General features: G+C 40.8%; 1 long non-coding RNA gene across 1 annotated transcript; it reads left to right on the top strand.

Moving 5' to 3' along the window:
• The first annotated feature begins 4,553 nt into the window (after positions 1-4,553).
• Positions 4,554-30,277, top strand: LOC125615758. The gene is made up of 3 exons (XR_007346351.1): positions 4,554-4,814; positions 14,728-14,852; positions 30,137-30,277. It is a non-coding gene; the product is annotated as an uncharacterized LOC125615758 (long non-coding RNA).
• Positions 30,278-64,750: the final 34,473 nt, after the last annotated feature.

Below are 64,750 nucleotides of genomic sequence, written 5' to 3'. Positions count from 1 at the left end.
GGGAGCCGGAATTCGGCTGCTTAGTGCTTGGTGTATGCTCTGATAGCAGCAGGGTCCAAGAAGCAGCCTCCGCAGGCTCCGCAGCCCTGGGCCAGGGCGGTTCCGGGACGGTTCCGGGAGCCGGAACTCGGCCGCCCCGCGCTCGGTGTTCGCTCCGATAAGATCAGGTTCTAAGAAGCACCCAGGCGCTGAACCCTAGCAATCTGTCTGCAAGCCGCAGGCGAATTGCAGCCTGAAATTACCTGATCTATGGCTGAATGAGCTGCGGTCAGTCGAAAACAGGGAAGGTGACGTCAGTTTACCAACATGGTGGCTGCTGGCCTCCTCTGTGGTCTGACCGGTGTGGAGAACCGAGATGGACCGCTTCCTTCCCCCGTCTCGAACCCAGAATTCAGCCCTGAGTACGGTGCTTGCGCGGCTGGCAGAAACTGCAGCGCTGTAACCCTGCGCCTCTTCAATATTTCTTAAAGAGTACCATTATCAACTTACAAAAAGCTTTCTCTTTTGTTTTCGGACTCCATAGTATTCTATTTTATGAGTACAAAATAATTTATTTAAAGAATCGAATCTGCATTGAGCACCCTGTAGGCTGCTCAGCTAATGTATATATAGTATAGAACTATTGTTGGGGGAAAAAACCCAAACTTGCTCTGAATGGTTTTCTCAAGTGGCACCAACTAAACCAAGATTGGGGAAATCTCAGAATAAAAGGGGAAAAACAAGAACAGACCAATCATTATTCATTCAGGAGGAACTCTTCTGGAAGTTGGAGCCCAGACAATGTATAAATTACTTTCAAACCTCTGAAAACATAGTTTGCATTAATGTTAACTGTGGGGAAAAAGATGAAACCACATGTAGCTCTGACATTTTTCACTGAAAGTTGCTAAAAAAAAAAAATAACTTGATGATTAGAGTTGAGCTGACCCATAGTGTTCAATACTGGTCTAAACAAAAAGCATATGTAACTGTCCTAGAACTTTGAGATAAAATTAATGTAAAACAATGAACTCTTGAGCATTCAGACACATGGCAAGAAAGTGCATGTGGTCTGTGTGAGGACCATAAGGTGAAGAGAAAAGTTGGGGGATGGGTAGGAGATTCTTAAGGAGGTGGGTTTCTCAGTTCTTTAAGAGCATTGGTAGAGAGTACAAGTGGCTACAGGGGACAGCCCAGGGGTGATCTGCCCAGTGTTCTGTCTCTTCTGCTTCTTTTCAGTGACCCTCTGGAAGCATTCAGGGTCCTGAGGCTGCTCAGGTTTCCCATGCTGTGCTTCCAGGAGACCTGGGCTGGGAGTGGAGGTGAGGTGAGAGGTAGGAGGTTAAGAGCTGGATCTGCGTTTTCCTGGATGTGTGATTTTCACCAAATTTCTTAATTCACTAAGAAGACTTTGAATGCAAGCAACAACAACAACAACAACAACAACAACAACAAAAACCAGCCTCAAAGACTGAAACAAGAAGAATCAGGCTGGGATTGTGGCTCAGTAGCAGAGTGCTTGCCTCTGAGGCACTGGGTTCGAACCTCAGCACCACATAAAGATAAATAAAATAAAGATATTGTGTCCATGTATAACTAAAAATATATTTTAAAAAGAAGAATCGCTGTTCTCTCATTTATTGTGAAATCTAAGGTAGAACTTCTTAGGGTTGCTAACTTAAGAGTTTTAGAACATCAAGAAGACTCCAGGTTCTTTCTGTCTTTCTATTCTGCCGTCTTTAATACGTAAGTATCATTGTTAGCCTTTTGATTCCCTGAGTCACATCCAGATGCAGTGTATAAATGGAAGAAAAGGAAAAAATTTGTTGCCATGTGTCTCTTTTTTATTAGTAAATAATCCTTCTCCAAAGGCCCCTCAGCAGACTTCCTGAATGAATAACTGAACATAACTAGGTCACTTGCTCTTGCCCAAGACAATCTCCAGCAAGAAGAATGGGGTTCCTGGGACGAGCCTCCTTAATCTGTAGGCTTACAGAGCCACTTGGGGAGGGATGGCAGGCACCTGAATAAAACCTAGGCTTGGCCAATGAGGAATGAAGGAGGTATTAGGTACAAGCACTGGTGTCTGATGCACTTATGTTTGCTGAGCCTTAGTTTCTTACCTGCAACATGAGGTAATAATAATGTCTATCCCACATGGTTGCTAAAAAGATTAAACACAATGATATGTGGAAGGCATCTAGCACATGTGATGTTAGCTCTTGCCGCAGTTGTCATTATTGGAGTACTGATAAAAGAAAATACCTCAAAAATTGTTACTAAAATCACTGAAAGCCTCATACATATATGTGAATGGATATCAAATCCCAACAATACAGTCACATGGGTAGAACAACCTTTCTTCTCAATTGATAGTATTCCATAGGTTAGCATTTATCTTTTTATCTTGGATCTTGGATGAGTGGAATTTTGACTGGTTCTATCTTGTATAAATTTGAGAAAAGAGGTTTGGACAAGTTTTATTTTGTTTTTCCCCCTAAAATAGTTCTGTACCACACACATATTTGCTAAGCAGGTTTGAGAATGCTCAATATGGAGAAAGACTGGATTATTTAAATAAAACTACTTATAGTAATTTATTTTTGACTCTATGCCATATACTACAATAAGAGCTTTACATATATGTTTTTTCTAATCCTAACAACAAAATTGTATGCATCCATTCTTCTCGTTCATTCATTGAACATATATTAAATTTCCAGAAATTTCATTTTACAGAAGAGACTGGGTTTTAGAGAGGTTGAGTAACATGCCAAGTGACATAGCTGCTAAAGTGGCCAAGTTGTGATTCGTGCTTAGGTTTGTTTGGCTCTGCTGCAGGAAAATCCTTTGAAACTTCTTTCTCTGAAAGATTCTTCAGTATTCAATTTCACCAGACGTTGCCTATTAAAAATGAGGGTGGCAGAAGCAGTTGCAGGGGCTTCAGCACACACTCTAAGCTCTGGAGGCGGGAACAGTCTCTTAAGGTCCACTCTGGTCATCGCACTTCTCAGGAAACTGAGGTTGGTTCTACTTGTCTCCAGCAGGTGGCAGGCTTGTATCAGCAGCGTTGCCTCCTACTTTTAAAGAAACGCAAGTGGGGAGAATGAATTATTGGCAAACTGCAGAAATCATCACTTACCACTTTTTCTCCAATCTACAGCACCTGTAGCTGGTCCGGCTGCCCGCATCCAAGAAGTGACAGATGGATAACTTCATCTAAACGAACTTTTTAATTTTGAAAAGTGCTCGTAGATCTTTTATACACATTCATCCCAATTTTAAACATGGAGTCATTTAGAAAAGGTATTATTGACCTCTATAGTTATTGCCTCTATTTGTCTATGTAAATGCCACAAAGTACATAAAGTAGTGTCTATGAGTTACTATTTTTGTGAACCTAATGCTTGGTGTTTGTGACTGCTCAGTTGGTTTTTGTAGAATGCAATGAAAACCTTGTAGGACGATGATCTGAGTTTGATTTATGACTTGGTCATTTTCTACTTGGGAAGTTTTTAGTAAATCATTTTTGGGGACTGGGAGTGTAGCTCAGTGGTGGGCAAGTGTTTGGTATGTGATCCTTTGTTCAATCCCAGCACCCCCAACCCCACAGTCATTTGTTCTCTGAACCTCAGTTATTTCCTCTCTAATGTGACGATTCCTGAGCTCACTTGTGAGAATGAAAGACATGAAAAGGACTATGTATAATATTTGTTAGAAATAGTAATAATTTTCAAGTGATTGGGCCAAAGTTGTAAAATGTGTTAGGGTTTTACACTTCTTAATAGGATTTATAATATAAAATTCTGGGGTGTTAGAATTTAGCCATCTAATTTAGATGACATCTCATCTCTGCATCTCTGGTTTGTATTTCCTGCCCACAGCTCAAGTATGTACTTGTTACCCTACATGGAGAATCATTGAGGTGGCAAAGTAATCTGCTTATTCTCTGTCCTGGCTCCCATTTTACTTCATTGGACAACAACCTTTACAGAGGTTTTTCAGGGAGGCCTTTCCATAATCTGGCTTTGACCTGCTTTCTCACCTGGCCACCATTGTCTACCTACCCATGTCTGTGCACAGAGTCAGCAGCAGCAGCAGCAGCAGGTTTGTTCTTGGAACCTAGATGCCCTGTGCATTTTTACTTCTCAGCTTGTGTGTGCTCTCTTTCCCCTGAAAGTCTTCTCCTTCGTCTCTTTACCCCTGTGTTAGCCAGCTTTTCATCATTGTGACAGATACTTGACAAAACAGCTTGGAGGAGGAAAGATTTATTTTAGTTCACAGTTTTAGAGATTTCTGCCCATGGTTGGCTGGCTCCATTTCTTTGGGCCTGAGATGAGGCAGAACACCATGGTAAAAGGGTGTGGCTGAGAAAAGATGATAAGTTAATGCCAGCTGGAATGCGGGGGGCACTGTGGATAAGAAATGCCATTCCAGAGCATGTTCCCAGTGCCCTTCTTCCTCTGTGCCTATGGTGCCTACGTGCCCCGGTGCTTACAGTTTCCAGCCCCCTCTTCTGCCCCCAGCAGTACATTCTGCTGTGAATAGATTAATCCACTGATGAGGTCAGAACCCTCATGAGCCAATCACTTTCCAAAAGCCTGGTCTAAATATTATTGCACAGGGAACCAAGCTTTCAACAATTGAGCCTTTGGGCTACACTTCATATCCGAACCATAACAACTCTGAACCACATCCTTCATCTTCTATGATGGCCTCCGCCAGCCTATGTTGAGTGCCCGCCTTTGACCTCCTTTGCTCTTAGGAGGCCGTACAGGTCACTGGATATTTAAGGGCATGGTCTTTGGTGTCAGACAGACTGAAATCAGATCCTGGTAAGTTATTTAAACTGTAAGTTTTCTTATCCCTAAGGTAAAAAATAATAATAGTCCAGTAAAGCTGTTTTAGGGATTGAATGAAATAATATATATATAAAGGACTTACAACAGTAAATAGATTACTTGATACTTTTTTATTGATTTTTGTGGACTGTGCTTCATCTTTCTAGATATACAGTCAACTTAATATATTCAGGGACTGAATACACACACACACACACACACACATATATATATATAAAACTGGGATTGAACCCAGGGCCTCATGCTTGTTAGGTAAGGGCTGTACCACTCAGCTACATCCCTGGTTCTCAGGGGTCATAGTTTATGTTTCTTTGATTCTTTCTTTTGCCCTGTACACTCCCTGAACATGATAAGTATACCATAAATACTTTTATTGCTTGATCATTATTAACTATTATTAAGAAATAAAACTGATCCTTGAGATAATCTTTAGCAAAGCTGCCTAGACACTGATTGAGGATGATATTGGTACGTGCTGAGAAACTACAAAGTTTTCTAACTACTAGATGGTGGGTGCTACATTCAAAATTCAAAGTGATCTGTATCATGCTAATATATATCTTATTATGACAAAGCATTTATTTTCTATAATTTGGACATTATCTAAAGGATCAGGAATAAACAAAAAGAAAAACATGATAAGTTTTTAAATAATATTGATGATGAATAGGACCTTTGTACATTTTACCAGCCAAGAGGATATAAAGAGCTTGAGTTGGCCCTGGTCTCCCACACATCTCTTCTCCCTCTACCTAGCTGTGGCATTTTGTGATGGCAATGGTATAGAATGGCCCAGGGCCAGAATTCTGCTGCTTTTCTCCTTTGGTTTTCCTGATTCTCAAAAAGCACTACACTGCTTTCTCTCTCCCTGCCAGAGGTGGATGGGGTTGCACAGCTCTTCCCAGCCCCAAATAAAGATGATTGTACCTGTGGTCACAGGAGACAGAGATCTGTTTCTCAAGCCTTTTGTGTGTGGGCTTGGAACTCGAGGTTTAAATGTCACTTCTCTGGAGAGCCAGGACATTCTTCATCCCAGCAAAGTAGCCCAGCCCCTCACTTTGTCTGAGTGGTATCCTGGGGTCCCCCTGCTGCCCATGAGAATCAAGAGCAGAAAGCAGTTCTTGAGACCCAGGGACGGACCCTGTATTTGAAAGTGATACATAAAGAGGCAAGAGGATTCCTGTGAAGGGATTCTCGTAAAGGGAAGCCACACTAAGGCTATGATATGAAATGGTGAGAGCAGATCAAGCCAGCAGTGGTGAAACACATCTTCCTCCATAAAAACAATTAACAGTTGGACTCAGATCTCAATCCAAAATCTGAATTAATTTAATATAAGGCATTGAAAAAAACTTCTCTTTGGGGGAGTCTCTAAAACATACAACTTTTGTTTTCAGAGCAAGGTTGGAAATTAGTGGTGATTGCTGTACAGGCTAGCGTAACCCCCTGGACAGCGTGCCCCTCACCCCAAATGCTGCTTCCCCCCAGCTTGCTTTAGGCTAGATTAATTCATGATTCAGACCACCCAGGTACCACAGAGACAGATGCCATAGAAATGCCAAAATAAACTGGCAGAGCGGTACACACTTATAATACCAGTTACTCAGGAGGCTGAGGTGGGAGGCTTCCAAGTTCAAAGTCATCCTGGGTAACTTAGTGAGACTCTGTCTCAAAATAAAACAAAAAGGGTCCAGGTGTAGCTCAGGGGCAGAGCATTTGCCTAGAGTGCATGAGGTCCTGGGTTTGATTCCCAGCACTGAGAAAGTGAGTGGGGAGAGAACTACTAAAATAAATGGATGGAATTGGATGCTGAAGCATGTTCAATAGAGAATCCGGATTATAGACAGTGCTCTGTGGCCTGCTGAGGTGGCATTAACTACCCTGGTTACCTGTGGAGAGATTGAGGGACTGGCCCATGCCATTTTGTTGCTATAGTTGATGCTTTTGCTCTACAGAAGGAACCATGAGAGAGAGGGTGTGCTTCAGGTAACTATCTGGATTAGGTATAAATGAAGAAGTAGGGCCTGGTGTTGTTTGTCACAAAACAGCTCAGAAAAAAAAGAGAAATGAAAACCAGCCACACATGCAACAACCTCAAACATCTGGGCTCATTTTCTGATCCAATAAAAACTAAAAATGAACTCCATACACTATATAAGGACAGTAGGAATATCCACTATCCCAGAGGAGAAAGAAAGAGTGAAACAAACTAAAGAAGATGAATGAAAAATAGATGGCACTGGGTAGAACATTCTGACATCACATCAAAAGAGGAAGTGGTCAGGGTTGTAGGGAAAGGGCAGCGTGCTGAAGGGGATTGGCCATGCAGAGATGCAGTGCATGCCACAGCCAGTGGGGGGCAGAGGAGCTCCATGTCCAGGAGAATCAGGCCAAGCCTACTGCTCAGCACATTTAGCCCCAAACCTACAATTCTACAATCCTGCTAACAGGAAACCACCTGGAACTCAACTCCTCTCTTCTCCTCTCCTCTCCTCTGCTCCCCACCCCCCTTTCTCTACAGGCCAAGCAAAATGGTAAAAACAAAGGAGATAGCTGATCTCATGTGCTTTACCACAAAGACCGGTTTTGACTTCAAAGCAGGGTGCTTGTTTCATGTTTTCTTTTGCTTATTATCTTCTCATCCCACTTGTTTCCAGCAAGAACCCCTGTGTGGATCAGGAATACAGGACACTCATCTCCCCCAGTAAAGCACATGCTCACCCAAAATCAAGGACTCTAGCTGATTTCTAGGATCCTTATTTACTAGTGTTCAGAACTTTATTTTATTTTATTTTTTTAAGCCAATGGCAGTTTGAAAATAGAGCTTAAGAGGATGGGTGGGCCTAATTGGTTTATTGGTTTACACAGGCATCCAGGCTGGAGGTGACTCATGAAAGTCAATTATAAACATCTCTTCCTACCACCTAGTTAAGTTATGTCATGTTGGTAGTTTGGCAGGAGCCATGGTGGGAGTATTATTGTCACAAAAATGGGCAAAGACTGCAAATCAGGGCTTTCCCCCTGTATTAGTTCGCTTTCCATTTCTGTAACAAAATACCTGAGATAATCAAATTAAAAAGAGACAAGTTTATTTTGGCTCCTGGTGTTGGAGGTTTTAGTCCATGGTTAGTTAGTCCCATTGATTTGGAGCCTGTGGTAAGGCAACCCATCATGGTGGTAACATGTGATAAGGTAAACTGTCACTTTATAGCCAGTATGTGAAAGAAGAAGAACCTGTCCAGGGTCCCACTATCCCCTTTCAGGGTATGATCTCAAAGACAGGATCCCACCTTCTAAAGTTTCTACTTCCTCCTGATACCACTAATCTGGGGACTAAGACTTTAACACGTGGGCCTGGGGGACATTGCAGATCCAAACTATAGCATTCCATAGAAAGTTGGCTTTAAACACCTGTCAGCATAGTCATGATCCCATGCTCTAACACCATCCATGCTCAGGCCAGAGTGCATCTCAGAAAGAGAGAAGGGAGCCATATCTGACAGCCAAAGGACTTGCCTGTATGAACCTTTCCAGAAACTATCAACAATTGCATAAGGATGTCTTTCCTATCAGAGAGAAGCAAGGAATTAAATAAAAATTTCCTACATAATTTTTAACTATTGAATTGCTATGCTAAGTGGTCCATGAAGCCACACGCCCTCTTTTACAACCTAATTTTAGGCCTTGGGAAAAATGTGAGCCTCCTTAGAAAGATCAGTTTCATGGTTTCTACAAAGCAAAAACCCAGAAGAAAACAGTGGCCATCTTTCTCTTTGATGATGTCCGAGGAACTGCTGAACATGTCATATAATTGTACTGCTTATGAATTTAAACTCACAAGTTAGCTCTTAGAAAAAGTACTCTTTTGTAGTCATGGACTAACTTTCACCCTAGTCAGTCCCTCAGAATTGCTGGAAGACACTCATTTAGACCCTACTGGACTGTGTTGGTAGCATTTTCTGCAAAGGAAAAGTATTTAGGCTCTTAGGTAACAATCTATATTTTAGATATTTTGAAGTAGAAAATTGGCCTGCCTGGCAGAGTCCTGCCTACACAAGGAAGATGGCCAAAAAGGTGTAGGTATAACTCTTTGGGCTTTAGAGACAAATTAGAAGTAATGGACGGGAGGATTGGGGACATAATTCAGTGTCATGAGGTGATGTGAGCCAGGTTCCTCACTGTACAAGAAGAAAATAAAACAATATAGAAAAGGAGAAACCTAGAGTGACCCCTTGATGTGGGATTAGAACTAGTTTTTGTGTAAACTTAGAATTTTTAATATGTAGAATTAGAGACAGAAATAAAATATTGACATGTGTGTGCATACATTGTGTCTTTATATGTGCACATGCGTATACACATGCACACATAGACAAATACATACAATTCCTAGCTCTGTCCCCAAGAGAGCTAGGAAATAGTGAAATAACAAAGGACCAGGTATGATGCACATATTTTTGTTTTTAAATACCATTCCCTGCTGAAGAGAAACAGGAATTCTTGGAGAAAGGCTGATTCTTCAGCTGCAACAGGAAAAATGTAAGACAAGTTTTGAACATCTTGTGGTTCCAGAAGGTAAGCAAGTAATCAAAAAATTATAGGGACTTGTCAAAGGGCACAGAAAGTAGCTCAAAGGGATGCCAGCTGGTACCTGAATAACAGGTAATTCATCATCATATCAGATTATAGACCATTGATTAAAATAGATATCCATTAGTTTATCCTGCTATAATAAGTAAATTAACACATAAGTGGGAAGAAAAGGTTTTTTCCTGTAGATGAATTCCAGCTAATTAATGTTGAAGGGATTATGGATTTAGAAAATTATTCGAGACCCATAGTAATTATCTTAGGCAAAAATGTATCAATAAATTCTAAACCTAGTGCAAGAAACTGATGTAAATTATGGGATTCTTATATGGTCTTAGAGAATCCCCCGAGAAAACACTTACTGATTTTTAAGAAATCAGCGGTAATTGGGAGGTATGGAGTTTCATGTTGGTGTGATGGAAATGCACTGGGATTAGATCGTGGCGATGGCTGCACAGCATTACTGATACACTCATAACCACTGTATTGTTTATTTTAAAAATGGCCAGTTTGGGGCTGGGGTTGTGGCTCAGTGGTAGAGCACTCGCTTAGCATGTGCAAGGCCCTGGGTTCGATCCTCAGCACCACATAAAAAAAAAAAAAAAAGTAAAATAAAGATATTAAAAAAATAAAATGGCCAGTTTTATGATAAGTGAACTTATCTTTGGAAAAAATAAAAATCAATTTAACAAAAAGAAGTTGTTGGAGACTCAAGGGCTGGCGAAGCAAAAGCCAACAGATGGAGTCAGCTGAACAAGGTCTCTTGGAGGAGCTCTGTGCACTGAGCTGAGCCCTCTGAAGGTGGCGCCTCCTGGCTGTTGCTGGTACCTCTGAGGGGTGGGATGAGGCTGGATCCGGGGCTGGTGAAAGCTGGAGTCAACGTGCTGCTGGAGCAGTGCTGCTCTGGGAGACACAGGAAATGGAGAGAACTGGAAGGAGGGTGCTCTTCCCACCCTCCCATCACGCTCTACTTCTCGCTCCTACTTCTGTAGGCAGTATTCATGGGGAGCCTGGGAATGCCCTGGGGAGGCTTGGCATATCAAAGGCAGGGGGTAGGAAGGTGGATTTGGAGCCAGAGAGTAGATAAATAACCAACTCACAGGAAAGCAGGGATAATAAAACAGCTCATATTTGGGAAGGGGTTGATTCTTCTCTCATATAATTTTGTTTTTCTCAAGAGTGCTTTGTTGTCTCTTAAAACGTTTCTTACTTTTGAAGAACTTTTATGAATACTTTTACAAATCAGAAACAAAAATTTTACCATCCCTTTCTGTGTGCTCATTCTACTTTTGAAAAATATCCTCATTCCTTCTACTGCTCCCACCTACTCAGTCTTTAATAGAATGGGGGGATTTCTGCAGCCTAACACATATGCTTCCCACCTTGGTGGCTTTGCTCCGACCACTACATCTCAACTGGAGGTTGTTCTTCCCGCCTCTCTAGCTGAGTTCAATTCTTCTTCCATTATGAAGCCCTTCTGCCATATCAATCCATAAGAACCTTTCCTCTCCTGCTTCCTGATTCCTGAGCCATACTTGAACACTTATTTATTGCCTCAAGTTATCAGTTTAATTTTCATACATGTATATCTCACCTCCACATATTATATCTGTTTCTTCACATGCCTGAGACTGTGTGAGGGCTCCACTCTTCTCCTCAATTTCTGTGAGATCAATTTTTTTTAGATTCTGCATTTGAGTGAGATCATGTGGTACTCATCTTTCTATGTCTGGCTTATTTCATTTAGCATAACAATCTCCAATGCTATCCATGTTGTTATAGATAACAGGATCTCATCGTTTTTATGGTTGAATATTATTCCATCATGCATATGGGCTACATTTTCTTTATTCAGTTATTTGTTGGTGAACTCTTAGGTTGTTTCCCACCTAGGTGGCTACTGTGAACACTGCTACAGTGAACATAGGGTGCAGATGTCTCTTTGACATATGGATTTCATTTCCTTTGAATATATACCCAAGTGGGATTGCCAGATCATATGGTAGCTCTATTTTTAATTTTTAAAGGGGCCTCTGTTTTTTTTCCATAAAGGCTATACTAATTTATATTCCCACCAGCAGTGTGCAAGGGTTCTCCTTCTTCACATCATTTTCAGAACATGTTACCTTTGTCAGTTTGATCACTGCCATTTTCCCTGGATGACGTGATATCTCATTGTGGATTTGGATTTGCATTTCCCTGGTGATTACTGGTGTTGAACATTTTTTTCCGACACCTGTTTGTCATTGTATGTCTCCTTTTGATAAATGCCTATGAAGGTCTAGTGCCCATTTTTAAAAAATTGGGTTATTTTTGTGCTGTTGAGTTTTTTCAGTTCCTATATATTCTGGATATTAACCCCTTGTCAGAAATATAGTTTATCAATGTTTTCTCCCCTGTCCTTTTTTGAAGTCTCTGATGCCATTGACCATGGCATGTTAGTTAGGTGCTATCCCAGCACCTTCATGTTCCTTACCTGGGAGCTCTCTCTTCATTATCATTTCCATCTCTTATTTTGATTTGTATAATTGTTTTCTCTCTGGGACCCTCAAACTGGAAGATTATCAACCTGTATATTTTTAAGAAAGCAAGCAGCTACAACATACAGTGTCTTTTGGGGCTCCACAAAAGACACCGGGGAATGATAGAGACTTAGGCCAACTGAAATGCCCGTACCCTATAAAAAAATCAAATTTTGTGAAAGAACACTGTGTGGGCCAAACAAAAGCCCTCACAGACCAAATGGCCAGTTTAAAACCTTTCAAGTCTAGATTTAAAGACGAGAAAATGTGTTCATTTCTATACTTACAGCAGAAGTTGTCATTGATTTCTCTTTCCAAGGCTCTGACTTTGGATGGCAATAACAAAATTTTTCTAGAATCAAGTAAGTTTGACATTTTCAGCACTTGGTGTAAAGGAACAGCTTAAGGAACAGCCTTAAGTTTTCCCCATGATTTCCTTCGTTTTTCCTAAGAACATATGTTATCATCTTGTGAAAATAGCACCCCACAGAACATTTGTAGAGAGATATTATTCCATGGAAAATGTAGCAGAATTTATCAACAAAGATGATGACTGGTGAAAATATGCACACACATACACGCAGGCACCATCCAAAATCTTAAGTTGTCGAGGACCAAATGTTGCGACAACTTCTGTCATCTTGCTAAGATTGCCTGCCTTTACCTCCATATGTTTCCTCTATCACCATTGCGCGTAGCTTCTCTGTTTAATCTCACCACTCCCTGTCTCCAGTCTAAATTTTTAAAAGTAATCATCAAGTTCTGTATCCCGTGGTAGGGTGTAAAAAACAACCCCCAAGCTTCCTTTTCCCCATAGTTCTTTGGTAATGAACTTTTGTCATTTGTATTGATTTTTTCCCCTTCCTTTCTGAAATCCTTTCTGAATTTGAAATATTGCTCATTTTTTTGGAAAGATTTCTTCCATACTTAAGTTTAAGATTCATTCATTACTTATGCAACAAATTATTACTGAGCGCCTAACATGAGCTGAGTATGATCAATGCACTGGGGATACAGCTAGGAACGGAAGAGATGAGGATCCTGCTCCCGTGGGAGGAACACTTTAGTGATGAGGAGAGAAGGCCATTGAGCAGAAAAGTAGTAAAACATGCAGGTGTCAGCTCTTGATGCCTGTCAAGGAGAAACATGAAACAGGGAAATAGGTCAGGAATTGTGTGTGGGACAGAACAGCTGTGATGGCTAGTTTTCTGTGTCATCTTGGCCAGGCTAGTGATTTAATCACACAGTACCTAGGTGTTGTAGTAAAGGTATTTTGTAGATGTGATGAACATCTATAATTAGGCTTTAAGTAAAGCAGGCGACCCCTCATCTAGTCAGCTAAAGGCTTTAAGAGCAAAGACAGAAGTTTCACAAAGAAGAAATTCTGCCCTAAGACTGAAGCAACTCTCATCTGATTCAATGTTTGAGGCTGCCCTACAGATTTCAGACTTGCCAGCTTCCACAATCCCATGAACAGATTCCTCCCAAACCAATCATATTATATATATGTATATGCAAATATATGCGCGGGTGCGCACACACACACACACACACACATACACCCTGTTTGTTCTGTTTCTCTGGAGAGCCCTGAGTGACTCAGTGACAATTTTGGATTCAGAGACTTTTGGACATTCAGCTTGTTAATTTCAACTGTGCTCAAATGTCACATTCTCTTCGAGGCCTGTTCTGATCCTACCCTATCAAAAGTGAAAATTCATCATCTCCCATTCCATATCCCTGATCCCCTGACCCCACTCTGGTTTTCCCATAGCAATGTCACTTTTCACATACTGTGTTACTATTTATTTGATTTTAGTTTTTATCTCCCTCCTCTACAAAGTAAACTTCATGATGGCAGGTGTCACAGGACAAGTTCCTGGGAACAAAACTCTGAACTAAGATTTGTGTGCAGAAAACTTATGGTGTCTGTGGGGGAGGGGGATGTTCTCAGGGACAGCAGCCACTAGAGAGTGAGGACAGTATGCTGGGCAAGAAAGGAGTGGACCTGTGATGTGGATGCAATGGGGAGTCTCAGCTTATTCCCAGGAGAGCTTGGAAGCTAAGTCACTGCTTCAAGGATGTCCTGAGGTTAGTGAGACACAGGGAGCTGGGCCTTGTATTCTGGTCCTTGGATGCAGTCTGTTTATAGGAAGCGCATTTCCTTGGGGACAAGTTCCTTTTGGTGTAGACAAGTCCCAGGGAAGACACTCAGCAATGAGTCATCAGCCAGAGACACTCCTGCCAGCTGGGGAAGAGCAGCTTGGTCCTGCACCGGGCAATAGTTATCTTTATTTGATGACTGCGGTGTATGGCCAGTTCCCAGAGCAAGGCCAGGAAGGCTGAATGGATGGGTGTAAAAATGAACAAATGAATAAATGAATGAATGAATTCTCTTTACACAGGTCAGCATGCACAAAGAGGATGTGGCCACTGTTCTCAGTGGATGTCAGGGAGACAAAAGTGTAGAAATAGAAAACAGACCAATGTGATCGAAAAAGCAAGTCTTTAAGGTTTAAAGACAAAAGGGGATACTTGGGAGAATGGGCTGTTCCAGGGAGTGGCAAGATTGGATACAGCCCTGAATATATGGATATTTCTGCAAGTTTCCAAGTCTTACACATAGATCTTGGGCCATTGTAAAGCCAAGGAGCACTATTACAGGCCTGATGGGGGCCCAGGGTTAAAGAAAGCATCCTCCTAAACAAGGAACAACTGGCTTTCGTGACAGAACTTTTAACAAGCCTTTTCTCATATTTGTTGACTCAACGCAGGCCAGAGAATTCTTTGAGAGGCAACATGGCTATAAATCAGCAAGTCCTGTGAACGTGCATTCCAGGGTCTTGGAGGAAAAGCCTGCACACAAAAGCACCTCTTCTGAGTCTTCAGGAATGCTGTGGTGAGTGGCCTTGGAGGTCTCGGGGTTAGACTCTGGGGCTGGGAATGGAAAGCATCCAGAAGAGGGGCGTAGGGAAGCTGTAGCAAGAGCAGTGCAGTCTGTTTCTAGTAACAACGTTGGGCATTCAGCCCCCAGGACAGTGCCTAGCAGATACTAAGCACTCAATGAATATCTAGTGAATGACAACTGAATTGTTGTCAGGTCTAGTTTTATCATGCACTGACTGTGTGACCTTGAGAAAGTCTCTGTGCTTCTCTGAGCCTTGACCATGCTGTCGTCTGTGTAAAAATGTTGAGTTTAAACACAAAAATAGAAGCTTGGGAATGAATGACTGGCGAGACCCCGAATTAAAAAAAAAAAAATTCAAAGCCATGTCTGAAGCAGTGAAGAGAGAAATGCAGAAAGCCTGCATGGCAGAGGGAGCTCTCTGGCTTCCTGCACCAGTTTGAGCTCTGGCTATACACCAGGCCTGCTAAGGGAGGTGAGCTATTCCTGCATGGCTGCTATGCCCCATGGAATTTGCAGGGGAGTAGCAGGATGCTGTGGTACAGGGGAAATGCCTCTCCCACAGCTGCCTTGATACCAACAGTTCTCCCTCTGGGAAAGCCTGACACCTAATTGAGAAACCAGAGAAATGGAAGCTGCAGCTTGCATTCCACTTAGGGCAGAGCATCCAGACCTGGGGCAGGCAGAATGGCAGTCAGCTTCAGCCAATTGCCTGTTTAATTCCAGGGCTTGCTGTGGTGCAAAGAATAACGGGCTCCCACTCAGGGTAGGACAGTCAAGTTCTAGCTTGTCTTAACATCTGCAAGTTTGGCAAGGGACTGAGTTTCTCTGACTCTGTACAATGGGAGTGACCACATGGACATCACAGGTATGATCAAAGAAGAGATTTATATTCAACCAGTATGGTGTTTCCCTCTCTCCTGCTTTCCTTTCCTCCTTCACCCCTTCCCTTCCCTCCTGGGCCAGTCAGCCTAGCTAGTTGGAACAGATCACAAGCAAAGCCTACAGTCACATGAGCTTGCCCAGTAGGACCTGAGTCCTGGCAGATTGGTAAGTTGTGCACCCAGACCTTCTTGTCACAGAGCAAAGGTGGTTTGCCACTGACCAGTGTCTCTGTGGAGAGATACTATTTATTCAGCAAAAAAATGCCGAGCATTTTTAATCCCTGACTCATCTGGAAGAAGAATTTGGCAAAATGGGGAAGAGTTGGTTGGGGATTAATGGAAATAAAACAGAGAGGCAGGAATGTAATTATGAGGGTGAGATTCTGCTGGGAGTGCAGAGAAAGGGGAGGGGAGGTAATTTTTTCCCTTGGAAGATCTGACATGAGGACCCCAATTTCCCCTGAAGAAGAGAGGAGCTAGGTGGACTAGGTCTCTCTCTTGGAGTTTCACCATATGCTGAAGGAGGGGTTCCAGATTCCTCGGCTGTGAGTCCCTGCAGAGTACTGACATCAGGGACAGGGGCCTGATGTAGGAAGCATTTCTTTCTTTCTTTCTTTCCTTTCTTTCTCTATTTCTTTCTTTCTTTCCTCCCTTCCTTCTGTCTTCTTTCTTTTTTTTTTTTTTACTTAAATTTAAGTGCTTACATTCAAATCGGTTGAAATTGAGACCCACATGATGGCCAGGCCCAAGAGCGGGACTCCCCATTTCTCCAGGTGTTGCCTTTTGGCCATCCGTCCATTAGCAGCTTCACCACAGCTCTTTCTTCTTGGCCTGAGACCTAGGATGGATGACAAGGGCTACCTGGTTCTTCCCTGCAGCATCAGCCCTCTGTGAGCTAAGCTGGCTCAGGGGACACTTGACTTTTCCTGGGAGTAGGAGATGGTGTCCTCTGTGGTCCATTTGCTCTCTGCTTAGACTTGTTGTCTCCTAGCTCTTCATCTTTCTTTTCCTCCCGCCCTTCCTTCCCCCATCACAGTGTCTTGCCATTGTTTCCTCTCCCCCTCTCCATAAAGCTGTTGTCCATCTCACCTCCCTGCCTCCTTCCCTTTCTGAGATCCTTGCCTCCTCCTCCAAGTCTTTTACTGTTTACCATGGGAATTTCCTCCCCTGCAGTGCCATGAGATGCTGTTAATACCAGCTCATACTCCAGTAGGCCCAGCAAGTGGCCCTGGGAAAGTGGACAAGGCTATAGTCCTGAAAACTGAATAGGTCTAGAGGGGCAAAAGGGGCACTAACTGCCCTACCTGTGTATCAAGGAATTTATATGCAATAGGTATTAAAACATCTTCTCAGATACTGCTTCCATTTTATGGAAGAGCAAATCAAAGCTCAAAGAAGTCAAGTGCCCAAGCTGAGGTGTCAGTTGGCAAACGGCGGCATACTGTACCCCAGGTCTGCCTGACCACAGCCCATGCTCATCTCTACACTCTGCTTCTCGCTGACCCTGCAGTCATCTTTGCATCCACCCCTGGCTAATAATTCCATCTTCATTCTCAGGAAAATCTGATGTGTTGGGTTGAAATTTAATCATGGCTATTTATAAATTATAGTTGGAGAAGCAGAAATAAATGGGTCAAGATGATTTGTAGGATGACCATGAGAGACAAGCTCTGATAATGTGACCTGAGTTGAAAGATGCTAAGTCTGTGTGTGTGTGTGTGTGTGTGTGTGTGTGTGTTGTGCTTGGGGAGGGCTGGGGGAGGAGAGAGAGAGAAGGAGGGAGAGATATTGAGAGAGAAAGAGAAGGTCCTGAATACTGACTGGGACAAGGTGAGAAAGCAATTCAGAAAATTATTTCACTGAACAGAAAGACCCTGATCTGGGAGGAATCCTGTTGCTCAGGATCAGGAAAATATTAAACTATTCTCAGCTGGTGTTTTTTTTTTTTTAATAAAGAAATACTGCATATAATCAATCACTTGTAAGACGTGTATAAATAAGTTGTCTTTAAACAGAAACATATAGAATAAGGTCATGTGCTGAATGGTTGATGACAATGTTATGATCGGAGAACTGCTGGAACCTGTCCCTGTCTTCCCCTAGAAGGAATGGTCTCCTATTTGTTAACTCAGTGTTTGCAGTGACTTTACAGGACAATGCTGCCTGAATAATGAGAACTGGCCACATGTTGGTATTCTGACTTCTTCACTGTTGCCTCTGCTGTTAGGCAGTACAGTTGGCAGGGACAGGAATTGAGTCTGCTCTCCTCATCTCCAGATGCCTGCAATTCTTGATACATATCAGGTACCAATAAATGAATTAAAGTTAGGAAAAGAATCAGACATCAACCACAGGACTCAGAGGAGTTTTGAGTAGGAGCAAGTCATCATCAATGTGGATAAAGCAGAGGGGGTTGGTAAGATAAGACGGGTGAAGTGTACGTCAGGTTGGCAGATGGAGATAATTCATGGCCCAAAGAAGGAAGGCAGAAGCCATATTGCTGTGAGTGGAGGCAAGGGCCATGGGAAGAAGGAGTGATGAGTGCAGGCTATGTTTTTGATGGTCTGGGTAAGAAGGAGAGGAAAGGGATTTGATAGAAAATGAGGAGCATTTGGCCAAGGGGTGGGTGTTTCAGGCCTAGAGAAGATAGAGAAGTTCTCTGATAATCACCAGCCTTTGGAAACAGCCTAGAGGGAGGGAGAGGCTAAGAGTGTAGCAGAGAGAAGTGGAAAGAAGTGTGGTTTAGCGCAAAGGTTCATTCCAAACAAGAGCAAGGAGACTTCAGCCTTACAGACTAGGGAAAAGGGGGGAAAAAAAAGATCAGTGAGGGTTGAATATGTTACTATTGAAGGGGGCAGGAAGTTGAAGCAGATCCTTCCTGACTAACTTGATTTTTCTTGGTGCATTAGGACGCCAGAAGCCATGCAAGAGAAGGAGCGAAAGGGCCTATGAGGACTGAGCCGGGGCTGGAAAAGAGTAAAGTTCATGCTAGACAAATCAAAGGACTGGTGGGCAGACTACACTGGACACCATGGTGTTGTGGTGGTCTTAGTGGCCAGGGTAAGAGCAGGCAAAGCAGGTGACAGTGTTGCTGATCAGTCTTGAGGTTTTGCTGGGCAGGTACTATGGAAGGACTGTGGGATAAAGAAATGGAGGAATCTGAGAGAAGGGAACTTGGGATCAACTGTGAAGTTCAGACAGGAGCAGGCCAATGATTAGGAAAGGACTGGGGATTGGGGACTTGTGGTCTCCATGAGGTGGAAGAGCAGACATGGTACGATAAGAATGTAGGACAGGGGAAGTCAGAGTTACATGGGAGGAAGCTCCGGGTGATGACAAAACCCAGAGGGTCACCGTGTACGTGGGTGGGTGGGAAATGTTATTAGATTCCTGGGGTTAAGGAAATCCAGGGATTGCAGGGCTGATTGACCAGTTGGTCTTGCATTGAATTAACTTGTCTGGAATTGATTTAGTGTGATAATTTTTGCACTGATTGTATATTGCATTGAAAAAATTTCTTACCTGCCTTAGGCAGGAAATAATGAAACAAAACACGTTTGTTTTAGTGCAGTTGTTAAGCAGTATTAATCACACATGTGTAAGACAACCATCTTTTCTTCTATACACCTTACAAATGTATTATTATTAATTATTAATAACTATTAATTTTCCTTAGTTATTTGAGGGAAACTTGAGAAGGTTTTGCACATATAGAAGTACTATGATATGAAGGAAAAAATTCTGGCTTCAGAGTTAATGTGTCTAGACTAGTAAGTGGCTCTCTCGTTGACTTGTCTTGGACTCCAGGTAAGTTTAGCACCCTGGGCTGCACTTTTAACTGCAAAATCAGGAATTTTGATATTTAAAATTACTTCTAATTCTGAAAACCAGAGCATGTTATTGCTCTTGATAAAGACCAGAAACAAAGTCTAATGGGTCACAGGCTTCAGGAGGACAACCTGAGGAGGGATGATTCAAGATGATTGAAGGCTGATGTTTACGGGAGCTTGCACCCTGAACTCTGGTCTCCTCAATAAACTATAGGACTTCACCCTCTCAATTATTCCCTCCTCCCTGTGCTTAATCCTTGTGCTCAACATTGTGCTCAATAAACGATGTATTATCATCAAAGATTCCAGTTATCTGTTTGTCTGAGATTCAGGAATGTCAAAAATGTTAATTTATATGAAACATATAGTCATCACACAGACAAGAAAGCTTCCTTTTGCCTGTTCCAGAAGATTTTCTCCCTATCAAAGATTCCACTCCTCATCTTTCCATATGGGAAACTAAGGACTAGATAGATGAAGTGACAAGAGTGGGGACTAGAAACCAGCCTGACTTAGGCCCTGTGTGTCTTCCTAGATCTTTAAGGCATTTTCTACATAAGCTAAGGGAGACCGAACAGGAATGGTAGTAAAAATGTCTTTGGAGTAGTTTATTTTTAGGTTGTGAGTTGGGTGGGAGGAGAGGGACCACATCTCTAACTTCCTGCCAAGTCTTAATTACTTATGCTAATTGAGACTAAAAAACCTTGTTTAATGAAAAGTAACATAATCTCCAAATGTCATTTAAATAACTTCAACTTTCCCCTCGATTATCATTTAACAGTCCGTTATAAGTACTACATTCAATGTGGAAACAATGTGAAATGTGCTTAAATCATAGATTTCTAAGCAGGTTTCAAAACGGCACAAATAGTTCACCTTAAATGCACATCTTAAAGAGAATTTTGAAAAACAGACATGGAATAAGGATGTTGTGATATTTAAAAATAGACAAATGAAATTCCATGTTTTTTTTTATCAATATGTGATAAAGCTCCCATGTTCGGGAGGAATTTGGTTCCTTCTTCCTAATGCTGTTTTTCATATTTACTTATCTTGTTAACTTCATTAAATCCAACAGGAAATAATTTCAGCATCACAGCTAATTTGTTTTGACGTGTCTCAAGAGTGCTTTTTCTTTCTTTCTTTCTTTTTTTAAAATTGTGTCTGCTGCTTTCTATCAAACCATGCCCCAATTGAAGGGGCATCTGTTATTGGAATGTCTTTTCAAAAATAACAGTGGAGTCTGAATGGCTGGAAGGTTTACAGTAAAGTCTTCTATTTGGAGCCAACATTTGCGATGGGATGTTTGGGTTTATTTTACTTTATTTTTTAAGTCTTTCCAGACTTTTCAGAAAGTCCTCATGTGTGATCCTGTTTCTTCAGCTACACGTCATCGATTAAATCTGGCTCCCGGAGGGATTGAAGGGGACTCCCCACAAGAATTGTGACCTAGACAACATGTTTTGGCTGTGTCTGAAACCCACCGAGCAGGGTTGCAAGCTGAGTTCCATGCTTTTTAAAGGAAACACCTTCATCTATAATCAGTCGATTTCCAGTGGCCTCTGTTTTGAAAGGACATAAGTCATCTGGCCAAGGGTTAATTTTCTTTTGCTAACCATGACTAGTATAGGAGCCTCCAGCAGTGGAGATAAGTGTGGACAGACTCCATATACCATTTTTAACAGCCTCACAACTACACAGGGTGTTGAAATGAAAGTGAGCCTTGGATCAAATTTTGGCAGACCTATGGTTAATATTTGTTCATAAGTGTGCAAAACAAATACAAAGATATTTTGAGGATAGAACGTGCTAACTTTCTGTCCCACTTTGAAGATTCAAGAACCACAGGACTGAGACCTGATGATGGTCATGCCTTACTGGGCACGCCAGATTGTTGAGAGCCACAGCCGAAGGGGCCCCAGCAAACTTCCAGCTGCCGGCTCCTCGGCCCCAGCTGATGATTGGCTCCTCTGCCCCAGCAACATCTAGCTGATTGGCTCCTCTGCGGTGATGCTCATTGGGCTGTTTCCCTGCCCTTTCAGACCACGGAGCTGCTCATTGGGGGACTTTTTTGGCTCCGCCCATGTGACCCAGCCAATCGGCCTCAAGAGCAGGAGGATTGTGGGAGGTGGAGAGAAGCTTGTGTGGGAGAGAGAGGCTTGTGGAAAGCCGGTGGTGGCAGTTGAGGCTCTGAGGGTTTTTCCTGAGAGGCTGTTTTGTTTGGCGTGTGTGGTTCTAAAAATAAAGTTAGTTTCTTTTGACAAGTGGCTCCTGATTGTGCCCAGCCAGACTGCGGCACCAGATTCTTCAGGCAAGGGCTGTGGGGATTGCAATATTCCTAAATCACTACCTCTCCCTAGAGCGGACTCACAAACCCTCTGGGACAGATTTAGACAAACCATTTGACATGCTAAGTAACTACTTCTGAAGGTTATTGATTTCTCATTGGAGTTTCCAGTTGCTAATTAACTATCTCTGAGGAGTAGATTTATAATTAGGAGTTTTTGAATGTTAACTAACTGCTGCTAGATTCTAGATTGAAGTTACTTTGAATACATACTATGTCATATTGTTCATGGCCAAAGACAGCATCATTATTCTCCCAGTTAACATTTGAGAGTCATGCTTGTTATGGCCAAATGCCTTGCACATCAACAGTCTGACAGGTCTGAGTTATCATCTCTTATCTCCAGAGTCACTGGTTTAGTTTCATTCTTTATCAGGAACTTCTCCTGAATTACTGTAACAGACTCCTAACTGTTCATTTTAGCCTGCTCTTCCAATAATTCATTCCTTCTTGAGAGTTTCCTCAAAAGAAACTCCCTGTGAAAAATCTTCTGAGGGATCCCCATGGCCCAGGAATGATATCCAACCACCTTGGTTGATCATATGCCACTTACCCACGTGGCACCCTATGCGCCAGCATTTATAATGCTATTCACAACTTCCCAGGTATTCTGACAGGGCTTCTTTTTCAGGTCACTGGAAGATTACGTTCTTTGCTGTTTTATTGTTATTTTTTTAAATTTATTTTTTAGTTGTAGATGGACACAATACCTTTATTTAATTTTTATGTGGTGCTAAGGTTTGAACCCAGTGCCTCATGCATGCTAGGTGAGTGCGCTACCTCTGAGCCACAACCCCAGCCCCTCTCTGCTGTTTTCAATACCCGGCACACATTGCTCCTGTGTGGTGGCCTCCTTTGTTTTGCCTGCTTTCTGTTCGGGCCTTTGTGCTCCTGCAGCCCTTTGTATACTCACTGATGGTAGCTATCACGTAGTATAAGTTGGGGTGATCAGATACAATTCAGGATGCCCAGTGACATTTGAATTTCAGATGAAAATGAATGGTTTTTCTTATATGTGGGTCTCATGCAATATCTGGAACTTATACTAAACAATCACTTATCTCAATTTCATATAGAGCCGAGCATCCTGATTTTTATTTGCTAAACCTGGCAAGGCTTGCCATGCTATAATTCAGCTGATTACACATTCCTTACACTTCATTATGAAAGCCTTGAAGACACTGATATCCAAGCGAGTAACGAGACTCCAGGTCTAGCCTCAAGTTCCTATTAAGTAAATGTTCCTTGAATAGAAGAAAAAAGAAAAAAAGATATATAAAGTAAATGAATGCTACTGCTTGTCTTTTCCCACCCACTTGGGAAAATTAAAATATAAAAAACAAAGGGCTACTTGACAGGTACAGGGATAGCTCTCCCTATGCCTAACGATATTTTGGAAGTCAAAAATTTCCAAACTGAAGAAGAAGAGGATATTTTCTAGTGTAGAACCCCAAAGTATGTCTAACACACAGAAGTAGTGATAGTAGTGACAGTGAAATAATGTCCATGCTTGTGTTCTCCTATCAATACACCTCAGGTGCACCCTCATGAGGGCATCATATGGCCTCGAGAGGAAGGTGCCCATTACAAAGTGGCTGTACAATTTCACTTCCCAGTTTTGGGCCTTGTTAGCTCTGGTTCCAAATGCTATTCCACTTCCTTCCCGAAGACCCACAGGGAAGTTGATCAGACAAGAGAATTGTTCAAAAACCTACCTTCGAACCAGAAAATAATGCACAAAGTTGCCAGGTTCCTGTGTGGGATTTGGACTCAGTCCTGTTTCCTCTTGGGAAGCTTTCTTTGACCATAAGGAATTCTTAGACTTTCGCTTTTGTCTCAGTATTGTGGCCATAAAACTGCCTTCACCAAAAGTTTGTTTTAAGGGCTTATGACTCTGGGACATAAAGAAATGTTTGAAGAGGGAAAACAGAATAAAAGCATGCAAGGTTCTGTATGGGGTGGAGTGTTTGGTACAGATACCCTCCCCCCTTTCCTTTAGCTGAGCACATGGTGGGAGACCATTCAAAAAGCCAACAATTTGGGTAACAGCCCTTAAATTGACATTGTTTGGGTATGAATGGACCCAATTGGCTTTAAATGTTTTGTTCCCCACCTAATTCCTATTTTAGGCAGATTGGTTACTATAGAGACTAGAGCTGCCTACATTCTGGATGGTCAAGAGAGGACATGTTCACTCACGGTTAGAGCAGAGGTCTAAGGTCCAAGGTCCCCATCTGAGCCCAACCCAGATTCACTGTGAACCCGTCCATAATTCATCTCTATGCTGCAATTCTTCCGTTACCAGATAGGAGTAAAAATAACTGTGCTGGAATCCTTTGGGGAGTGATATTTGTTTTATTATTGGTGGTGAGTGAGAAGGAAGAGCTGGAGATGAGGGAGAGAGAATTTAAAAAATATATATTGAACTCGGAAGGCTTGTCGATGACTTGTTCAGCAATCAGCCAGCAGATAGGAAGTGACTGCTTGTCACTGCATCACCTCTGGGCAATAGTGGCTTGGAGTATTGTTTTGAAAGTGTGTGTGTGTGAGTGTGTGTGTGTGTGTGTGTGTGTGTGCATGTGTACCACGTCTTAAACTCCTAAAAGTAAGATATAAAGACTGTGATTTATAAATGAGTATGAGTGATTAATTTAAAAATTATTTATCTCTACCTTTCAGAAAGAATCATTTTATTCTCTGCAGCACCCTTCTGCATATATTTTTCATTTTTAAGCAACTTTTTATGATGGAGATTTTCAGACAAAACAGTAAGGATGCTCGTAGTATAAAGAAGTCCCATAAATCCACTATGCAGCTTCAACCATTATCAACACTATCATTCTTGCTCCATATTCTTCACCTTTATTTTAATTTTTCTTTTCCTTTCTTGCTTATGTAATAGCAAATCCCAAAAGACATATTGTTTTACTTGTACATATTTCAGTAAGTCTCTAACTGAAAAAAGTTTTTTCTATAATCACAAGTACTATTATCACATCCACAATTCCTTATTATTATTTAATACCTAATCCATGCTAAATTCTCAGATGGTCTTAAAAACATCCTTTTTATAGTGGGTTCTTTCCAACCAGGATTCCAATATGGCTCACACATTACATTTGTTTGATATATCTGTTTAATATATTTTAATCTATAACAATTCCCATTTTTTCTCCCTCCCATTTTGTTTGGAAACATTTCAAACACTTTAAGAAAAGTTGCAAGACAAATGCAATGAACACCCACTTACATTCTTGTTTAACACATTTGCTTAACTCTGTGTAAATGTGGGGGAGGTGCTTATCATCATTATCATCATTATCATTTTTCAGAATCATCTGAGAGTTTGCAAGTTTATTGCAGTCATCATGATGTTATATCTTTAAATATTTCAATATTTCCCCTAAGAACAAGTCCTTCAACTACAAAGTCACATTATAAATATTATACAAGGAAATTCAACACTATTTAACAAGAGTATTACCTACTATTCATTCCATATTTGCATACTGTCAATTGCCTTAATAATGCCCTTTTTAAGTTTTGAAAAAAAATTCAGGCACAAATACAGAGTCAAATATTGCATTTAGTTCTCATATCTACTTAGTTTTTAATCTAGAGTATTTCCCTAAAGATAATTCTTTTTTCTTTCATGACATTTGAGATTTTTTTGAAGCATTGAGGCCAGTTCTTGGGCAGAATGAGCGTCAGTTGTATTTACCTGGTTGTTTTTATTTTTAATTCTTAAAATAACTAATGAAACAAATATAAGGCTACACATTTTGTTATGATTTAGAGCAAAGTTGCCACATGTTAAGGTTTTTTTTTTCCTCCAATTTTGCAATCCCTACTGGGTTTTGTTTGTTTGCTTTAGAGGGGTTTGTCCCTAGCCTGGCATTTCTGTCTTTATATTTTTATATCCCCATGTAGAATAAGCCTGAAGTTTATTTATGGTCTTGAAGATGCTTCTGAAGCACTTATTTTATTTATGGGTATGGTTATTGTTGAGATTCTCCATTATTGCTATTTAGAAAACAGCAGAACTTGTTGCAACCCTCAGTTGTGGTAAAGGAAGGAACTGGGCTTCTGGTGTTACTGTCTCTCTTTGACAATAGCCTTGCCTTTCCCACCTGGAACCCTGGAGCTTCCCATATTTCGGGGACAGAAGGCACATGGGTCCCGTGTGGCCTTGCAGCCAGCAGCACTGTTGTTTCTGCACGTGCTCTCTGGCGCCTAATGTACACCCACCTGGCCAAGGAAACTGGCTTGTGTTGGTCCCTGGTAGCTACATATGGTTGTGTGGATGAACCATGGAGAAGCTTATTTTGCATTTTCCAGTCAGATATCATGCAGCTACTTAGGAGACATTGAATTAATATGCCTTGAAAGGCCATGCATGGAGGTTGGCAGCAGGGCACACCCTGGCAAGGCCTCCCTCTCCATGAGGGTCTTTGTGCCCATGCCAGGAGTCTCTTTCAATGCCATGGGCATAGATGTTATGGGACCTTCTCTCCTCACATCAAGAAGACTATTTGGGCCTGGTAAAAGGAGTGCAGATGGTGCCTCAATCCCCTTTCCTGATGAGAATATGTTTGGTTCTGCCCCACAGAGCTGCACCTCACCTAACAGGCCATTTAGTGGGAGAATATGGAAAGAAAGATGATGGGGATAGGGGAAAAATACTTCCTGCTGCTAACAAAAACAGTGTGAATGGGGTGGAGACACCAGAGACTCCCACCTTCTCATCTACTCTGTCTCAAGTATCATCACATTCTAGACTCTGACAAATAATTTTGTAGGCAGAGTGAGTTTGGCTCCCTAAAGGAAAGCTGGGAATTTGTCATGGGACCTAAGTAGAACTATGTTTATGCTTTTCAGGGTTTTATAAGAGAGGTGGAAGAAAATCATAGGTGCAGGATTGTAGTGATCTGCTTCCCCATGTGACTTGGTATGAAGTAAGCCCTATTATAATGATGATCACAGCTCTCATACAATGATTATCCTATTTAATGATCCCAACACAGTCTACCATAGAGATTACAGTTCCTGTTTAAAAGGTGAGAGTTCTAAAGCTCAGAGGGGTTAAGGTTCTGGTCAACAACCATTCTGATGGCCAGTGTTGGGATATGATTCAAACCTGGCTCTCTTCAACTTAAAAGTACATGCTTTTACCCTTACTCCCCATTGCTTCTTGATGAGTTTTGTCCTGTTTACTTGATGAGCATCACAGCATGGATTTTCTTTCATTTCTGTCCCTGATCCTTCCATCGCCTCAAACCTTATTATATCCTAGGATACTTCATAGCCAAAGGGTTTCCTCACAGCGCTGAGCACTCACTTGGCCTAGGGGTGTTGGTACAGGTAAAATGCAAGGAAATATATATTTCCATATAAAACCGGATAATGTGTGTATGTGTATGTGTATTTGAATCCAGAATAGTGCCTGACATATGGTAAAGGTTCAGTAAATGGTAAGAACCTATGAATATAGGACATGTTCCTAGGTATGTAATATAGGTGCATATCTAGTAGATATGAGTCTAGATAACAAGATGGAGGAGGAGAAAGGTGGAAGACAGCAATAATGAGTTTTAGCATTAGTGCTCATGTTTTAGCACCAAATAAGATTATTTTTAGAGCTGGATTTGCTGAAGATCTTCAATTGCGGGGGTAACTTGAAGGTAGTAGCCACATGGCGTCAGGAAATGGAATTGAAAAGAGGGTCACAGAAACAGACAGAGGATGCTTCCAAGCATGTGGGGGCAGCCAGAAAGGCCAGGGCTGCCTTGGTTCCCAGCTTGGCCCCATGACTCATAGGCCGGCAAAGCTCCAGTTCTTGGCTTGTACTTGGGGGAGGGAGCCAGAAGCTGGGCCAGAGATTGGCCTGTCAGATGCTAAACTGCTTAATGCTAAGGGACAGAGATTCCTAGAGCTTGGAGCCTGGGAAGTTTGCTTAGATTTACTTTATTATCGATTAGGGAAGGGATCACCAGCCTCTCTTCATTCATCTTGGGCCTGTGTCATTCATCTATGCTCTGATCTTTTCAGTCTTGGCTTTCCTTAGCACCTGGGGGCAGTTGTTTCCCACCTGTGAGCATCATTTGCATGTTCCTGCTGGAAACACTGAGGTAATTTAAAATCTGTAGCAAATGTAGCAGAGTAGAGTCTCTCTACTTTCTATAGTCTTTTCCAAATACAGCCTCACGGCTGCCAAAACATGAACTTGCTGTGGAAAAAGGCTCTGGACTCAGAGACTATTAGAAAAGAGATTTTACATTTACAAGTGTGTGATCTTGGTCAAATTTCTCAACCTCTTTGAGCCTTAAGAACCTCATCCATAGAATGTAAAAGTATTATCACCTGCCAGAGTTGTGAGGATGAGATGACCTCACAAAGGTCAAAATAGGCCCATTCTAGCCCGTTCTCTGGACCCACTCATACTCATCCACTCATACTCGTCATTCCTCTTTTCTCTTCTGCAACAGCTCATACTAACACATTAGAAAAGACTTGATCTGCTTTTTAGTTCTTGTGAAAATCTAGCATCTCTAGAATCTAAATAATTATCCAGAGTCTTGATAATGGTGTTTATAAGACCAGTGCCAGGGAATGGAACATTCCCATCCTATCCAGATACTTACAGCAGCTCAGAAAAGGGCCAGCCCAGGCCAGGTAGATACAGGCAAGAAAGACCAACAGAAGCCAAACGAAGCCACACAATCTCCCCACCAGGCAGAACCAAGGGGCCCAAAGTTAAAAGAACAGGACAGGTTTCCCAGACACCTGTTTCTCTTGGGGACTCATGGTACTGACACTTGACTCAAGGATCTGAATACTTGATTGCTCAAGGCAACTCAAAAGAAATTTAATCAATGGAGGCAGAGCAAGTCAGTAGAAAAATTGGCCCATATGGATGCTCTCCACCAGAGTTCTGTAATTCTCTGGATTGGATTCTCATCAAACAAGATTCCCAACAAGAACTTTAAGCCTTTTATATTTGGAGGGAATAGGGAACTAGTGTAGAAAAATTATTAGAAAACAAAGGAAGGGAAATACAATGCTATAATTGTTAACGTAGCCCTTGAGTTAATTTTTGTTTTTATTCCAACCTTCTGTATTTCCCTCATGAACCTATGCTTTTTTTGCAAGAAGAGGATGATAGTGGCTGGGTAGAGCAAAGATAGGGGTAGAGAGGAGAAGTTAAGATTGTTCTGTCTTGGAGATGGATGCTTGATGATGAAGATTTGGAGCCTCATGTTTTCAGAAGTGACTGCCATAAGACTGCACAACTGTTTTTTCCACCTGTTCCGTGTGTGTGTCTAGTTAAGTGAGCTTAAAGGAATTCCAAAGGAGGGGGTGTAAAGACTTTTTCAGCAAAGTAGAGCCTTGAATAAGTACATAGCACTCATGAGGAGCTGAGTGAGACCCTCATCTGAATGTATAGTGTTGGTTGAAGGCACAGAAGTTTGCAGTCAGTGAGCCCACTGAAATCCCAAAGCTTCTAACTACAAACTATGTGTCTTGGGCAAAATTCATAGTCTCTCTGAATTCTGATCTGTAAAATGTGGGAAATAATCTCTATTTCATAGGGTTGTTTGGAGGTTGAAATTATACGGTGTTTATATGAGATACTTTGTTTTATTCAAAGAACTAAACCCATTACTTCTGAATATCTTTCTCCATGTTTCTGACTCCCTCTTGACACTTCCACTCACTCTTAGCAAATACCCACTGAATATTCTGCTCTCTACAGCCTCCAGAACTCAAAATAAGATCGATTCACATGAAGATATCAGGGTTTGGTGGCTGTTACAGCTAGACCTTGCCCAATGTGGTATGAGTGAAGTTGGGCTTTGCACACTAATGCCTGTCTTACAAGTGTGAACTGGTTTCTTCCTGGGGCAGGTACAAATCATGGTCTACTCAGTGCTGCTTACCCCATATGCTACTTCCTACTTTTGTAATAGTGAATTTGTCTTATTTTTGGGAAGGGTAACTCCCTCCCCTAATGTTAGGAGAATGAGTCATGATTACTTTAAGCCTGGCACAACCACATCCTCTTTGCCAGTGATTGGTTTAAGGGAAGGCAACTGATCTAGTTCTAACTAATCATATGCAAGGAGAAGCCTGCCTTAAACTTTTGTTAAAGACTTTCCTTTTTTGGCAAAAGGTGCAGATGTGACTTATGTGTTCCTTCTCCTTCCTTTTTCAAAATAGAAGTGATGCCAGAAGTTTCAGTAGCCATAGCAATGAACACCAAGATAAAAAGCCAATAACCAAAGATGGAATACAGTGGTCAGAAAGAACCTGGGTTCTTGATGATACCATAGAGTACTGAACTGCTAGACTTCTTATTAGGTAAGATGAGTAAAAGTCTTTATTGAGTAAACCATCTATCTATCTATTTATTTATTTATTTAATTTTTGGTACTGGGGATTGAACCCAGGGGCACTTAAACATTGAGCCACATCCCCAGCCCTTTTTTATATTTTATTTAGAGACAGGGCCTCACTGAATTGCTGAGACTGGCTTTGAACTCACAGCCTCCTGAGTCACTGGGGTAAATCATTCTTAATTGGGGTTTTCTGTTACTTGCAACCCAAAGCATTCCTTATTTGATATTCCTTCCTTTGGGATAATATTCTTTTTTTGAAGTGTTATACTGCAACCTTTCTTATAGCTAAAGTGTTACCATTGTATCAAGCTGGCTACCAAAAACTCTCTGTTAAGATATTTCCAGAGATCATTGTATTACCTAGATTTAAGGAAGGATTTCATGAAAGAGTATTTGCTTTTAAACAAAGGATTTCTGGGAGACATTTCCTAGAGATGAAGACATAAAACCATGCATGATGGTGAGATGACGGACGAGCCTTGGAATTAATACTTTGCAGAGGACCAGGAGTCTTGATTTCTTCCCCTTCAACTCCAGCATGTAAGTGACCACCTGGTCTGTCTGTGTTTCCCTGAGCCTTCCTACTGAAAGTGTGGCCCAGCATCAGTCTTGGTAGATTCTATTTTCAAAAACGCGAAATCTTATGCCATAGTCCAGGCCTACTGAGTCGGAACCTACATTTTAGCAAAAAATTCTAACTGACTCATGCAAACATTACTGAATGAGAAACACTGCCCTGGAGTGTACAGAATTGCTAGAGTTAGAAAAAACTTGGTTTTCTATTACCAAATAGAAACATGGTCCAATATTCATCTCAGACATTTTTCTCTGATAGAATATGTGACTTCTACTTGTGGACTCTTAACTACTTTCATGATCACAAATCTACAAAGATTTCTTTGATGATGAAATCCGTAAGTCCTTTCCTCTTCTGCTGTCAGAAAACTTTCTGGAAAGTTTCATTTTGGTGTCACTGTATTAATTTGTTAGTGCTGCTACAACAAAGTACATACCACATGCTATGTGCATATGCCAGGTAACTTAAAACAACAGAAATTTATTTTCTCTTGATTCTGAAGGCTTGAAGTCCAAGATCAAGGTGTTGGAAGGTTTGGTTTCCCCTGAGGCCTCCCTCACTCCATGGCTTGTCATGGCTGTCTTCTCTCTGTGTCTCCACATGGTCTCTCCCCCTGCCTCTCATATATGTGCTCTAATATCCTCTTCTTATAAGGACACAAGTCATACTGGAGTAGGGCCTACCACAATACCCCTTTAAAGGCCCCATGTCCATATACAGCCACATTCTGAAATGCTGGAGGTTGCAACTTCAACATAAATTTCAGTGGGACTACAATTCAATCCACATCAGTTATCAATAACTGAAATGAATCTGTGGCTCACTCAGTCCTTCAAAGAAGGATGTAGCAGACTCCTGGTTCTAATGACACTAACAGCTCACAGGATACTAAAATAGAATAGGTCCTAAGGAAGGTCATTTTGCATTATACTGTCACCTGACTAATTAAGAAACTGAAACCTGAAGATGTGATATGACATGCCTAATTGTGCAACTTGCATTGTATGCGAAACATACTGGGAATCTGAGAATAAGTCTTATAGTCAAACCTCATTACTTTGCTTACATATTTCTGCACATAAAAACAAATAAAAACACTGATAACCTCCTTGTTGCCAGGAAATGTGTTCACAAAAGAAACCCTACTTTTGGTCCTGCATAGACAATGGAAACTCTGTTATACTCTGATGACTTCTAGAGTCTTGGTACTCCCATCTGACATGTTCCCAGGCTGCATCTTCAGCAATGATGGGCTGTTGGGTAAGATGCCTTCTGCCTGCTCCGGGACCAGCTGTAGCCTCCTGATCCTTGCCAAGCAGCCACAACTCTCTCTGATACCTACAAAGATGGTGACAAAATCAAAATTGCTGAGGCCAACAGTCATAGTTACTCTGCCACATCTCCACAACCTGCTTATCAGCAGAAGTTGCATAGGTCCAGGGAGATAACTTCTGTCTTACCTCTGTGGTCCAAACCTTCCCCACGTGCATCAAGAGCCCTAGATACAAGAAAGGCTGGGGGATGTAGTTGTTAGCTTTTTATGCTCTGCAGAATGAATAGGGTGCCAACCTAATGCAACCAATAGGAAAAATCAGATGAAGACCATTGGAAACATTGAAAAAAATCAGGTTTACTACCTTGTTTTGTAAATACAGATTTATGGGAGCATTTATGCTCATTTATTTATATATTGTCTATGATTGCTTTTATATTCTAATAGCAGAGATGAGTAATTGTGACAAAGACCATGTATCTTTCAAAACTGAAAATACTTTTTAATCTGGCCCTTTGTAGAAAATGTTTGCTGACTCCTGAGCTAAAGCTTGCAGTGTCCAACATCCCTTGTAGCTATGTGAGCTGTGGTCCATGGAGACCTGAGTGAAAGTGATACATAGCACTTTTATGCCCAACCCTTAAAATTCTCCCACCCTTCTTCCTGCTTCCTTTAGACTTATCAAACCTCTTCTGTACATGGTAGATTGTAAATATTTTGGACCATATTTTGTGGACCTAGAGTCTCCATTGCAATTACTTAACTCTGCTTTTGCAACGTAAATACAGCCATAGATAAGAGAGAGAAAAAGAAAAATGAGCATGGCTCTGTTCCAACAAGACTTTATTTACAGGACAGAGGTAATGTGAGCTCTAGTCTGCTGACCTCCATCCTAAGAGATGGTCAAAGAACATAAGGAAAGAACTAGGGTTCCTGAATGACTGCATGGGTAAAAACTGCCCATGAACCTGGACTGCTTGCCTACAGACTGGTTCATGAGGAAAATAAACAAATAAATGTCTGACTTAAATTTAAGTCACTGGGTATTTGGATCTCTGTTACTGCAGCTTACACTTACATGGTACTTCTTGGGCTTGTGAATGATGCCTGAACTAGGGAGACATTTTCTAATATTTGCTCAACATCTTGATTCTAATATTTACCACTGAATGTTCCCTGAATACTACTGTGGGCCCATCTTTGCGCAAAGCATGGCAGGTGATAAAAAAAAATGAAGAAGACATATCCTCATCTCCAAAGAACAATCCATGTGTTAGGACTCTCTGGTGGATTTTGACCAGGTGTAAGGTCAATCACTATCAACTTATGACTTGAAGTTTTGAAGTCTATGAATGATATATTGTGTCAGGGATTTTTAAGACCACCTTCAGGCTCAAGGATGAGTTAGAAGGACTCACAAGACTCAGAGACTGTTATAAGTATGTTTTCTACTGATGCATTAACTCTATATAGTTATGTTTATTAAAGTGAATAGATACAGATTAATATCAGCTAAGGGGAAGGCACATTAGGCAAAGTGTAGGAGAAACCAGGGTCACATGGGGACATGTTTCATCTCTCAACAAAGTTGTATGACCACATATGCCAAGTGTTGCCAACCAGGCAAGTTCCCCAGCTTTGGTATTCATGATTTTTATTGGGGGCCTATTATATAAACATTAAACACCCACTGTGACTAACCTCAGCTACTCAGTTTCCTGCTCCCCAGAACAAAAACAGGTGTTTACCACATATCACATTCTTCTCATAAACTTATCTGGTTATATTGTTGCAGCATTGCCAAATGCCTCAGGCATAGCAAAGCTCTCTTATCATGCAGAATATCCCAGGGCCTAACAGGTTATTTTCCAGGCCAAGGGCCAGTCCTGAAGTCAAGCCATTAACTTACCCCCCCCCCCTTTTTTTTTGGCAGAGTTAACCCTTTCCTCTACTTATATTTTTAATATAAAGAATAGACTAGGGTTATCCCCCTCTTGCATTTTGATATACTTCCTCATTTGGGATAGAAGGAAATTAAGTTACAGCTTTTATCCTGGACTTTAACACAAGAATGTATACGGCATATGACTGTCATCCTTAATGCAATTCATTGGAAAGAGTCCATAACTGCACATAAACTAGAAGGAATAACATAGGTGCATATAAAACACAAAGGAAGGAAAAATACATTTGAACTTAAAGGAGGAATGCTCTCCAATTGCTGGAGAGGTTAGGAAAAGATTTAAGGAAAGAGCCAGCTTGGAGATGGGCTTCAGACCTTGGTAAGATCGTGACAGAAGGAGTTAGATAGCATAAGAGGGATATTTGGGGCTGTGCAGGGTGACAGTGATGCACAGACTTTGAGGCATGAAAGTTAGTGTGTGTACAGGGGACAGTGAGCAGTTGCATCTGGCTCCATTGGGAAATGAGTTTGGAAAAACAGGTAAAAGTCATATTGTGGAAGCTGTTTCATACTGAGCTTAGGATTTTTTTTTCTTTTAATCAACATGTGATCGGGAGATCTTGACCTTGGAAAGTTTTATGCAATGGAATGATACATTTGGATCTATGGTTGAGGGAATTCTGCAAGAATTTGATGGACTGATGTTTGAAATAGGAGTACACGTAACTAAGTTGTTATAAGACAAAATAATGAAAGCCTGAGCTATGACTGTGCGTGCAGATAGGAGAAAAGACTAGAAACAATTCAGACACAGAATCGATAGGACTGAACTCTAAGAATCTGGCAAGTAGTGGCATGTCAGAGAAAAGAGCAAAGAGTGTGGGAGCCACACACATCCCAAGGTTTAGAGTACAACATCACTGGGATGATTGTTCTTTCACCACGGGAGATAGGGAACAGGGAAAACAGGCACTAGAGCTTATTCCAAGAAGGTTTGAGGCAGAGAACCTGAAGATAGTCCCTCAGATTTGGGAATGGTGAGTATGACATAAATGTCCAAATACTGTGCACTAGGGTATTAAGAAACTGAGCCTGTAGCTTAGGAGAGCATTACAGACCTAAGAGTCTGTGGCATTGAGATTCTATGAAAATGAACAACATTGTCAAGAAAGCAAACCTAAAGGAAGAGGAGAAGCTGACTTGAGGAAGAACTTTAGGGTTGCCAGTATCTAAGTGACAGGCAAGGACGAAGCCCGAGAGAAAGTTCAAGAGAGAGACCAGGGAGAATCAGCTGGAAGCCGGGGAGGAAAGGGAAGGCCCAGCATGGCAAGGCCTGGGAGCTGGGGCAGGTGCAGTGGGGAGAGACGGTAGAGCTTGTTTGGCAGCAAAGAGAGGCAACACTGAATGACTTTGAAAGGGGCATTGGCCAAATTTCAGAAATTAGAGAATAAGTGTGTTCTAGAAAAGTAGAGGAGAAGCTGTCTATTCCATTCCTGGGAGAAGCAGGAACTCTTGTGGCCAGGCATGGGTGGGTGGGTTGAAAGGGCATGGTTTTGACATAGGAATAGGCCACCAAAAGCAAAATACTGAGCTTCAAAGTAAGCTTTGAAAAGAAGTCCCCAAAGCTCCAGATGATGTCTTTCTTTCACACAAAACTGGGATAGTTACTTTGATAAGACCCCCATAAATGCTGGTGACATTGTGAATGCCCCTGAGAGACCACAGGAAAATAATCCCACAATCAATTACTATCTGGGCATTCTTCACTCATCTTGGAATTTGGCGGGCCCTTGGGTGCTGCGTTCCAGCCCAGGATCTCCACTGTTCAGATTAAAGAGCAGTTATAACTCTCTGTTTACTTTAGGAAAGATTAATGGCTCCCCCTCCTCGTTTCTCAGGGACAGACTTTAGTCTGTCTAGAGTGAGTCATTAAATGTATCAGCTCAACTGCTCTGGCTGCAAGATTGTAGATATAAAATCATCTGATTTTGACACAAAGCAGCTGCCGCCTTTCTCTCATTTTGAGTCCACAATTACATGTGGATAGAGACAGATTAGGGAAGTGAGTGTTAAGGGTTCCATGACAGTCAGACACACAAGCCCTCTACCCCAATCTGCAGTCTTTCCAAGAGGTTCCAACTTGTCACCTTTTCCAAGATGTCTCTCAATTAATCCATGTCAAGTCAAAGAACTCAATTCAACCAACTCTCACAAGCTACTACCATGAATAATGTAGAACAAACAAGCGAACAAGATGGATTACTTACCCTCAAGAAGTTTATAATATACCAGCGACGAGTTAAAACCCACCAAGAACTCAGGGTAATTGTGATAAGTGCTACAGCAGAGGAGTCTGAAGGTAGAGAGTATAGAAAGGTGGACTCAGTCCTCCCACAAGACCTTCTGGAGGAGGCAGGGTGGGAGCTGACCTTGAAGGACCTTGAACATGTTTGCGTGTATAGATGAGAACGCACACACATGACTTTACAGGGGTCCGCTAGAGGGAAAGTGAATCATTCTAGGAAAGGAAACTTTGATAAGTAAACACACAGAGGCAGAGAATTAATTGCATTGAATGGGAATGTGTGGGACTATCAGAACCCTGATGTTGATGTTTTAGATTTACCTGGGCAACTTGTGAAAAATTCAGCAGCCCAGGTCTTGCCCCTGGATTTACAAACTAGGCTGTTGAGACTTGAAGATGTTAATGATTAGCCAAGGTCATATTTCTCATGAATTAGCAGTAGAACCAGTTGGGGAACTTATTTTCAGAAAACAGAGAAGCACAACTTTGGTTTTTTTGTTTTTTGTTTTTATTTTTTCCCCTGGAAGGGAGCTGGGGTGTAAGATTTGTAAAGAGAGTTACAAGAGAAGACTAAGTAAAGGAGGTCGAACCCAAATTATGGATAGACTGGATGAAAGACTAAGGAAATTAGATTTTTTTTCCTGTTGTCATAAACAGTCATTGAAACTTTCAGAAAAGAAATGACATTGTCAAAGTAATCAGAGATGTGATTTAAAAGTCAAAATATATGGTTCAGCCTGTTGACTGGAAATAGAAGTAGAACCGGCTTACAGGTTCCATATCTCTTCAGTCAGCTGGGCCCTCCCACCCTCATCTGAATCTTGTTTCTCTTTAAGCCCACAGAGGCAGGGATTTTCCTTCCCCTTCCATAGATGATAAAATATCTTTGAGAACCCTCACTTCACCAAGCATCTTCAAAACTGCTCCTTAAACCTCAGGGATGTAGAAATGCTCATCTGGCTTCTGATCTGGGGCCTTTGCAGGCTAATCCTGACAGCTCTACCTCAGGGCTCCACCTTTATGGCAGGGGTCACAACCCCATTTCCATCTGAGGATAAAGGCAGATTGTAATGGGTGACCAAGAGCTTTACCATGGCCAGAAGAGCACCTCAGGAGCCTGGTGTGTAGGTAATGGGCCTCTCGGCAGCTTCCTGGGAAGAGGGAGAGCCAGAGAATGTGGAGGATTGTGTTGCTGCAGGAGGGCTCCAGGCCTGGGAGCCTGGGCCCTATTTAGGGCTACCTTGCTTATTGCAAGCTGAGGGGGAAGGGTGAGAAAGACACTTGAAGTCTACTTTTAGCCCAGCAGTTATTTATAGGTGAGGTTGGCCTTGGGAAGACAACTACTGTGGCCTGAATAGCTGTCCAGTGCCAACACAGGTCACTTGTACCCAGATTGCCCGGGCCTCGTACTGCTTGCCTATGCCACAGGGAAAATGCCCCCGGCTTTTGTCTCTGAATTTGTCCTCCTTCTTTTTGTCTTCTGGAGTGTAAAATATAGTTTCAACTGAGAGATTAAACACAGACACCTTAAATGGAAGCACTCCTTATAGGATAAAGCTCAAGATTGTAATTAAAACGTTGGCAGTATCATTAGATGTCAGAGAAACTATCAACTTGGAACAAAGATGGGGCTAAAATAATCCAGAATGTGGAAAGCCTTTTTAAAGAATTAACCACACAGTGTATAAATTCATCTGTATTTTGTGTGAAAGGCAAAAGGTCAGAGGTGGCATGCCTTCCCTTTACGCCATGCTCAAATGCGGGGTTTCTCTGTGGTAGTTTGGCAGTTGCGTGTTATGTGGAATTTTTCCCCTTTGCTGGACACTCAGCATCCCTAGGATTTCTGCCCAAATGCCAGTAGCACTCCTCAGTCGTCGTGAAACTTAAAATGTTCTAAGAAACACTGCTGTATGTATGTTCCCAATTACCTGTGTCTAAGTTATTTGCTTTAATCAGCTAAGAATTTTTAATGTTTGTAACATCTTCATTCTTCAGATGATGAATGGAGACTCAAAATGGATTTATCACTTTTTTTTTAATGTGACTCATCAGGGGTGCTACTGGGTGTCAGACCCCAATAGGTCACTCTAACTCAGCTCCATTTCTAAAAGAACGTGTCGTCTTTCAATGGAGGCAGAGATTTGCGCTTCATTTCAATCACCTGAAATCATTTGCTCCTGAAGCTTTGTTTTTGTTAGTTATGTTTCTAGCTGTCGTCTAAGGATAACAGATTTCTGTTAAACAGAGATCTCTATTTTGCTGAGGTATTTGAGAGAAGCTTTGAGATAGGAGATAGAGGAATTGGGCTAATTGATTTGACACAGAAAGAAGACAGTGAAGCTCCCAGAGATCATATGGAAGGCATGGGAAGAGGAGAGAGAGTCAAGAGAGTCTGCAGAAGCCTTGACTTCAGTGACATGATACACCCACACATGGTCCACAATGCATTCCAAACTTTCGGTACAATGTATTACTCATCGGATACTTAGCGTGAGAATTGTTGTGTATAAAATATCAAAAGGCTGAGGATTATACCCGGATTGAGAAAAGTCAATGCAGACAGTACATGCGAACCTGGGAGCCAGAGACAGTATGCACCTCAAAGCCCTGGAAAGCTAACTGGCAGGACTCAGGGCAGGGCTAGGTGTTCACAGGCCCTGAATGGATTCACTGGGACATCCAAGATGGAGAAAGTACCATCAGCTCTATAATACTTTTCATGATATCCAAGGGATCCAATATATACCAGACATCAATCAGCTTGAAACCGTCCCAAGGCAATAAGAAGATTTATTTTCTTATTTAAGAAAATTCATGAAATGTTTGAAGTGACTGGTGATTTACTTCTTAACCTGGTTAGAACTGTAAGAAGAGTTACATGAAGAGTTAAAATTGGTTGCATGATGGAGACCCAGACATAAATGCCTTGAAGCCCTATTCAGTCAGAGGCCCCAGCGCAGCCATTTCCACAGTAGGGAGAGGCTTATGGAAGGTCCTCCTCTGTAATAAACATCAGTGGTTTGGGGACTTCGGATTTCACAAAAAATGATAAAATGTCAGAGAATGACAGAATCCACATGTGGAACAAGGACAAAATCTTAAGCATAATTATTATCCAATTATGATTATTATATACTGCGATTCTCATAAACATCTAATTTGTTTACCACATAAATTTGGTGAAAGCCTAGCTTGGATTCTTTTGGCCACATTAATCTATTCTTATTTCAAGATGGTCTGCTCAGGTTTGCTGCTTTCTTGTATTCAAGACATTACCACTACTTGTAAAATTTTCCTTCTCTGTGTATGTACTAACTTTTATGTGAGGAACAGGAGATGGGGTCTCCTGCATAGCAGGGCAGCAGGGAATCTCCCTGAGTCCTGTGTCCAAGTGCCGCCCCCTAGGGGTTCTCTGTTGCACTGCCCTGCAGCTACAGGCAGGATGCTCCTCTGCTCCAGGCCCCTGGGCTCCTACAATGGCAATCAATGTTTCAAACAGACTGAGAGGGGGATAAAAGAAACACCATTAATGATACTGAATTTTGTTTCCTTCTTCTACCCTGATGTTTCCACAGGAGGTTTCTCAATGGCTCATTTGAGTTCCAATGATCTTGTCCAATCTCTTGACCCAAAGCAGGCTTTGGCCTAGACACAATTAGTCAGTGGTAGATGCTCACTTGAACAATAATAATAATGATGATGACGATGCAGGGGGCAACATGTTTTTTGAAGATGAATTTTATAGGCATGAAATCCTGAAAAAAATTCTTCAGAAGTCTGGGGTCCTCAGTGAGCCTTTCCCTGTCACTGGGCAGAGCTTGCATGTCACAGCCAGCGTGGAAGTGGGGAAAACTCTAACCAGCTTTTACTCTTCCCTCAGTGACTCTGGATTTATATTGCAATCAATTTAGAATCTAATATTTTACAAAAAAGATGACAAAGAGCAGAACTACTGCTTAAGAAGGCAATTCTAAGGATCCCAGAATTTAAAAGGGTTCAGAGAATATCTTAGAAGTCACAGTAGCAGCATGCTCAAGGACAAATGTAAAGCCCACCAAATAGTTCCTTTAAGTGCATAAGAAATATTTTCAGAAAACAAGTACAGTCCTAAAATTCTAAGAAAAATCTTAAGCTAAAATCTTCAGCTAAATCATCTATATTTGTTAATGACTATTTTCAAAATGTTGAAACATGAATTTGAAGCATGGCAAGCCATCGAAGCCAATTAGTTTGTCAAATATAAATTAATTCTGCTAAGTATTGATGGGTTCCAGTCATCAGAAGTGAGGCAGAGTGGGGGAACAGATCATTTTCTTTCCTCACAATCTTGCTGTTGTAGTGGAAGAAAGTTTTAGACAATATTCTGATGACACCCAAACATTTATTCACAAGAAATCTCAAAAACAGTCTTAAACTTGGTCTGTAGGGGAGGAAGCCCTCATCTTCACTCTCTGCTTAGCAGTCCGCTTCAGAGACGTCACAGGATTGAACACAAGCATACTCTAATGGCAGATGGGCTGGGTCAGGCATGGGGTGTTCTGTGAAGTGGGGGAATGTGCTGTCAACTTGATGGTCTAGGCTGTAGCTTGCCCCATTGGTATGAGGAAACTGGTCTTCCCAGAAGCTTATCCTTCATTCAGGACGGGGCCCTGGCTCCTATGACCCTGCTAACTAACTCCCTGTATTGAACACTATTCATTGCACCAATTGGAAACTACTCTTACTATTCCCCATGTTAATCAATAAGTCTCCTGGCATAGGTTTATTGAATTATATTTAAAATGTATGGCTTTAAGATGCTGATTCTGCTGGGTACTTCAGTGTTGGCTAACCACTTCTGGAGAGTAGATCCTCTAAATAGGGTATTTAAAATGCTAGCTTAACTGCTCTTAAGGATAGATTAGAGTTAATTTGTATCTGCAACTGCATCACAATGTTTCTGTGAAAGTATTTTGAAATAAGATAGCACACAGAGAGTATAAGACTGAGCAGTGAAAAGGCAATAGAGTGATTTAAAAAAAAAAAAAACGCTAAAAGTGAGACAGGTGATTTTCTGCTTTTATCTTCAAGAGCCTGAGCTGTGCCTCAGGAGGTGCTGAGTCCCAAGCAAGGACAGGTTACCTTTCTGGAGATGGAATTATTTTATACGAAATAAAGCTTGATTGCACTGTTTTTGTTTTGTTTTGTTTTGTTTTAACTTTCTGTTTTGAGGCCCAGAATCTCACTGGACCTGATTAGACAGCACCATTCAGAGCTTCCGGGATTTTTGAAGAGAATTTGAGACAAGGGTCACAGAAGCAAGTCTGTTCTCCCCTCCACCTGTGTATCTCCACTTGCCTCTGTTGCTGCCGAAAGGCAAGAAACATTCTAGTACAATATCTAAAGGCAAAGAAGCATGCTTCAAGTGTGTTATCAAAATTCCACTGATCAGTGCAAAAATGGCAGACAACTGGTGAATTCTCACTGAGAGATAAGATCTCACCAGTATTTTTGCATTTTCTTTAACTTGCAAAACTCCAGCTCTGGCTGCCTCAGATCCTTTATGAAACAGTGTAGAATATAAACTACACACACACACGCACACACAGATGCACGCACACATACACACACAGAACTGTGACTCCTGCTGACACTTTATTTTAAACAACGTTTAAAACTAATATTGAACCCTTGAAATCTTAAAATAATTTCACATTACACCTTGGTAGTTCTGAAATAATTTCATCCACCAAACATCAAGTAACCTCAGCTTTGATGTCAAATTTCTCCGATGGAACAGAATTCGACGAGTCTTTCTTATTTTGAGTCTTTTCTGAAGCAAGGTAGGGTGGAGATATGTATAATAAAGCAATAAAATAATATGATAATAATAAATAAGCCCATACCTCAATCTCACAAAGTATCTCAGCATTTAGTTTATTTCATAGTTTTTATTGGTGCATCATAGCTGTCCACGATGGTGGGATTTATTGTTACGTATTCATGCATGCACACAATATAACAATAACAATGTAATTTGCCAATATCATTTTCCAGTACCTCCTCTTTCCTCAGCCCTTAGTTTTGCTTGACTATCTTTCAGTTGTTTTGATCTCTCAGAAGTCACGTGGCTTCTGAAAAAATGGCAGAAACAAATCATGGTGCAAAAGTAGTAATCTGTGTTTTTGATTAGACAGAAGTAAGATAGCAGCAGGCTCCGGTATTAGTTGACCTGCTGTTAGATATTTTTTCAAGGACTAGACATTTAAAAAAAATAGAGAGGTGGGATGTACACAGATTATGTGCAGGGCAGGCATATCACCCAGTCTGTGTGGAGTAGACTGTGTTGCAGGAACCATATGGTAGAAGGTGCCAGAAACCCCTCTGACATCATTACCCTCTCATGGCTGCCTGAGCTTCTATGGTTGCATTTGTTGGATTTAAAATAGTGATTTTCAAATTCCTTTAAGCTATAACACTGTTTCTTTAATAAAATATTATTAGTTATATGATAAAGTAAGAAAAATAGAGAGGCCGTGGCTGAATTAGGTAACCCATGGGATCAGCTGGCTACTCCTCCAGAGGTGCAGCTGCAAACCTGGCAGGACTCAGTGAAGCATTCTTAAAGCCACTTCCCAATCTATGTGAACAAAAGGGTCATAGTAGTTAGCAGGTAGGGATCCTTCAGCCCTTAGTGGGTAGTCAGGAGCTCCTGGGTGAGTGGCCAATCTCCTGGAGTCCATCCTCTTTCACTTTTATTTGTGACAGTATGTGGTAAAATGATTATTCTTTTCTATGTGTTCCAGACATGGAATAATGTGAGAAAGTACCAGGTTAGCGCATATTCCTCCAACAGAAGTCATCACCCTAAATTATTACTAGTTATTAACACCTCAGCGTGCATTTTCCTAATGAAGCTTTTCCTGCCAATTATGTATGGAAAGGAGATGGATATGAAGCAGCTCTTGGTAGGGGAGATGGTGGAAAGATGGGGCTAAGTCCGTTCTCAAAGGGAGGAAGACTTGAACAGGAGGCTATAGGAGGAGGACTTGGGATGACTGAAGGTACAACGCTGTGACAAGAGAAGAAGGACACTTGGAGGGCCCTGAAGTGGAGGCCCCATCCCACTACCACCTCTTAGGCAGTAGCTCAGCCTCTCTCAAGGCCACACACAAAATCACATATTTATTTATTTATTTTTCTTTTCTGAAAGAGACTTTTCAGGAAAAGTGCTCACTTGAGAAACCCAGAGAAGTGTAGTGGCTCACCTGGGAGAAGACAGACTCCAGTTTTGAAAGGGTCGGTGAGTCATCCCTAGTGGGGACCCATCACAGAGGGAGACAGGCCCTGACAGGCTCCGACTGCAGAGACAAAGCTGCCTCCCACCTCCTCCCACCCAAGAACTCTTCCTCTGTTTCCCAACTCCTTTTTCCCATCGCTCTGACTCACAAGTGTCAGCCACTGGAGCTCTCCCCATCTCCGAGCCCTGGAGATCTCATTGTGAGCGTTTTCTTCTCATCCCCATCCACGTCGGGTTGGGCAGGAGTCCAGACACGATCCACTTTTCCAAAGGCGCCCCCTGACGTGCAGCTTCCTGGCAGGCACCTTCTCCAGGCAAAAATGATTTGCCTCTGAGGACTGATGCTCCAGACGGACAGGCTGAGGTTGATGGTTTTCCACCAAGGGGTTTCACGAAGCCTTGCCAATTCCCTTTTTGCCATTGGCCAATTCCCTTTCACTGGCTCTCTCTGCCTGTCATCTGCTTTGTCAGCCAAATCCCTTTTCATTTTTTCTCAGCTTCATCTTGGACTCAGGCCTAGTCAAGCCTGTCAAGAGGATTCCTGACACATGAAGTTTTATGTCTCTTCCACCACCACCCTGAGAGGCACGGCTCATTCTTCACCTCTGCGATACTTTTTAGAGAAGCACATTCTCATGTCTTTGGTCAGGCATATTGGACCAAAACACCAGATGAATAATAGCCACATAGTTATCTTCAAACAAGCATTTAAATCAAAAGATATAACGAAGCATTGGAAATAGTATTCTCAGGAGACAATTGAAGGGAGGAAGAAAAAAAAAACAAGTGGAAAAAACTAAAATAGAGACTGTCCTTGAATAAAACTGGAAATCTTTAAGGAGAGTCAAAGATTACACCAAAAATGGTATACTTGTTTTGGAATCGAGATGCCTTGATTATTGTCTAAATCCAAGTTCTTCTTGTGAATGTTCTGGGCCTGTTCCAAACTTACTTGCCATTTTTCTCTTCATTTTGATGAGAAATTGCCCCTCATTATTTCTCAGCACGATCCTTCCACGTTAGTTAAGTTAGTGCTTGCCATTGCCTGCACACAACTTGCTGTATCCACTCAGGAATGTGACCAGATGCATTTCTCTTCCCATGGAATGAGCCTGAGGTCTATTTGGGTTTTTATTTGCCTAAACTAACATTTATTGAAGCTTATTAGGGGCCAAGCACTTTACATACTTAACTTGTGTAATTCTCACGACAAGCCCATAATGTAGGTTTCATCATTATCTACCGGAGTATGATAGCGGATGAGGAAAATGAAGTTGTTGATAAAGTTTAAGCACTCGCTCCAGGACACATAAACAGAACAGAATTCTAATTCAAGCATGTCTAATTACAAAGCCCAAGCTCTGAACCACTACAGAGCCACCATCTCCTCCTGTGTTGAATGAGTTTAATGTTTAATGAGTATATGATCATCTCGATAGATGCGGAAAAAGCATTCGACAAAGTACAGCATCCCTTTATGTTCAAAACTCTAGAAAAACTAGGGATAACAGGAACATACCTCAATATTGTAAAAGCAATCTATGCTAAGCCTCAGGCTAGCATCATTCTGAATGGAGAAAAACTGAAGGCATTCCCTCTAAAATCTGGAACAAGACAGGGATGCCCTCTCTCTCCACTTCTGTTCAACATAGTTCTCGAAACACTGGCCAGAGCAATAAGACAGATGAAAGAAATTAAAGGCATAAAAATAGGAAAAGAAGAACTTAAATTATCACTATTTGCAGATGATATGATTCTATACCTAGCAGACCCAAAAGGCTCTACAAAGAAACTATTAGAGCTAATAAATGAATTCAGCAAAGTGGCAGGATATAAAATCAACACGCATAAATCAAAGGCATTCCTGTATATCAGCGACAAATCCTCTGAAATGGAAATGAGGACAACCACTCCATTCACAATATCTTCAAAAAAAATAAAATACTTGGGAATCAACCTAACAAAAGAGGTGAAAGACTTATACAATGNAGGAGGAGAGAGTGAGTGTGGTGTGGTTTTTGGGAGGGGGGAGGGTGGAGGATGGGAAAGGCAGCGGAGCACAACAGACACTAGTATGGCAATATGTAAATCAATGGATGTGTAACTGATGTGATTCTGCAATCTGTGTATGGGGTGAAGGTGGGAGTTCATAACCCACTTGAATCAAAGTGTGGAATATGATATGTCAAGAAATTTGTAATGTTTTGACAACCCACAATAAAAAATAAAAAATAAAAAAAATAAAGAATAAAAAATAAAATAAAATATTAAAAAAAAATAAAAAAAAATAAACTACTGTGCAATTTGGGCATGGAGATACCCACCACCCAACTGGCCTTGGGATATACAACTCTTGAGCCCATTCCTATCTAGATCAGCAAAAGAACTGTCCCTCTCCTAGCTGTGTCCCTCGAGGCCACTGGTGCTTTCATGGGAGCGGGGGCAGCCGAAGCCGAGAATCTGAAGTTCTGTCCTGTGTGCTAAGCGTGCTTCCTGGAGGTGGCGTGGCTCAGGCTGTTTCAGATTTACCATGATGTTATGACACAACTCCCCTGAGTCACATCAGTGCTTCAGGAGAAAGGAAGAGGATGCCTTACCCACCACACTTTGGTGCTGTTCCCAGTCCAGCGGGTTCCACATCATGAATGGCTAATCCCAGTGACACCACCTCAGATTCACTCACGAGGTCATAGGGCTTTCTGGTCCATTGAGAACAAGTTCTGTCTGCTCAATTCTTACTATAAGGTGCCTTCGTTTCAGGGGTTCTCAATGAGTTGTGGCTGGGATCACCACTCACCCTTAGTTCACCCCAACTGGATTTTAGTAAGTGAATCTCAGGGGTGAGGTACTGGGATTTCATTCCTTCCCTCACAGAAGATCTCCAAGGGATAGTCAAGCAGATTTTCACCCTATCACCCCCAGAAAAATTCAAGCAATGCTTTAGAAAAAATTACGCTTCAGTTTATCCCCCTAATCACAGAACTTTCAGGGAAAACCTAACTACTTTACTGTTCTTTTGTCTATTCCATTTCATTGTTAGCTCCCAAAAGCAACCTGGAGGCTTCATATTTGAGAGTCCCTCATAGCTGGAAGTCTTCTGCCAACCTCAATAACTGGTGCCTATCCACTGGGACCCTGGAATAATCTCTCTCTTTTGTTTTAAAAATTTTTTTTCTTAACAATGGTGGAAGCAATGATGAACATATTATTTGAGGCTACTTGGATTCTTCACATAGGAGATGTCAAAGGCAGGATACTGTGAGGGTTGTAATTATTTTTCCCTCAAACACCCTACATAGCCCATCTATACCAGACTAGATCCATATTCTAATGTAGCTGAGTCATATTTCCAATTCTTTCTACATTCATTTGCATCCAAGGGATGCAGAGAGTATACACTGGAGACTAGAGTGATCCTGGGAAGGTCCAGAGGCTTTGAAAGGAGCTGACTAGCAGGGCACTGGGAATGATTCTTTTGCCCTCTCTGCTCTCCTTTCATCTGGCTCCAATTGGCCTCAGAGCCAGTCAGCTCCAGTCTCCTGGTCCAAGGGCTGCTTCCCCCTGGGCATGTAGGGTGTTGGGCAGGGCTAGGGGCAGGCAGGATTTCTCTCTACTCTCTCAGTTCATTTTGCTCTAACCATACTCACTAAGATTGGCTTTGCATTTCAAAGGCTAGAAGTTTTGAGAATCTTCTTTCTTCCCAGGTTCTAAACTCAGTGCACTGTCACAAGGAGGCACAGATAATAAGTTACCATTTGTTAAGTGACTTCTGTTTCCAGGCATTTTACAAGGTTTTCACAAAAACCTTGCAAAGGAAATTTTATTTCATTTCCTTTTTTAAGAAATTAAGGATGAAAACTGTGTATCTAGTAAATAACTTTCCTAGCAAATGATGGAGCAAGAATTTGAATTTGAAGTCTTTGTTCTCCCTAATAAATCAATGGCTTATGGGCAGAACTATGGTCTTCCCTTGGAGGAATTACCTGAAGCAAATTAGCATGCTTTTCTACTCAGTTATTCTCTTTGTCAATCAAAAATTATTTTTAAAAATATAAGCCTTGGCATTATATACTACTATCAAGCCATTTAGTGATTGATATTAATTTTTAAAAAGTAAATCACTTAACTTTTCAATGCAGTTAATTCAATTTCTTTAAGAAAAGAAAACTTGAGAAAATGTGAATCTCTAACTCATTCTCAAAGATAGTACTAGAAAGTTCTACAGCACTGGTCTTCATCACCCTTTCAACATCCTCCCAGGTGTTTTCTTCCAGTGGTTAAAGCACAGTCCAAAGCCAATCTGTAGATTCAAAGCCCAAATCTGCTTCTGTGAGAACAAATTGCCTCATGGGATTATTGTAAAGATTACATGAGTTACTAGATTCAAGGCATTTAGGACAGTGAACCCTCAGTGTATTTTAGCTACTGTCCTTAGTAAAATTTTCAGTTCTCCTAGAATAGAAAGAGAAATGTATCTGTGATTACCTCTGATGTTACTGCTCAGTTGAAAGGAGAAGACAAACTATGCATCAACCACCTGGGTAGCAATGCCAGATCTGATAGGACAGTTGAGAACAGTCCCATCTCAGGGCAGAGGACAGAATTACTGTGGATGATAGCAAAGTATTGAAATAAGACAGAACTCCAAGGAAAATGTGACCCCTCTGAGCCATCTCTTTCTTGTATAATGAAAGTTATCTTCTTTTCTTCTTCTTTTTTTTTTGATTCTAGGCTCTACTTCTTTTTGTTTGTTTCTTTGTTGTTTTTAGATATACATGATGGTAGGATGTATTTTGACGTATTATACATACATGAGGTGCAACCCATTATAATTGTGATCCCATTCTTGTGGTTGAGCATGATGTGGAGTTATACTGATCATGTGTTCACATATGAGCATAGGAAACATATGTCTGATTTATTCTACCATCTTTCCTATTCCCATCTCTCCTCCCTTCCTTTCATTCCCCTTTGTTTAATCCATTGAACTTCTATACTTCCCCTCCATAACCTACCTTGTTATGGGTTAGCATCCACATATCAGAGATAATATTTGACCTTTGGTTTTTTGGGACTGGCTTATTTCGCTTAGTATGATATTTTTCCAGTTCCCAATTTACTGGCAAATGCCATAATTTCATTTTTCTTTAGAGCTGAGTAATATTCCACTGTGTATATATACCACATTTTCTTTATCTGTTCGTCTTTTGAAAGGTTGACTCGATAGCTTGGCCATTGTGAATTAAACTGCTATAAACATTGATGTGGCTGCATCACTATAATATGCTGATTTTAAGTCCTTCAGGTATAAGCCGAGGAGTGGCATAACTGGGTCAAATGGTGATTCCAGTTTTCTAAGGAATATCCATATTGCTTTCCAGAGTGGTTGCACCAATTTGCAGTCCCACCAGCAATGTATGAGTGAACCTTTCCCCCCACATTCTCGTCAACATTTATTGTTATGTATTCTTGATAATTGCCATTCTGACTGGAGTGAGATGGGAATCTCAGTGTAGTTTTAATTTGAATTTCTCTAATTGCTAGAGATGTTGAACATTTTTTCATTTATGTGTTGGTTGATTGTATTTCTTCTTCTGTGAAGTGCCTGTCAGTTCCTTTACCCATTTATTGATTTTTTTTTTTTTGGTGTTAAGTTTTTTGAGTTCTTTATATATCCTGGAGATTAATTTTCTATCTGAGGTGCAATAAATGGATGGTATCAAACTAAAAAGCTTCTTCATAGGAAAGGAAATAATCAAGAACATAAACAGAGAGCCTATAGTATGGGAGAAAATCTTTACCATCTGCACCTCAGATAGAGCATTAATCTCTACTATACACAAAGTTATCTTCTTCCTGTAGTAAAAAGAACTCAAGTACAAACCTTCTGTAGAGAGAAGAGACATTCCTAACTTTATTAGCAAGATTCCATCTCTTGGTTTTAACTGTATTTTACACAGAAAGAAAATAAATAAAAATATTATCAGTGGTGATCTCTGGAGAGTGAAACTACTTTAGATAATTATTTTTGTTTTATTTTGGGGGTTACTTTTCCACAATTTCCAAACCCTTTGATGTGTATAATTTACTTTTACAACATAAGAAACAAAGTTATAGGGATTGAATAACTTGGCATCCAAAGTTACTTTCAGCACCTCTTTTCCTTAGCAATATTATTTTTATTACAGGACTGTGGTTTTCCATTATTTTCTTTTTGATTCAATAATGAATTTGCAAATTTTAATGCTTGCCTTAAGAAACCTAATTTCAGGGCTGGGGATGTGGCTCAAGCAGTAGCGCGCTCGCCTGGCATGCGTGCGGCCCGGGTTCGATCCTCAGCACCACGTACAAAGAAAGATGTTGTGTCTGCCGATAATTAAAAAATAAACATTAAAAAATTAAAAAAAAAAGAAACCTAATTTCAGAAGCAAAATCACCAGTCTTTACTTGTGTTCTGAGGATGGATTTCAGTTTATTATACAGGCATTTAGATGAGATGAAAGTGGGAGAAGTTGGACAAGTTTTAGGGAAAACAGTGTTTAATGCAAATGAAAACTTAAAAGAAACACGATAGTACTCACCCCTAACCCAGGCAACCTGATGACACCTTGTTGAAATTGAAGCTATAGAAGGCGACTTGATCAAAATATCATCTTTTTTGGTGACATTTTTCTCAATGTCTGTTTTTTTCTAACAACATTGCTTTTTATTTAAAATATTTTGACATAACATTTTAAGTATTCATCAATCTGCAGAACTATTCCGAGACTAGCCAAAATTTTAGATTGAGCAATGGATTCAAAAGACTTTAGAACCTTCAGGATCAAGTGGAAAATGGAAGGAAGATTTTAGAACAATGGTCCCTCCTAATGCACTTAGTGTTTTCTTCTACCTGTTCACAATTTAGAATGTTGCTCTCAGAAAACTACATTAAATGAATGAATAATTCACGAGTGTTCTTCCAAAGGAGAAAGTCTATTCTCTGTTTATCCAAATCATTATTTAATGATAAATAGGCGAGGTGAGAGAACTTAGTATTGCTCATGGTGCCAGCCAAGGAATACGGATAGCCAACATTTCTGCAGGGTAGGTGCTGATCTTAGCACATTATGCTTCATTAAATCATTTAATCCTTACAGCAGCCAATGAGACAGGGTTTTGTTATCTTTATGTTACAAGGGAGATAATTAAGAACCCAGGGAGGTTAAGGAAGTTGTCAGTGTCACACAGTCGTCATGTGGCAGAAGTAGGGGTTGAACCCTAGACAGACTGGCTCTAGAGTCTGTGTTCTTAACTCCTAGGCTATATTGTTTCAAATTGATTAATAGAACTAGAAGAAAAGGAGTAGTGTGGACTAGTAGACAGAACCATGGCTCTGCCACACCCACAGCTGCATCCCCGTCATCAGCCTTAAATATGGCAGTGGGTTTGATGCCCCCCACCCCATATATGCCTGTGCCATAAAATACGACCTGATTGGAAGAAGAGTCTTTGCAGATATAACTAAGTTAAGGATCTTGAGATGAGGAGATGGATTAGATAGGTGGACTATCAATCCAATGACAAGTATCCTTCTCAGAGAAAGGCAGAAAGATACCTGAGATAAAAGAAAACAGGTGGAGAAGGGAAGGCAGCAATGAGACCTTGGAAGCAGAGGTTGGAGTGATATGGCCCAAATAAAGAAATGGTAAGCTGGAAGGGACAAGGAACTGTCCCCTTTTTCCTCCCCAGAAATAGAATAGTCCAGCTGGATTTCAGATACAGGTCTCTAGAACTGTGTGAGAATATAATTTGTGGCTTTAAGCCAGTTGGTGTGTGATCACTTACTACTCCGGCCTCAGGAAACTAGTAGGCAATGCCATATATTGGTAGAATACTTCTCAGTATTCCGAATGCTTTGGCATCCTTGACTTTATTTGCAACCCATAATGATTTCATTTGGAGGCCCAAATCCACCATGAAATGACTGTGGGACCTTGTGCAAGTCACTGACCTCTTTGGCTTCCATCTATAAACTGAGGCAAATGCCTGCCTTGGGTTCTTCACTGAGGTGTTGTAAAGATCAAGTGGAAATACATATGACTATATTTTCTATAGGATACTTTCTATACTGAATGCATCTTCTATAGTGTGATTTCCCTTTTGAAAATGTGTGTGACCCTGAGCTATTTTTATTTCTTATCTTTTGGTGACAGTTAAGTCATTGCCTAGACTTGAGGACTTTGGCACCATAAACACACACCTGAAGGGGGAGCATGGGCTTGCTATGCCACCTCCTTCAGCAGGATGGTGTCAAGGCTGAGGGTGATGCCTGGGAGTGGGGAGACCGAGCATCACCAGGAGGCTAGGTCAGGGAGGAAAGTTTAACAAGCCCGAACCCTGCTATGGGTGGAGTCATCTCCTGAGCTGAGTGTCCCCAGGCTGACTTCTCAAGAAACATCTGGTCTAAGAGCACAGAAGCAGAAAGTTCTGTTTCCCATTAGTCCTTGTCCTCTGGATGATCCGAAGCCAGAGACCACCCTTGGAGGTGTGAACAGAAGTTCATTTTCCTGTTGACCTTGCAATTCTGTGCCTCTGGGTGATGGTGGATCTGAAAGGTTAATTAGTGCCAATCTAAGTGACGGTTTTGTGAAGCTGAAACCCATCCATTAGAAAATGAACCGAGGCCATGGACGCCACTCATCTAGGGGACAAAAAAGGCAAAAATTCAATGCCTGGCCAACTCCTGCACAATTAGTGTGTTTCACCAACCATGCTCTAGTGCACAATGGGAACCCGTGCAAGGATGGGAAATGGGAGCTCCCCGGTTAAAGACCACCTTAAACCTGGGAATAGAGGCATGAACAATGACAAGGAAGAGGAAACACAATGGGAGTGAGGGTAAGAATGTGGGCTGGAGAGCTTGGCATGCTCTGTGGGGGACAGAATAAACCCAGGAGGTAGTAAATGGCATGTACAAAGCAAAAGGCACTCCTGCACCTAGACTCGGGGGTAAAGCAGTTGTCTGATTTATAATGAATTATGTCATTGACATGCTATCAAACTGATTGTCTACCGTTTACTGTATTGCTCAGGGAATAATGACAAGGAAAAGTCTATGTCTGTTTAATACAGATCCCATTTTTTCCCCCAAATATTTTGAACCATAGTTGGTTGAATCCAACTGTGAGCCAGAGCAAGAGAGGATTTTAGATTTTATTGTTAAGTACAACAGCAGTAGCAATCCAAGAAAGAGTTTAGGCAGGGGAATTATACACTCAGGTTTGTCTTTTTAAAAATCATTTGCACTTAAGCATACAGAATGGTTTAGATGGGACCCAAGGAAAAAAAGAACAGTCACAGAAGTCATGAATATCGAGGGTGGGACTATATATATAACTAAATATATGGCCACCCTTGTCTGCCTTTGCCTTCTCCTTACCCACTAAATTGTTAGCTCTGAGAGTTAGGGAGAACCATGCTTTATTTCTTGCAGTAAACCCAGTACCCCAACTCTGGATATTATAATCTGGGTGGCTTGAAGTTTGGGCATTGGTATAATTTTAAGTTCCTTGAATGATTTTTATGTGCAACCAAGGTGAAGAACTATTTATCCAATCTACCCTCATTGAGGAAAAAAGAATCTGAGGTCCAGAGAGGTTCCCTGACCTGATCAAGGTCTTGTAGCTGGCTGTTAGTGTGTTGAGAAAGGGACTCATTTCTTTCAGAGCCTGATCTCTTTGTTTCACTTAATGTTCCTTCACTTGGAGAAGCTTTGTATCTGAGTACAGAAAGGCTGCTTTCAGATTTTTGCATTCTCATAGGATGAGTAACTCATACCTGTTAGCCAGGGGCTTTCCCTATCTTCCCACTGTAGGTTCTGTGGTTTCCAGACACTGCTTGTCAAACCTCTGAGTCCAAGTTAGGTATAAGAAGCAATGCAGCCCAGAGAGAGGTTAAAAGTCTAGACTCTGAAGATAGACCTATCCGGTTTGAATTCTGACTTGTTAATTAGGTGACTGTTGTGGGTTTTAATATGAGGTGTTTCCACCAGCTCATGTGTGAGACAATACAGGGAAGTTTAGAGGTGAAATCATTGGGTTATGAGATTCTTAACCTAATCAGTGCATTAATCCCCTGATAGAAATTAACTGTAGGTAGGTAGGGTGTGGCTGGAGGAGGTGGGTCATTGGGGGCATACTTTGGGGGTATATATTTTCCTCTGTAGAGCGGAGCTTTCTCTCTACTTGCTGGTGCCATGTTCTCAGTTGCTTTCCTCCACTACACCCTTCAGCCATGATGTTCAGCCTCACCTTGAGCATGAGGAATGGAGCCAGCTGTCTATGGACTGAGACCTCTGAAACTGTGAGCCCCCAGATAAACTTTTACTCCTTTAAAATTATTCTTGTCAGGCTTTTTGGTCACAGTGGTGAAAAAGCTGACTAAATCAAATGACCTTGGGCAAGCTTCAGTTTTTCTTTAATCTATAAGAAGAGGGAATTGTACTGCATGCCCCAAATAGCTGTAAAGATGAAATGAACCAACGTGCACTTAGCACAAAGCCTGGCCCATAGGGAGAGAGCAATTACTGTTAGCTTTTAAAATGATGCAGGAGCCTTTGGAAACAGGCAACCAAGTTAGAAACCAGCTAACCCACCCACCCNGTGCATTTCTCACTTATCTGGAAAGAAACATCATAAACCAAAAGAGAAAGCAGATGAACATGTCCATCATAAGAACTACAAACTTTACACAGTTCTTTGCTCCTTCATTCCTCTTTGTATTGTTCTTTTTTCCTTCCTTAACACAGTTATAAATACAAAAAGGGAGATGTGTCTCAGAAAGTCTAGCAATTACTAAAGCACTAAAATAACCCCCCCCCTTTTTTTAAACTAAAAACCAGTCCTCATTACTGTCAACTCTAAATGTCACTCAGACATTTCTAGGTAGTGCAATTTCATCTTGCAAAGTGAAAGCATTTTATGGTACTCAATCATTAAACAGCTTTTAAAAACAACTCTCTTTCAGGGTTTCTCTTTCCCTTGGGAATTTGTGCTATAACTCTGTGAAAGTACCTGTTTCCTGAAATCTGTTTTCAGCAGTCTTCCCAGATCTTGTTTGGGCAGACCGGTCATTTTTCTAAGGCAGCACTGGAGTCCTTGGGATACCAATTGGATTTGAGCCTTACAGTAGCTCTGAGAACCACGAAATGTATGATGTGGAACTAAGACCATGGATATTCATTTGATTATTTGTTTGTTTTTTATTATCTGCATAGGCCAACCAAAAGATGACTATGAGGCCAACCCCCAAAATGGTCATTGAGGTGAGTCAGTAGTCCTGCATCACTAAGACTGTTCATCTTTGTGTCTTTAACAAATTCATATTTAAAGTGCTAATTCATTTGTAGAACCATGAACTAAGCAGAAGCAGAAAAATCAGAGGATTTTTTAGATGTGGCTTTGAAAATGACCTCACTTAATCCCCCTGAGGAGCATCACTCACTTAATATTTAGTTAATGTAACATTTTACAATCCATCAGGAAATCACTCTAACATTATGACTGTCCATCAAATGGTGGCGAGAGGATTTGGGGGAGCAAACAGCTTCTGATACAGAATTGGGACGGCAGTGGCAGGTGAGGGGGCAGTAAATATTGTGTGGCAGCATGCCAGGGAGAGGCTAGGAAGGACACTTGTGGGTGATCCACAGTCAATAAAACGTATCATTCTACTCAGTAAGAAAAGAACTGTTCATATATACACAACGGAGATCAGTGTTAAAATAATTATGTTGAGACAATTACACATACAGAAAAGAGTACATATTGCATTCCATTTGTGTCCAATTCTAGAAGACGGAAGCAAATCTATAGTGACAGTAAATCAGTAGCTGCCAGAAGCTACCCAACCACCACTTGCCAGTTCCCCAAGACAGTAACTCGGCATCAACCCTGAGCTCACCTTCTTACAACCTTCTCTTCCCTTGTTGACTCAGTGGTCAGGACCGGTAGCCTTCCTGAGTAGCTCATGATTACCTCTTTGTCTCTTCCGGTGGTCATCATCTTAGGGCAGATCTTCATACACCCTATCTATCTGCTACTCTTAGTAGCCCTCAACTGGTCTTCTTTCCTTTATTTCCTGTCTGTTCTAACTTATCCTCCATACCATTGTTAGAGTAATCATTAAATGCTGTCCATTTGTAATATGAAAAACAAAATAAGCATATTTTAAAATAATTTTAAATGTGCATAGGATTAAAAACAACTAAATGTCCTTCACTCAAAATTCAAACTATTTACATTTTGGAAATTTTCCTTCACATTGACAAGAGAAAACTTATATTGTTCTTTTTCCCATCTTCTTCTCTACTACCCCAGTTTTCTCACAAGGCCATATATTTATATCTACCTATTCAGCTCATGTTTTGATACTTTTACTGAATACATGTGTTGTTGGGTTAATAATGAAGTAAATCGAGGTGTTCTTCTGAGGGCTCTGCAGGAGAATCTGTGCCATGACTTTCTCCTAGCTCTTGGTGACAGACAGCAATCTTTGACATTCCTGGATCACTCCCATTTCTTTCTTTCTTTCTTTCTTTTTTAATTTTGTCCAAATTGAAGAGTCTTTATTTAGCCAGCTGGCCTGTGACTGCCCCCTACCCCACCGCAGTTAACAGTCTCTGCAAGAAATAGCCCCAGGGATCACTCCCATTTCTGTCTCTGCTTTGTATGGCCTTCGCCTCACATGGCTTTCTCCTTCCTGGGTGTCTCTCTTCTTCTTGTAAGGGCATCAGACATATTGGAATAAGGGTCTACTTTACTTCTGTCTGACCTTGTCCGAACTAACTGCATTCCCAACATACTCATTCCTAAATCATATTGTATCTGGAGTGCCTGGGTTAGGATTTTAGCAAATATTTGGGGGAAAGATAATTCATCACATAACAGGGCAATTTCATGAAATATAACAGAGATTCTGTACCTGAGGGGCTCAAAGGGCTGCTGCCTGTATAACATAAGGAACTCATAGACAGAAATAGGACAAAGAGAGCTATAATGGGTCAGGCCTACACTGACAGACACAGTGGAATGGGAACAAGGTTTTATGAGTATTGTATAAGGACTAGCCAGTGGGTCCTGGCTGAGTTCTTTTCAAAATAAGGTCAACTATCAGAATGGAGATACATCTGCCTGAATTAAGATAGCATAGGGAAAAATCCCAGTGATGTAAAGCTCCAAAGAATCCATGAAAATGTCCCTGGAAAGAGTCAACTATAAGTCTCTGTTGAACCCAAAAGTGCAGTGCTACCTGGTGAGGTAAGAATTGCTCTGCCTTTGCTTCTCTCTGCCATGCCCCTTACAATCCTGACTGGGCCCCAAATAGAAGCTAGTAAATGGGGAGGAGTGGGAAGCCAGAGAACCAAAGTCAATGTCATTGATACCACTGCTGCCAGAGGCAAGCTGCCGATAACCAGGCCTTAGCATGATGAGTGCAGAGAAGTTCCTCTTTCCGTGAATTTTAAAGCTTTGAAAGTATCTGGGACCAGACATTCCAATTTCCCAGTACAGACTATCACTGGGAACTTAGTGTGGCTTTGATTGTCCTTTGCCTAGGAAAGAGCAAAGACATGAAATCATGATGTTCAAACCCATGTCCTTCAGGAGAAGGAGAAAATAACTCACCCTGCCTAGTGTATTTGGAAGAGCCATTGGTAGGAAAAAATAAAGTTGCCTATGATCACCTCCCATGTGGCATGTAATCCGCATAGCAGCTGCATGTTATTTTCATTTCCCTTCATTCATTAAATCTTTCTTCATTCAATCATAGTTACTTATACTTCCTCAATACAATCCCAGTTAAATACCTACAGGAATTTATTTATTTATTCTAATTTGTTATATATGACAGCAGAATGCATTTCAATTCATATTATACATATAGAGCACAATTTTTCATGTCTAGTTGTACACAAAGTAGAGTCACACCATTTGTGTCTTCATACATGTACTAAGGGTAATGATGTCCATCTCATTCCACCATCTTTTCTACCCCACTACCCCCTCTTCTCCCCTCCCTCCCCTTTGCCCTATCTAAAGTTCATCTATTCCTCCCATGCTCCCCCTTCATCCCATCCCCAATATAGATCAGCATCCTCATATCAGAGAAAACATTCGGCCTTTATTTTTTTGGGATTGGCTTAGTTTACTTAACATAATATTCTCCAACTCCATCCATTTACCTGCAAAAACCATGATTTTATTCTCTCTTTTTTTATCTTTTATTGATTTTATTTTTTTAAATACATGACAGCAGTGGAATGCATTACAATTCTTATTACACATATAGAGCACAATTTTTCATATCTCTGTATATAAAGTATGTTCATGCCAATTTATGCCTTTATACATGTACTTTGGTTTTTTTGCATTACAATTCTTAATAACATATATACCACAATTTTCATCTCTCTCTCTGTGTATAAAGTATGTTGACACCCAATTCAAGTCTTCATACATGTACTTTGTATAATGATGACCATCATATTCCACCATCCTTGCTAATCCCCTGCCCCCTCTCTTTCCTTCCCACCCCTCTTCCCTATCTAGAATTCATCTATTCCTCCCATGCTCTCCCTCCCTACCCCACTATGAGTCAACCTCCTTATATCAGAGAAAACATTTGGCATTTGTTTTTTTTTTGGATTGGCTAACTTCACTTAGCATTATCTTCTCCAATGCCATCCATTTATCTACAAATGCCATGATTTTATTCTCTTATAATGCTGAGTAATATTCCATTATGTATATATACCACAGTTTCTTTATCCATTCTTCTACTAAAGGGTATCTAGGTTGGTTCCACAGTTTAGCTATTGTGAATTGTGCTGCTATAAACATTGATGCGGCTGTGTCACTGTAGTATGCTGTTTTTAAGTCCTTTGGGTATAAACCAAGGCGTGAGACAGCTGGGTCAAATGGTGGTTCCATTCCAAGTTTTCCAAGGAATCTCCATACTATTTTCTAGATTGGTTGCACCAATTACCTGTAGGCATTTTTGCACACCGATCTCCCTGCCTATAATGTTCTCCTTCTTCCTTCCCCTTCTCTATCTGGAAAATTCCTCTATCTCTCAACCATCACCTTCTCTGAGAAACACTCCTTTAACCTCCTTGCCTTCCAGATTTAGATACATCCGCCTATATAATAACTTGTATTATATCAAAGCAATTGATTTGCCACTACTTTGTGATATCCTTGAGAGCAGGGAACAAGATGTATATATATCTTTGGTGCTTAGTATAATGCCTAGAACATAGTAGGCATTCAGTAAAAATCTTCCAACAGTGAAGTAGGTGATGGGAAAATAGAACAGGTGTCGGGAGCCAATTCTCAGGATTCTCCTGGGCAAGCCCCAAGGTTCTGGAGGAGAGTAAGAGAACTCTGGAAGATGTGGAGTTGCCTGCAAATAGCATCAAGTTTGCAGGGTGCCACAGAAGGTGAAGGTATCTCAGACACATAGGCAAGGCACACCAAGAAGCATTATGGTTCCTGCCCAAAATGTATTAGAGATGGCCATGGGCTTTTTATTTATTTTTAATATATTGTGGAAATTGGGTGGGAGGCATGAAGAGGTAGCACTTTGTAGCCTTGTCAAGATTTTTGTTGACCTGATCCTGAGTGTGTAGGACACAAAATGACTGGCTGATGAAAGGATACTTTTCTCACGTCCCCAGACACTCAGGTCCATGTAATTCAATTAAAGACAATTTAATTAAATATATTGAATGTATCAAGTACTAGGCTTGGCACACCCCTTTACTTAGAGAGGAAAGAACTCTGAGTCCTGAAGGAATAATAAAGAACTCTGACAGAAATTTGACATAAGGAAATTCATTCACCTAAAATAGTCTAGGGCAGGCAAAGAAAAATGAGAAACTCTACACATGCACACACACACACACACACACACACACACGTTAGTACCAGCGTTTCATCACAGCCTTTCATGAATACGTGCTACTTTCTTGACTCTTTTGCCTTGTAAATGATTCTGCTCATAGTGTTTATAACAAAATGTAGCAGTAATAAAATATGATGAAAGATAAATGGATAGACATTTTAAAAGTGGTTGTACAAAAAATTGTTTATGTTACATGGCAGGTCATTTTTCATATTAAAAGGGGCTAAATTTATCTACATAAAATATAATCTTGTTCACTGCTTTTCCTGTGAGGTAAAAACTATTTGAAATGTGCTGCCTTCCTTTAACCCTTTCATATTTAACTGGTAGTCTTTGTGTATTGTTGATTCTGCCCAAAGGACCAACAATTCCCCCATCCCCTCCATTTCTTTTTCTCCCTCCTCCCCCTCCTCTCCTCCTTCTTTTTTGCAGTACAAGGGATGGAACCCAGGGACCTTCTACCACTGAGCAACATCCCTAGTCTTTTCTCCTCCCACCCCCCAGACAGGGTCTCTGAGTTTGCAAGTTGCCCAGGTTGACCTCAAACTTTCAATGCCTCAGCACCCCCCACACACTCCCCGCCCCCACTCTTAGGTAGCTAGAATTACTGGTATACATCACCACAGTCAGCTACTCTAATACTGGCTGGAGGAAATCCTGGCTCCTGGAAAGCCCACCATTCTAAACATTTTAGGAAGTCTTAGAGTCTTCATTTTGGACCTTGAAATGAAACACAGTACAGTGTTCTTGGGATCCAAGGAAGCAGAAGCAGAGACCCTTAAACAAGATTTCTATTTCTTCCTATTGTGGATGAATGTGGAATAGAAAGAGTCTCAGACTGGATTCTGTTGTCATTTTCTAGGCCTTCCTTTTTCAGGCAAAATCTTAATAGGGAAGAATTATTGTTTGCTTGCTTCTACACCACCAACTTCTCCCATTTCTACTCACCCATCCTTTTCCTATCTGAAGATACTTATCTGTTTTGTTTGGTTTGTGTATTTTAAGGGAAGTCAGAGCACACTTTCCATATACATAAGCTTTACCACAAACATCACCATCATTATTACCAATATCAACTCCATAATAATTAGAATTATAATGCAGAGTAGTTGCTATCTTTAAATAAGTATTTGCTGTGCTCTTAGGACTGTCTGAAAAATTGTACACATATCTCATTGAACACACACCATGATTTTATGAGCAGGCATTAATACACAAGGAAGCTGGGGACACAGGAGGTTGAAGGGATCTGCCTGAGCTCTCAAAGTGTGCAAGCGTCAGAGCCAGGAATGGAACCCAGAGCTCTGGAACACCAGAACCCTCTCTTTTTCACCACACCATCTGTACAGACACTGCACTGAGTACTCCTCATAGTTTATTTTCACTTTCAGAACTTGTAGTGGCAAAATTTCGTGGGTACCCAGAAGTAAAACATATCCTACAAATTCAATCTAAGACAGTTCTAAGCAAAATAAAATTAAGATGGTAAACTTAGGTTTTGTTTGAGTCAGCCATTTAAAATAAAATACATAGCCATTCTTGTCCTCCCTCAGAGTGACCTGTGAAGAGCTGATCTTTGGTCATTTTAATTCTCTATGTTCTATTCCTCAGAGTTGCTTTTTCACCAAGTCTTTATTTGGAAATGCTAAATTGCAGAGGGGAAAAAAAGAACAATGTGATTTTAAGAGTAAATGATACAAATTGACTTTTTAATTTCATTCAAGTTCTATTTTTGAACATTGCTTAGTAACCAAAATATTAATTGTATTCTTGACAATAAAAAAGACATTATAAATTCTCATGCTCCCTGAAACAGACTTCACTGAAAGACACTTTATTAACATAAAGACAATTTTAATCCATTTAAGATAACAAAAACATGCACATATTTAACAAAAATGTATAATACTTCTACCCTGAAAATTACAAGACATTGCTGAGTCATAGAAGAAGACCTAAAAAAAATAAAGAGACATATCATATTCATGAATTGGAAGATCATTATGGTGAAGATGCCAAATGATCTATAATGGGGTCTAAAAACTATGGTCTGTAGGTCAAATCCAGCCCCCTACCTGTTTGTGACTAAGGTTTTATTGGACATAACCATACCTATTCATTTACCTATCCTCCATGGCTGCTTGTCCCCTTAAAACTTCAAACATTTTCTCTGACCCTTTAGAGAAAAGTTTGCAAAGTCCAGACCTATTCATTAACATAATATCAATCAAAATTCACGTGATTATGTGTGCAGCTTGTGTGTATGTGTGGAAACTGACGAGTTGATTGTGAATCTGCCTGGAAATGCAAAAGACATAGAGTAGTTGACCCTCTTGAAAAAGAGCAGTTTTAGGCAACTAATACCGTGTGACTTTAAGGTTAACTTGGACTGCTTATGGCCCTACCATCCAGTTGGCATTTTTTCTAAACTTTGAGTCGCCTTCTTATTTCTGATTCTTGAGGAAGTCCCTGCTTGGAGGATCCATTTCTCTGATGAGTGTGACTGGGGTGGGGGATCTTCATTTCACAGCTCCTGTGACACAATTCAGTTCTGATGAAAGGCTGAGTGTGGATGAAAAGGGGAAGACTTGCCTTGACCCCCAAGGTTTGTGCAGATGAACACACCAGGAACAACGGCTTTTGTGTGGCTTGTAGGTCAACAAGTGTCTGACTTGAGTGTCTCCCTCCTCTCAGAATTCTTCCACTTCGACTTCCTCTGCTCCAACCATGGATGATCCCACTGCTTCTCCTTTCCCTCTAGGACCCAAGTGAGGGCAAACCCAAGTCCCCTTCTTTTCCTTGTCTCTTCTGCCTCCAGTACCACCCAGGATCCTCTGTCCAGTTAAGTCCTCTGGCCTCAAATCAAGCCAGTCACCTGATAAACTCTCTTATTTTTCTATCGGCTGAAATCCTTCCTAAAAGCTATGAAAAACCAAAGTCCAAAAAAATCAAGGAAAATATACAACCCATAACTGACAGACTTATAAAGGCCAACTTTTTGATGTGATAATACCAAAAACAATTATAAGTACTTAATTTCTGTTTGGCCCTTGCTTTTCCTCTGATCTGAGACATCTCTGGGTCATTTCTCAATACTTAGAAAATGACTTGATCTTTCTGGACTTCTCTGGATATTTCACTCAGTCTGTAGATTGGTACCCAATTACTTAAAAGCCAGTTACCTAATTTTTGTTTTTGTTTGCCCCAAGAACAGGTAGGAGTATTAACAGTAGTAACATCCATTTCTGCAGCAAGGTCAGATTTTTCAGTATGTAATTCAAGAGGGCCTGGAAATTTTTTTTTTCCACTATTGATCAGCAATTTCATCAGCAGCAGTATTAATGGAATCATCACTATCAATTAAATTATTTACATCCAGTGGAATTGTGATGTCAGGTGCTTCAATATTCTTATCTTCAGAATATTCATTCAACAATTTCCCAGTTTTTTCCAGTGTTAGTGCTTGAACATGTTTTCTTGACACTTATGGCAAGGCAAAGTAAAAAATAATAATCTGATCACTCATAAAATATTTATTAAAATCGCATATTCATTTCTGTGTATTTCTAGAATAATATAGATATTTATGTATTATAGTCAAAGCGGTTCACAGAAAACACTTTATTACTATCTTCAGTACTTCTGCTCCACTGATTTGTTTGATCTTGATGAGCACAGAAGTCACAATAATGAGTGGAAACACTGTTTAGGAAAAGTATAGAAACCCAGATCAGAACTTATTAACAAATATCTCAAGTAGCCACACATTGGAGTTTGTCAGACAGCAGTGCAGGAGTAGATAACTAGAAATACCCACCTATGTATCAATTGTACTCTTGATTTATCTTTATTATAGCATTAGGCATAAAATATTGTTTACTTATTCATGTAGCTTTCTGAGAGACAGCTTCTCAAGGGCGGCATAACTGTCAGAAGGTGACAATTTTTACCCACTTTTTGTTATCATCAGCTGCTAGCAAAACCAGTGAGCACTGAAGCAGAAGGAGCTATGGCTCTGGGTTGGGGCTCAGCTTCAGCCAATTTGCAGCATGTGACAGGATCACAGAGAATAAATACCCTGACCTCGCCTCTCATTTCTGACCATGTACTGGGAAAGTCCAGCAGGCAACCACAGTCTGTTGACATGATCCTTAGAGGTTAGCCTCTTGGAATTCAAGGCATAGTAGAGGGGCAAAGATGAATTTTGATGTTCAGAGAGAGAGTAATGAGGGCAGGTGGGCATCATATCTGGGGCCCAGAACATTCAGGCAGTTCCACTGCACATTACTATGCATATTGTCCCAGTGTCCTATCTAAACTATTTTCCACCATCAACTTGAAATACAGTGCATTCCTCATATTAAAATGACATATAGTTCTAGAAAATACTTTCCTGAGTTCATGTTTTATATTACATACATATCAGTTATGAACATAATATTTTGTTCAGTTGAATATTTAGAAGTGACTTTCACAGCAAAATTTATGCTATTTTCATGATAAATTTAAAAATATTTTCAAATGCTCTAATCATTTCACCCTTTTTTTAATCTCAAAAGAATAGGCCTCTAAAAACATAATAAGCTTGTGTATTGTTTTATATTTATTTATATGTATTTAAATTTAGGTGTTCCACATCTGGGACAATGGGACAAAATGAATTAATCTGTCCATGCCTGTTCTTTCACCATACTATATATATATATATATATATATNTATATATATATATATATATATATATATATATATATATATATATCAATAATGGTGCTTTCCTCATAATCTTTATGGTGTAGGGTCATGTTGAGCATCCACTGTGATGATAAAGTATATTTAGAAATCAAGAAGTATTGTCACTGTTGTGATTTTTAATTTTTTTTTTTTAGTTGTAGATGGACACAATGACTTTATTTTTATTGATTTACTTTTATGTGGTGCTGAGGATTGAACACAGTGCTTCACCTGCGTTAGGCGAGCACTCTACCACCAAGTCACAACCCTAACCCTTATTCTGATTGTTTTTAATTCTTTGCAGGCCTACGTTGTCAGTTCTGCCCACATCTGGATTAACATTGAATAGGAGAGGAGGCAGGTCATTTTTGGTAAGGCACAACTATCTAGAGAGAGACAGGCATACTCCTAGAGGAAGTAGAAT

The sequence above is a fragment of the Marmota marmota genome, unplaced genomic scaffold (genome assembly GCF_001458135.2).
Source record: "Marmota marmota marmota unplaced genomic scaffold, marMar, whole genome shotgun sequence".
Taxonomy (NCBI): domain Eukaryota; kingdom Metazoa; phylum Chordata; class Mammalia; order Rodentia; family Sciuridae; genus Marmota; species Marmota marmota.
This window is presented reverse-complemented; position numbering and strand designations above follow the sequence as displayed.